The following is a 72,089-nucleotide window of genomic DNA, read 5'->3' on the forward strand; positions in this document are numbered from 1 at the left end:
AATAGTTAAGCACACTCAAAAACTGGAGAAATATCCTGCTTTTCCTGTAAAAGTAAATCACAAAACAATAAAATAATTTTAAAAGCATATTGCATCATAAAAATTCAGAAGGAAAAAAAAATCTAAAAAAAATTTCAGAAATAAAAAATGAATTCAGAGCTTTGAGGAAGGGAGACTGTATGTCAGTTGGTCTGCCCCCCCCCCTGACTCCTAATGACTATTAAAGGAAGAGTCCTAAGCTTTTTTTTTTTTTTTTTTTTAAAGATCTTGATCAAGTTCTCAATTTTATTTTTTAATTATTTTCATTCAATTTTGAGCAGTTCAAGCATAAAAATACTTCAAAGGCATTTTAAAAGTTCTTTCTTTTTAAGTTCTTCTATTTTTTTTTTTAAACATTATTGCCTTTTTAAAATAAATCTGTCCTTAGTCTAGGATTTATATATTTTGTAATCTATATTTATATAATCTAAATCCTGAACTAAAATACATCGTTGCCTCGAAAAAACTGTACTGGAGAGAATTATTTTGGCATAAACTTGATTATGTACAAAAAGATTTGCTGATTTTCCTATTTTATAAATATTTCTTGAACAGTACAAAAAACCTAACATTAGTACATGCAAGAAAATTTGAAGCATTCAGCATGTACAAATCCTGAACTAAGAGGTGGATTAGTTTCAAAGTTTATGAGAAAGATGCTTTAATGTAGTCAATAGGCAATAACATTTAAAGTTTAGCATGTAGCTTTAAAAAAAACTTAGCTAAATATAGCAAAGCTGAGACTAGACATGGTTTCATTCTTTGCACCAAATGCTCATCAAGCTTAGTGATATCTAGGGGTCGGCAAGTAATTTTCGTTGGGGTCCAGATGCAATTGAAAATTCTTATCAAGATCCAGAAAAAAACTCAGACTTGACAATACACATTAAAACTTAAATCAGTCCAGCGAATACTTCCAAAACACAAGAAAAAGTTATAGAAGTAGCACCTAAAACTTATATTATTGCCTCTATAAAATATTATTGCCTGCATAAAATTACTTTTAAATAACGTATTTTCATAAGACTTTCAAAACATTTTTTGACAGTCCAGTTTTTGAGCCACTGCAATCTGGACCATGATGCACCAGTTGCCGACTGCTGATTTAGATCAATTTTAGCAATTCCCAACAATTCAAGCAGCTGCTTTTTAAAGATTTAAAAAAAAAAAAAAAATAGCAGAGCAAATGAGGGAGTGAGTAAGGAAAGTGATGTGTTGTTAGCTGCTCTTTTTGCTTAGTGCACATGATTTAATTTATGGATAAGAGTCTCTTGGAATAATTTATAAATTGCTAAGACTATTTTTGAAGCTTCTTCTAAGATAAATGTTTTGTGATCATAATTTTAGAAAATGCAAGCTTTACTTGGTTCATTGTAATAAGACCTTTTTACCTGCTTTAGAGGAGAATTTTTGATTTGAGTAAAATGTTCTGGAAATAATTACTTTATTTCTTTTCACTTAATATATGTTCATTTAGGAGCCCAAAATTATCTAATATATTAATTAATAGCTTTATTTTTACAAAAAATAGAAAGGTTTTGTGTTGCAAAAATTATATATTAGAGATTTTTTACTGTGGTTTTATAAAAATAAAACAAAAGTGTGCATGTGAATATAAAGTTATTGTTGTCAAGTGTAGACTGTATCTCAATTTAATAAGGAAAAGATCCGATTTTTATCGATTGTTGCACAGGTAATTTGGAGGATTGTATGGCTCCCAAACATTCTTAGCCTTATGAATTTGAAGGTTTTTTTACCAGTAAAATTATAAAAATTAGATACATGACACTAAATCTGGAAGTCATTTACAGTGTGAAAACTTCTAACAGAATTTTTTCAATCAGGAAAGTTTTAACCAATTTCGCTGACAAGACGGAATAGTACCAAAATTGATCTTTGGGGACACTAACAAGAAAAAAAGTTTCTACCAGCACTCTCATTTTTGGGTGATAAGGATCAGCAATACAGTTTCAACTAAATAGGAAAACAGATGTGTGAGAACAAAGACAACAATATGCCTAAAGGCAAAATATCTGATTAGTGATGAGAAAATTGCTTTGCAAAGAACGATGTAGTATTAAAAAACATATATTAATGTAGGAAATAAGCTGTCAACTGAATCATGTTCATTCCGTGCAACCCTGCCCTCTGGCGGAGAGTTTGATAAAGAGGGGAGACGCCTGTTTATGTTCTGTGATGGCGGACATCTTTTTTCCCGCATGTGTTGTGTCTTGTGCTTTGTGTTGTATATAATAAATATTATGTGTCGTCACCTGGTTGTAGTTCTTTGCAACGGATCCTACTACAATGAAGAATACAAGTATCCTTCACAATACCCCTAGACAATGCCGCAAATTCCACATTAATAACATACTTTAGAAGCATATGTGTCTATGCATAAATTCTACGCATAAAAGCACATTAGAAACTATATTAGCAGTCCAAAATACAAAAAGTGAAGAGAATTTTTCCAATGGTTTTTTTATTTCCTAAAATTTCGGTTTAAGAACACATTCTACTTAAAGATTTTAGTGGTTTGTAGGCATTTATGAAATACAGAACCAACCATACATTGAATTCAATATGATATTTTAACATTAATGCCTGTGTATTACTTTAACAATTTTTCTTTATTTTTAATGTATTTATTATCTTTCTAAAAATTTATTGATTGAGCTTGAATGCTATTCAAAAATAACAACTGACTGGCAGGCAGGTTTAGAATGGTTGACTTGAATGTTTTTATTTTACTGCAAACTAGTTTAAAAAATTTTAATTTGTGCATGTATGTATAAGAAGGTTTGATTATCTAAAAGATAGTCAAAATGTAGGAGAGAAATGTAAACAATTTTTAAATTATTATTCTGAAAAATATTACAACAAATAAACAGCAAAGATATATTTAACTTTAAAAGCTCAAAATTTGAAAAGACGAACTAAAGTCTATTTAAATATATGAACAGTTTTGCTGCTCTTTACTTTCATACAAATGAAAAACAAATGGAGGCCTTACAGCAAGAAATCCTGCTAGTAGCATGGTCAGAATGCTCAGGTTACCATAAAAATTTGGAGACTTTGCTAATTTCCTAACAACAGAAATATCTTTGAATTTTTTGTTCAACCATGAATTTCAAAGGATATACTTTTTTTTACTGGTTGTAAATATTTAGATATGAAATTGATGAAATTTCAGCGTAGGAAGAGATTTATTATGAAATGTAGAAAAAAATACTGGAAAAAATTAAAGGAAAAAAACTAATAATAAAGTATAGATTACAATTGCAATGAAGTTTAATTTTGTATGTGCATGACATGGTGCAAAGAAGTCACAAAGTTCAAATTTAAAATGCAATTCCCTCACAATGAGTTTTTTAATGAAAAACTTGCCCCGTTTAAAATTGATTACAGTTCAAAACTCAGTTGCAAACAGATTAAACTATTACTGTCCCATTTTTAGGTAACTTTCTCTTTTAACTGCTTTCTACAGTGACCAGTATTACTGTTGTGGCAATAGTTTAATAATCTCTTCAAAAAAATTTAAATGAATTCAGCAAAACCATTTAAAAATTTTTGATGAGCTCTAAAATTTATAATTTTCAGTTTATTTTTAAAGACTTGGCAATGACATTTACTTCCTTGGTGAGTCTAATAATGTATTTTCATGGCACATTTGAACTAACAAGTGTTAACTTGAAGCATTTTTGAAGTTACTAAAAATTCTCAAAATTTTTAAATTTTTACAAATAATTAAAATTTGAAACAATTTTACAGAAATACTTTTAACAGTGCTTTTTTGTTAATGCTTCCTGAAATTAGATACAAAAGTATGGTTAAATTTCTAAACAGTTCTTTAAAAAAAAGGGGCGGGGCAAAGGATCAGAATGTGTTCAAATATTTTAATATTGCTCATGGAAACTAGGTAATTTGCAAAACATATGTTACACTAACTTAATATTAATTAAAAGTAATGTTATGACATACAAAATTAAAGCACAAACACTGGATTAACATTCAAAAAATGCTAACATATCATGAAATTCGTTTAAAATATCTGTATACAGAATAATTATGAAAATGAAAAAAAAAGTGTTGCAAGCAATGAACAAGGCATTTGAAAAAAAAAAATTAGAGGGAAAAACATGATTGGTGTCTTATTCTACATAAGAATGATGAGAGAAAGTTCAATGGTAAATTTGAAGATGTCATATTTACAGCAATATATTCTCTCCTGATGAATTTATATTACATGACTTTTCTATTGCCATTTTTGATGTCTATACTAATTCAGCAGTAAACTAAAATTAAAAACGAGAAATTGAAGTACTCCTTTATTTTTAATTCAAAACTCAGTTCACTTCCTTCTCATTCATAATACCAAATAACTCCAAGGCACTAATCTTATTTTTAACAGCTGAAGATAATGAATTCTTCAATCTGCTATTCAAAAGCATGTCACAATTGTTACCACATTGCTTGCAAGAAATATATTTTTGTATTTTTTGCAGTCTCTTATAGGAGCATTAGTCAAATAAATAAATGACTATTTCGTCAGTTTAGAGGAAAAACTCACTAAGTGCATTTTAAAAGTCATTAAGTGCAAAATGTCAAATAAAAAAATTAGCTGGGCTGGTTAATCCAAAATTACAGTAATGCAGGCTTAAAACAAAACTTGAACATTAAAAAAAATATTGCGACAAAAAAACGCCCATACTTTGTTTTTAAAAAGTATTTTTATCTTTTTTTCCCCAAATTTCCAGAAATTAATCAAAGTGCACTAAGTGAATTGTTTCTTTAAACCGCCCATATTTAGTTGTTCAGTTCCCTATTTTATTCTCCTTAATTACATATATGTTTTTGCAAAATTTTATTTTAGTGCAAATAAAATCATTAACAAAAACAAGCTACTTATCAAATTACTGAATGACCAAACTCCTGCAAAATCCACAAAAACATATCATTACAATAGTAAATCTGCAGCAAAATATGTCTGCATGCAATGTGTTGATAAGAATCAACCAAAAAAAAAACACACACCTTAGGACTGTTTTGTGTAACATGCATTGCTTTGGAGCTACCATAGCCCTACCAACTTATGTGGGAATGAAACAAGTATAAAAAAGCTCTTATGAATTCACAACTATACAATTATTAATATTCAACATTAGAATTTGTAACTGTGATGTGATTCAATGCTTCCAACTCGGGCCAATCACTTGCTGCTTCGCTTTGTTCATCAGCATTATTGTTCCATTCATCATTATGAAATGACAGAACTCTCATGTGTAGAACTCTAGGTTCATCAACACTGAAGCCTTTTGTTAACAAGTACAATGGCTGTCTGTAAACTGAAAAAGATAGAAGAAACATGTCAATATATTTTTTTAAGCAATGATATCTAATGTGAGACATATTATAATTGGAACATTATATTCACATTTAAGTGCAAGTGAGGATTTAAAAATTATAATTTAGAAGCGATTTTACGATTTTAAAATTTTAAATAAGGTTTCACTAAAAGTCAAACACACCGTTATCCAATTCCTACCAGAACAAGTTCAGGTATTGGAGATAATCATCTTGAAGATAGCTATAACATGAAATTCAGGAGCAAAATCAAGAAGAAATTGAACTGACAAATTTCTCTTAAGCTACAAGGAGACTCGCTTGTTAGTAAAACCAAAAAATTCAAACCCTGAAGCCCGTGAGGGCGAAAGTCTACCGTGCCCCACTCAGTTTACCTGACCAGGGAGCTCTGGGGTGCAAGACAGACGCTCCGGTTAGGCGGTCAGCCTAACGCTGAACCCCCAATGTTTGGTTCCCAAGTATGCTTGTTACTCATTTTATTGACCCACTGAAGGGATTAATGGCTGAGTCAACCAAACCCAGAAATAGAACCCGGGTCTGTAGCATGGTAGCGCAAAAATATTAGAAAAGACGTGTACACTTTAGTTTTTGATTTTTCAGAAACACAGACTTGTGTTAACTTGTTTTGCTCTTAACTTTTTTTTGTTTAACTCTTAACTGTTTCTTGTTAATCTTTTACTGCAAAAATCAATTATTAATAAGCTTGTAGGAAGTTTTTAGTGTAGCTCAAAATAAAAAACAAAAATCTAGAAACAGGGCATTCTGGCCCTGTGTTTCAGCTAGAAGAACGCATGGACTACGTAGGAGTATATGAGGGCTTTTATGAGAGATATGATGTTGGCCAGTTATAAAAATGTAGTAAAAAGTTTATTAAATTGTACTGTTTTAGTCTATTCATTTAGAATCTAATATAAGAAAACTATATTTGTTCATAAACATATAACAAAATAGAAACAATGTTTTAATTGTAAATTTCATTTTGTTTTTTATAATAAGTCTAAATGTTAAACAATTTTGAAATACAATGGCTAATGGAAGAGCAAAATGCTTGTTATAAGTTAGAAATGGAAAAAAAAAATCATTTTTTATGTACAGTAAAATCTCCTCACAACAAATATCAATGCAACAAAATGTCTCTTTATTCTGTCACGATTTCATTGCCACTACATTGCTTAAATTTCATTTCAATGAACCAAATATGTGGCTCCATAAAGTTCGTTGTAACAGGGTTTCACTGTAATATTTTTGGAAATGGGAAGAGCTCTACAAAATGAACAGCACTTATTTTTGCTCCTTTTTCACTCTGCAATTAAAAAAAAGTTTCACACAATAAAACCAAAGCATGCTTAAAATAAGAAGCTATTTAACTGTCATGCAGTTTCTGAACAACTTGCATTTGCTGTACGAATAATTTGTTTCCTGAGCAAAAATATCTGTAATTCGAAGCTCTGTACAGTATAGCTCTGATAAGATGAAGCTTAACCATGCCAGTGTTTACTCTTCCATGGAGATCTTACTGAAATCAGGAAGGGTATTGGCACTAATTTGAGTTGGATTATTTTTGTAGTAGTATTCCCAAGGCATTCCAACTCAAATCTGTGCCAATAACGCCTGCTTTTTTCAGCAAACTCGCAAAAGAAAAAAACTATCAAACTTAGGCTTCATCTTATCAGAGTTGTACTGCACACAATTTAGATTTTTTTTTCCATATAATGATTGAAAAATTCCAACCACTCAAAAAATGAATTCTGAAAAGAGGTACAGTAGAAACAAGTAAAATGTCTGATAAGACAATGAGACTTATCTAATCTATTTTTTCAAAATTAGTAAGTGATGCTAAATGTTCGAAATAATAATAAAAAAAACAATTGAATCAGGACAAAAAAGAAAGTATTCATTGAATGCTTTGTAACTGCGAGGTCCAGACAAAAACTCCTTGTAAACTGAAGAAAACTTGCTTGAACTAAAAAAAAAAAGCTAGTTTTGTCAAAATTATATCCATCAAAACTCTTCTTGGACCAATGATTGCTCAACAAAAAACAAATGCAATACTTTTGTGCAGTAAAAGTTAACTAGGAAATGCAGAAAATAATCTTCTACTCTTCTAAAATGGATGATATAGTACAGTTTGGATCTGAGTAGCCACACACTTTTAGTTATCTAAAGCCAATGTAACCATGTCATAGAAGAGCAATAAACTAGTAGTACATGATTTACCTTTTCTGAAAACCATGTACGGCAAACTAGTCAACAGACTGCCTCTAAGAAATTCATAATCTTAACTTCAATCAAAGTTTCGAAAATCTTACAAACCACTGAAGTCACACTTACAGGTCAAGTTCCGTGAATTTCCTTTACCCTTTCTTGAAGAGGGACATTATATTATAAAAATTCCAGTCCTTTGGCACTGTCCCTGATTTATAAGAAGCATTGAAAGTATTTAAAATAACATCCACTAATCCCTCTTCACATTCAACTAAAATTTTTGGATAAATATTATCTGGCCCTGGAGCAATGGTTGCTTTAATTTTTTCAAATGAAATTGAACTTCTTCTTCAGAAAATACAAAATCCTCAAGCTGTATAATAGCTTGTGTCTTGTTAGTGTCAACAGTTGAGATACAGTTATTGTTGAACACACTGGAAAAGTTAATAAGGACATTTCCAATATCCCTATTGTTTTGAAATAAATTTCCATGCTAATCAACCAATGGCCCAATTTGAGTATTTTGAACGTTCTCAGAATTAGTGTAAGCAAAAAACCTTTTAGGATTCTAATCAATGTTGACTGCTAGTCTTTGCTCCAATTCCCTTTTCTGAATCCATACCAAATACATAAAATTTCACCTCATCTTACAATAATGGAGCCAATCAGCACTCTGCCCGATTTCTTTAAACCGACAAAAAGCGGCTCGCTTAAAATTTAGAGCTTCTTTAATCTCCTTGGAGAACCACATGGGCCAAATTTTAGTACTAACACCTTTTCTCCTAAATGGAACATAATCCCAAACTGTTTTTGCTAGTTTTACTTTAAATTCTGTCCATTGCAGATCTACATCGCTATTTTCCAACCCTAATGAAAATACTTCTTTCAAACTCTGCATAATTGCAACAAAATCAGTGTTTCTGAAATTGGGCACAAACCTAGAATTTTCATCATTGTACACTTCAAATTTCATCCAGAACCTAATACTGCTATGATCACTACCTCCAATATAATCCCCTACACACAACCCCTGAACGTCACAGAAAACTAGATCCAAAATTGCATCCTCTCGAGTTCCCCGAGTTACAACTTGATCTAAGAATCAATCACCAATTACTTTTAAAAATTCCTCTACTCTGCTATTACCGGGATAAAAATTATTCCAATCAATACTTGGCAAATTGAAACCCCCATTATGATGCTGGCTCACTTACTGGACATGTCACTAATATGATGCATCTGTTCATCTTGTCCCTAATTTGAATTAGGTGGCCTATAAATGTTTCCAAAGTGCAATTTTTTGCCGTTATTGCTCATCAACTCCAGCCAAACCATATCAATATCAGTTGGTTTATCACTTATGACCAATTCAGTGCAACCACCACCTCTTTTGTCTACTTTATCTTGTCTAAACAAATTATATCGAGCAATACATAATAAATCTGCAGCAAATTCGAATATAGAACTAAGATATGAACATTTAGATTTTTTTTTTTTTTTAGCATTGCATTTTCGAAATTTCAATGCTTTTGTAAACAGAAAATTTCTTCAATTCTGTATTACTGAAACTTAGTCATAAATTCAAATATGTCTTCATCTTTTAATGTTTTTCTAGAACAAACTCGGTTCTTGGCCGACTACTTGAGCACAGTTTTTTTTTCTTTTTCTTTTTTTAATGTATCCAAACTTCTCAAATAATGTATCACATGAACTTAGATCAACATAATACTTGTACAACTTTACTAATATGGGTTATGTTGAATTTAAAACTATCAACCATTTTAAAATTGGGAAAGAAGATTTACCTTTAGTGCAGTTGTATGTTCTGCCTATGAGTTCACATGAACTAAATCCAACTTCTTTGGATAGAAGAAAGTCACAAAAAGCATCTGGCTTCATATTAAGACTACAATATGTTTTGTAGATGGATGGCTGAAAATAATTTCATAAATTATTCATATGCAAAACAATTTTAAAACGTTTTTAATTTAAGTAATGCCATTACTTGATTTTTTTTCATAATGCTACATTAGATTTTTCTTTTAAAAAAGTAAATATTGATAGGGATTAACCAAAAAGAATAAAAAATAACTTTAATTCTGACCAATTTTTGGCCATTACAGTTAAAATTTTCTTTAAACTTTTTACGCTCAAGGGCCCTTTTTGTTCAAATTAGCAATTTAAGAGAATTTCTGGAAAATTTTATGACTAACAGCTAACTTAAAACGTTTTTAGAACCAATTCAACATTTTAAACAGATTTATATTTTAATATTTCTTAAAACTTTAAACTGTTAAGGACATTTATTGAGCATTAAGTTCTACAATTCAGCTTTGTGTTGTATTTTTAAGACTTCAAAAAAGGAGATTATAATTTCGTCTTGCGGCTTTTTATGTATGTTTTTGCATTACTTCAAGAATACTGGAACAATTTGAAAAATTCTTTTTTGTTTGGAAGGGTATGCTTTCCAGATGGTCCCATGTTAATTTTGTCTGGATCTGATGAGGGGTCTCAGAGAAATCTAAGAAACTTTAAATTTCATACGTTGTGGCTACGTAACAAAGCTTTGGTCAGCTGCACGATACGTCACAGGGGGTCACAATGGTTTTGGCGTGAACGGAGCATTCTTTCGACAGAGGAATCTCATCTTGAACAATATTTAATTCTCACGCATCGGGATGTTTGATTTTCATGGCTTCACCTGTGAATTTTAATTAAAATCTTACTAATGAATTTATTACTCATGTAGCAAATCAGTAAATTAAATGTATTTTGCTATGAAAAGAGTTGAACTAATTAATTTAATATAAAATTCTTTTTGCTAATAAATAACTTCATTTAGTCATTATTTTTTTTTTAAATATTTCAGTTTTGAAATATATTTACTGTTCAATTCAAGGAGAAATGAAGACAAAAGTCCTCCTAACATAACTGAGTAGTAAGATAAATAAATACCTTTGTGCTGAATAGTAAAGTCAGAACAAACAACGTAAGCAGAAGCACAAATTTTTGGTATCTTTTACCTGGCTTGATTCAATGAGAACCAGTGCCGGACCTAGAGAGCAAGCTGGGGCATATTAGTATTGGACCATAAATTGGCTTATTTCTCTGGGGTTTTTTCATTCAAACTGAGTTAAAAACATGAAATGAGTATGGGCAGCAGTTTTTCAATTTGTACTGGTTCAGGAAAATCAAAGATCTGGCATTGGTGTCGACAAACCTTGCAATCTTATTTTCAATAAGACATAACATAAAGCTTTCATGCAATAGAATGTCATCAGAACAGGTGTGCAAAATAGAAGTTTGATCTTGTTTTTGCTGGAAATCCCTGAATTTGTTGGCTAAAGTTTGTAAGTATAGCAATATGAGTAAGATTCTTCGGATTTTGTGCACAATAACCATTCTAAGCTGTCAATCTCTACCAGAAAATCATTGTTGCTTCCTTCCACCCAGAGTTTTCCTGTTTTATTTTTTACTTCATCTTTTTTCTCCTCTTCCTTCTCGACTACTGTCAATTTTATCATAATTATTAATTTAATCTAGCTACCTTTTTTATCCAACAAGTTCCAGTGTCTCTAAAATAAAGATCGTAGAAGACAAAAGACTTATGACCCACAAAGTTGGAGCACAAAGAACAATAATAATTACATAACGACAAACGTTATAAGATGTAAGTAAAGGAGATTTTCACGTAAATGAATTTCATAGCAGAAACCTCTATGATAGATTAGTTGAATGATACTCGGTATCATAAACAATTATGTATTTAGTTCCTTTTTCTTGAGTACACCCATGCATGCACATGTGTGTGTATGACCTTCATAGTCTTGGCAGTTTTTACTTCCTTTTACAAAAAAGGAAGTATTGTATTCACGAAAAAATTTTCACTCAAAAATCGGCCTTAATTTCCATTTTGCTCACCCCCGAATGAATGTTGAGTTGTTTTTCCGATCGGACCACGCGTGAATATATGCCTAGGAACATACAGACACTCGAAATATCCACTTTGACGATCCGAGTTAATTACAACTAGTTTTCTCGTGACGTCTGTATGTATGTGCATACGATGTGTGTATGTACGTATCTCGCATAACTCAAAAACGATATGTCTTAGAAAGTTGAAATTTGGTACATAGACTCCTAGTAAGGTCCAGATGTGCACCTTCTTTTTTGGTAGCATTCGGATGTTCCTAAGGGGATCTTTTATACCTTTTTGGGTGAAATCATTGTAAATTTTAATGCTAACTCAAGTGGTGTTATAATTTGTTTAACACTTGGCGATATATCGCCAAGCTTTTGGCCCCAAAGTTTTGCTGCCGATTTGGCGAAAATTTGGCGATTTTTTTTTTAATTTTTAGGTCTGGTTTTAATTTGGCTGATGTTGGTGGTATTAAAATAATTATTTAATGTTGGTGATATTTTAACCACTGAATCACATTAAAAATGCCAATAATGGGAAAATAAATCTGAGTAAAAAGTTTTTTTGCTTTGGTTCGCAAGAAACTAGGGGTGAAAATATTTAGTGTTTCCCTTCTTACTCCAAGGCGTTATTAATTTTTAAATTAGCATAAAAGGAAGTCATGTGATGCACACATCAGCTCATTTACTTTAACAATGTTAAATACAGAAAAAATTAAGTAACAGGCAATTTTTGCTTTTCTTAAAAAGATTCTCGGCCTGAGATACAGCCCACAAAAGAGAACACCCTGTGCATTATTTCTCACTTGCGACATTCAACAGAATTTTTAAACTACTTTAATCTGAAGAATGAAATAATGTACAACATTTTGTTGTTTTTTTTCCTTCTTTTTTTATTTGAAAGATAATCATTTTCTCTTTAAAATAATATGCACCCATTGGAAATTTATTGTGTTAAATTTTTCTTGCCTTTTGAAAAAAAAAAAAAAATCAATATTTGAATTTTTTCAAAATTAATAATTCAAAAAAAAATTTTTTTTTTTACTGCTGATCAGTGTTAGTGAGTACTAAATTCCCTGAAAAGGAGAGCTTCCACTTTTGAGTATAACAGTGTTTAGAGGCATCTGAAAAAAAAATGAGGATTTTTTAAGGAACACTATATAGTGAATGTAGACTTGAAAATTCAAAAATTTATTTCGTAGCAAGTGGCCAGAAAACAATATCAATTAAGGCAGCGCTTCCCAAACTTTTTAGGCCACGGAACTCCAATTAATTTGCTTTTACTCTAAGGAACCCCATTTTTGTTTATGATTAAAAGACAAAGTGTTAATGATCTATAGGATCTATTAAAAATAAATATGAAAAATGATCATCATTAGCCATAGAAGAAATTATTAAGTTGAGAATTTTCATGTTCTGACAGATTAACATGTTTTAAGGTATGCTGAGCCTATCTTAACCATTTATGGAAAGTATGTGTCCTTGTGTTCAGCATGTATTTGACCGATTTCTTGAAAGCGATCTCACTCAACACATACTTATGCATGGAATTAAAAGAAACTTGTATACATGTGCAATTTCATGCGAGCTGACGTTGAAGTGTTGGCATGGCAGTAATCTCTTCAGTGGCTGACCTAATCAAACTATTTCCAATTTTAGCGTGATTGCTGTCTGTCAAACATTAACAAAAGGATTCGCAAAAAATTGGTACACATATGTGCCAGTTGGGAGAAATGTAGATCAATTTTTGCTGCTAATCATTTCCAAGGGGTGACAATAGAAAGATTTTCTCATCCGGCATTACTACTTATAGCTAGGAAAATAATACAAGAATTCAAACAAAAACTAAAATACAAGGGGATCTGAAATGAAACATTTATGAATGTGACTTTGGTTTTGGCACCTATTGCTTAAGAGAAGGCATTTGATTGCTTTTGTCATCTAGCATGGCTGATATTCTCTTTCATGATTCAGTGCCTGTGCAATGTGCACTATTACAGCTCTGGCCAAGACACCAATCCAACAATGTTAAAATGATACATAAATTTGAAATTCCTTCAAGACAGGAAATTTCACCAACCTGGCAGATATAAATTGCTAAAGTCAAACGTCGCCATAAACCAAATTTTGGTAAATGCGATAATATGTAAGTACTGCTACTATGATTCATACTTGGGCATGGAAAACGTCATAGTTTTTTCAAATTAACAGTACTGTTTTGAACACTAGAAAGATGGAAGGGGCCTTTGTGGCTCCTCGCAGTTTTTTTTTCAATAAATCAAGAGCTAACTAACTGAACGCAATGGAAGTTTCTGACTTTTTATCATATGATCCTATTTGAGTGCATATTTGATCACTTAGTAGCTGGCCTCATAGAAGTGCAAAGATTAAACCTTATACCTAGAAAGATGAGAGGGGCTAAAGTGACCCCTGAGGTATTTAACAACCAAGAGGAAATGTTCCTTTTTCCAACTCACTGAAGATAAAGGAGCTCACTGTAGCATGAAAAAGTGTTTTTCACTCTAGTTTTGTTTATCTTCCTATTCTAGCAGTCCTATGAAATTCCAAAAGCGATTTACTGCTGACTGCTCACCAGTCAGACTGTAGGGGTCACTTTTCAAAAGAGAAACTATCACTGAACAATTTGGCTTGTAGAAATAACGTCACAGAAATTATTACGGAATCAGTTCTAATATAGTCATTAGAGAAAATGCGTGCTGCATGTGGACTCGCACAGGAACAATTTTATTGAGAACTCACTCGAAGATCAGGCAGGGGACACATTGGCCCCTTCAGTCTTTTGAGAGAAAAGGCAAACTTCAGTTGTTCTAGAGTTAATATCGCGAAACAGTTGCCCTGCTTTTTTTCTCCGTAGAGATTAGGTAGTGAACACGAAAAATTCAGCGTTCTTTGTAATGGTATCATTTTTTCTTTCACAACAAATATGGTTACTGTTCCCCTTTGAGTGAAAATAGCCACTTTGTTCAGTTCACAAAAATGCCGAAAAAATATTAATCAGCTTTTTTTTATGCCTTCTGCTCCAGTTGAAAAACCCTCTTTTCATTTGGAAGTTCATACAACCTTTTAAAAACATTTGTTTTGTAAAGACAGCATATTTCATACGGAAAAGTAGTGGTTTTTGCTGCCAACCCAAGCCTTCATAAATTTTTGTAAATAGTCTTGACAGGAGAAAACGAGATTTAACAAAATGAACTATTTCTGAAGCTTCAAGAACTTTCCTTTTATAGTAGTTACTTGATCATGATAGCATGGCTACGCAATCTGGAACGACATTTTAGAGCCTTACTATTGATTCTTTCATTTTTCTTGAAACTAGTGGAAAATAAATTTATGCAACGGCTAGCTTACGGCGGAACCCTTCTCATACTTTGGCGGAACCCAAGGGTTCCGTGGAACACACTTTGGGAAACGCTGAATTAAGATATATAGCCCCATTTGAATTTTTAGCTACCCCTTTATAGAGGAATTTCATTTTTAATAAAAACAAGACACATTTTTTAATCAATTTGCCGCCCGGAATCTTTTTCTGCATGCAACCTTTTAACCTAGTGCCAGAAAGTTCATTTAGCGTGCTGCCTTCATTTGTGAACAAATATTTAAATCCTGGATGAAGCAGCAATTAAAAATAAAAATGGGGCTAGATAAATTGTATAGTGTTTTTTGGCCATTTGCTACAAAAGAGAATTTTAAATTTTCAAGTTTACCTTTACATGCAGAGTTTCTGGGAAAAAACCTAATTTTTTCAACTTATTAACATTGACCTATAAGCATAATTTAAGCATTGGTTCTAAAGTATTTTTCAAAAGAAATAATAAGAAAAATAGATCTTTAAATGGTGTGTATCATTTTAAAGAAAAAAGGAATATCTTTCAAATTAAAAAAACACAACAGAATATTGCACCCTGTTCAGAGATAAAGCAGTTTCAAGGTTAATCTTCATGCAGAGAACTCATTATGTCTATAAATGAGTTCTCCCGAGTTTAAAAACATAAGTGATGCAGTTCAGTTATTTAATATGTATGAACTTCAGCAGACACTAAAATCAATTAAATTGGGAACACTCTTTGAACTCAAAAAGAAAAAAAATATATTTAAAAGAAATCGGAAAACTAAAACAATTCAAGTAATTCTTTTTAAAAAATTTGCAAAAAGCAAGATCCAATAATTTAATGACTAAAACCAAATTAAAAAATTATTAAAATAAATATAATAAGGCAATTCAGAGTAGCATATGGATGCTTCACTTGCCAAATCGATTAACTGCATGAAACAAAAAGTCGAGAAAAATGAAGAAGATAGTGTTATCCATAGGAGTGAATGGGCCCTCGCGTTACATTTTCTACCATCGCAGGATTGGAAATGTACTGCACCAAAAATTTAATATAAACTCACATTCTAAGCATTGATTAAGCACTATTAAAGCAGAAATGAGGATTTTTTTAAGAAGTGGAGTTAATCGATTTGGCAACTGAGGCATCCATATGTCAAAATGCTTACCAACTTCCAAAATAATAAAAATATTAAAATGATGCAAAATTATTTAAATCTCCAACACCGCATTCAAAATTTCAGTTTTGTTCGGATGACACAATCCCAAAACATAAGCATATTTCATTTTTTGAAAAATTAAACGCAGGGATGCACAACCTTTTTAAAACATCGGGCCACAACGACCGGAATTGATTATGTTGAGGGCTACTTTAAAACGTAGGGGCGGGAGGGGGGTTATGCGCATTTAGCACTGCTTTGGGAGGTAATATGTTGTTTAATTTCACAAAATATAGTTAATTTTTGCACTTATGCAGATTTTGGCAAAAAATGAAAATAGGCTGCCGTAGCAAGGTGCAAAACAAAAAGTCTAGACAAAGCAAACAAAATACCTAGTTTTGGACTTGTTCAAATTCAGGACACAAATGTGTTTGCAGATGTATGCACCGCTAAACACAGTGGTACAATCTGCTGTATTCAAATAAGTAAATTTTTTTGGCGACAAATAAATAACGGGGCCAATTCAAAATTTTTATCTTAGCGACAAGCTTTGTGAAAATTTAATGTCAGCATTTTATTATTTTTTTTCAAAATCAGTATTATAGTATTTAAGAAAAGCAGTGCAAGCTCATTTAAAAGCACAAATATGACTTAAGTAAGACTTTTTAAAATTATGTCAATAAGTTTTTTATAATCTGTTAGGAATCATATTTAAAGTAATACAAATAATAAGCAAAAAGGAACGAATGAATATTTTACAAAAGAAAATTTCAAAGCAATTCCATTTCAATGCTTTTTTTATGGAGGGGGGGGACTGCTAAAAGATCTAACATAAAAAAAAACCTTGTATTTTAGCTCAGTAGGCTTTGTACTGTGTACTACTAAGGAAATAATCAGAAAAGTAACTAACCAGAAGCAGATGCTGAAAAATTGCAACACAATCACTAGCAATGCGCCCAAAATTAGCCAAGTCTAATTTCCATGTGCTGACGAAAAACAGACATAAAAGCTGAATCGCTATGAAAATAGTGTTTTCATACGACGTTTAAAAATCAGGTCAATATTATATTTCATTAATTAATTTTCATTTTTGTGGAGGTTTTTTTATTACATCACTTTTGTCAATGTTCCGATTTTGCAAGTGCGAATTTTGGGAAGTGGTAGTTACAAATAGGAGCAAAATTGACCTGTATTGAACCTTGAAATTGCAAACAAGAATTATAAATCAATACAGTTTTCCTCTAAATAAGTGTTTAATTTTTTTTTTATTTTTTTTTTGTATTTTTTCAGAATTTGCCACGAGCCAATTCAACAGGTTTCCCTTTGGTCATAGGTTGTGCATCCCTGATTTTTAAAGAATAACAGTACCCTGAAAAGCAGAAAATTATTATCACAGACTACTGCCCCGCATTAGCCGGCATACCGCAAAATCCGGGGGTCACCAGATTTTCCAATAACACTTGTCTGGTCCTTTCCAGCATGCCGGAAAATCAAGGTTAGAAAAAAATATAATACTATAAAAAATATATGTTCAGCTTAAAAATATATATAAGTTCTATACATATCTTATTAGTGTTAATAATTTTGTAAAAATATTAACTAACAATTTCATTTGTTATTTTAGCATGAAAAATATTATTCAATAACGAATAATTTTAGAAAAATATTAAAATTAAGCAAACATTTAAGCAGTAAGTTACAGCCCCTAAGCCAGAGCTGCTAAAGAATTCACCATAGCTATTTCATAAATAAAAATTAAACTTACCTCTCCAAAAGGAACCAAAAATAATTTATTTAAAAAAATTATGAATGAATTGCAGTAACAATGGTTTGCTTTCTGATTGGAACAGAATGGGGAAATTTACTTTAGTTTTGTTGCAAAATAAACTTCAAATTTTTCGGCATGCTGGTCAACTTCCCTTTTTTCCGGTATGCCGGCCAATACGGTATAATAAAGCTAAAGGACAAGAATACAACTTTAATCCCCTCCCCCTGCCACTTGCACACTACAAATTCTTTCTGTATAAAAAGTCAAACAAAAAGTTCTAGATTAATAAATGATTCATATAATGGGCATACCGTTATTCTTTTGCTAGCAGAATATGTAAACCACGGCTGTGGCTCCAGAATCAAATGACCACCTGTTCTCAGCTGAGCAAACATTCTTTTAAAAGCCATTTTTAGACCTTCGTCTCCAAAATTTAAATGAATCCACTTTGTCACTCGTAGGCAAAGAATCGTGTCGAATTCCGGCTTCTGCGTCTCAAGGTATTCTTCACAACCAGGAACATAGTTGGCCTAGATAAATTTTCATTATTAACATTATTTCATTGTTTGAAGAGTAATATAAACATAGAAACATTTTCTTAATGCTGCAATGAATAGCTAATTTTTTCCTATTTTTAAATTTTTTATTCGCACTAATGAAATGAAAACTACTAAATCATTATTTTAAAACTTATAACATAATACATGCGTTGACTATATATACATACATATTAGGGCTGGGTGATGTAGAATTTCTACATTGTGATGCATCGCCAACCTTACATCTTGATGTTACTGTGTGCATCACGACATACATATTATATATTTTTTAAAGAGTTTTACTTATAACTGCTTGAATGAATTTTACAAAATATATTCAAGAAAAAATATAAATACTACAAACACATTCTAGCACCAGCAAGAAATAGACAAAAGAAAAAAACTAGCGTTGAAAGGGCAAGAAAGCAAATATTACAGGTATGTATTTTGAGATAGCATTTAACCTATTTTTTCAATGCAAAATGATGTGAGCCTTTGGAAGCAATCTCATTTTCTTACATTTAAAAAGGGGTAACTCGAAGTACCACCATGCCAAAATGAACCTACCAACGCAAGAGTTGCCCAACTTTTCAGATTCGCAGCACCCTTCGTAGAATTAGAATTTTCACATAGAACAAGTCTAAATTATGCTATACATATTGATACAGTGGGATTCTTCACGGCACCCCTCCCCCAGCGCCACGGCACCCGCTTTGGGAGCACCATACCATACTAACGTATAGATCAAGCGTACCATACTAACGTATAGTATGCTTGACTTTTTTTATTTTTTGTTTAATTCTTTTGACTTAAAAAATCTTAATTTAATCAACAAACTATCTAAATTTGACTTCTTAAACATAATAATTATGACACACAAGGCTTGCAATAAATTAAATGGAAAGTCATGCGACTTATTTGTCATTTTTGAGAAAATGCTAAAATTCACAAGTTTTGTGACTAGTAAGAGCTTGGTAAAAAGGGATATGATCGTTTTTTTTTTTTTAAATACAATAATTTTTCTACACTATTTTTTTTTTCTTTCCTTCTCTAACATTCCTTCGATATTTTTTGCACATCGTCATTTGCAATACCGCTCCTTCTAAATTGGAAAAGCGTATCTCAATATTTTTCACGATCCATCTACTTCTCATCTCAAGATCATTAAATAAACTAGTGACAACCATATTACACCGAACTAAACATGAACAAAGATTGGAAAGATTAATCGCTTGAATCAAAAAAGTCAAAATTTCAAATAGATGGGGTAAAAACTAATCACATTGAGCATCCTTCTAACATTGCCTAAACTTTTTGATATAATTTTTAAGCTTAGAAAGGAAGATAGATTACTATGATCTTTCATGCGCTCTCTTTCAATCCCCCCCCCCCCTCCCCCGAGGTTTCGCGGATAAACTCTGATTCGTTTATATCGGCGGTAGGCATCCCGTCGATCGTGTCGATCTCGAGTCGATTACTGCAATATTTTAAGCTTTGCTTTCTGTCTCAATAGAGCTTTTAAACATTCAATTTTTGAAACAATATTAGGTCTAACATCTTAATCAAAAATTATTTAAAATTTTTCGAACTAGAGAGTTAACATAACATTGCTTTTACAATTTAAAACAACTACTTGAGGGGTTTTTTTTCGATAAGTGTTAACCTACAATTTAAAAGTCTGCATAGTCTCAGCCGTGTATGCAACACATCCGTTTAAGTCTATAATGTACGCATCACGCAACCCCCCCCCCCCCCAACTCGATCTTACATTCAACCAAATGTGGAAAGTAGATCGTCAGTTCATAAAGGTTGCCGATCGCTGGTTTATATGCTCCAATAAAAAAAGGATTCCCCACTTACGCGCGCCGCAAATATCCTCCTTCCTCTAATATTCAGATTCCATATCACATTTCACTACCTAAGAAGAGAATTCAACGTGGAGGTTCTGGGTAATGAAGTCCCTATTTATCCCAACTAATAAGAAGGTTGGTACGGAAAATACAACGTGACAGTGCTTTTTAACGAGAACTACATGAATAGATGGGAGGGTTTCCGTTTTGATTTTAAGGTTGCGTTTTAAAACAACAAAAAGAACGAAATTGCCATTTCGTTTAAAACGAATGTTATCAAAGAAAATCACTAAACCTCGAAAGTGACTTCAGGGAAAGATTTAAATGACTCAGAATCGAAATTGAGAGTCATTTGAATAAAACCGGCGAGAGATAACAGTTATTTGAAAAAGATTTCAGTTTAAAGAAATGGTTACAATGGAAAGAAGATTTAGCTACTTTACCATTGTGATGAAACTATAAATTTTTAAAAATTGATGCCGGACAGAATCTTAACTTTCAAGGGACAAAATCAGAAGCGTCACTACGGGGGGGGGGGGTCTACCAGGGGTGCCACTGATATCTAGGAGTCAGTCATTCTTTTAAAGGCTCCTCCTTAATTCTACACCCTGGCCCCGCATTTGCCAAGGTCGGCTCTGGGTACACTATAATGCAGATGTAATAAAGACAAAGAATTTATTTAATCACACATACAGTAAATTAACTACTTTAATTAAAAATGACTACGCATGCTAAATTTTCAATATCGCCGAGTAATCTTCAATAAAATCGAAATTTCGAAAAAATCAACAATTCGAATTCTAATGAACTTCCGTTAAACTGAAGGTACTTATATTTACGTTGAAACGTTGAAGAGATGTTGAAATAAAGATTCATTAGGTGAACCTAAATTTTAACTTTACGAAAAATGTGAAGGCGCTTCTAACTCGTTTGTCTTGAAAGTGAATGAATTGTTTCAAACTGAAGATAAATTTATAAAATTAGTCAAGTCAGTTTTACTTTTTATTTTGAATATTTCTTTTTCTTCCTTTAAAGAACTTCTTTATTTTCTACTATCGCACGTTTTTCGTCAGATGCTCATTAAGAAACTAAATTAAACGAAAAAAAAACTTAAGTCACGAGATTGCAAGCAAATATACATTATTGATCCAATTACCATGATCAATTTTAATTCATCGTACCTTTTTTAAGAGCGTTTGAGATAATAGTTTGAAGGAAACTCATCAACAAAATATTTCGCGGACGAAAAAATTCGAAGTGCTTGAGTCTACTATTTCAAAACAAAAGTGTCTTCCATGCTTAGTGAAGAACCAGTTTGGGACTCTGAAGTGTGTCTCAAGTTTTTAACCGGATACGAAGTAGCTTCAAAAACATGCTCTGCGGAAGTATTTATTTCACGATCAATTGATTGTGGCCATGACCTGAGTAATGTATGTAACTACTTTCACTCTATGAGGTGACCAGGTGAGAGCAATCCGTCAACTTTCTCCGAAGCATGAGGAAATATTCAAAAGGGAAAAAATGATAAAATCCTAAGAATTTATCAGATATAATCGATAGCTGAGAAACTATCGATTATATCTGATAAATTAACACTTCATGTGAGTCTTGATTATAAGTAGGGTTACTTTCACAGAAGTGTTTATGAAGCACACTTTTGTTTGCAAGATAGTAAAACTTTTTCTCGACAGAGCAACAACCTGATTGAAGTTGAAATGAAGCACTGAGAAACAAATGGATGTAAGAGGACATTTTCAAGTTTTGAGTCAAAAGCGTTTAAAGATAAGTTCCTGGGTAGGCTTTCATTGAAAAGTTTTCCTAAATCATGCTGTATAACAGCACCTACCAGGGCTACGTTACTAGTAATACGTCTTGCCTCAAGACAGAGGAGAGGTTCACCTACCATTTGTACTGGTTATCTCCAAATTTTTAATTTTGCCACTTACATCCCTTTGTTCCACACTTCCTCAAACGATATTACTACACTGAAAAGCACGACCCTATAACCTAGATATTTTACAGCAATTTTGCAAATGTTTCGAGGCTTCGACGTATTTTTATTTTAGCATTATTGTACAAGTCTTACATTAAACAGAAACCGTATAAACGTATATTAAGTTTCCGTTAATATTACGAACTGAGCATTAAAATCGCTACCCCCGCATTAATGAAAATGAAAAAAAAAGTCTTTGTAATTTACCATCTAAAAATGCAGTAGTAGTTTGTTAATGGAGGGAAAAAAACGCAAACGAAATTTTGGATGCAGTCCAACGCAATGTCAAAACATGATATTCATTTATTTTTGTTCCATTGTATTAAGATTCGTTTTCTTACTATAACAGTTTCCTTAATTATTTCCATATCTTCACCAAATAATGTGACGAAATTACCTGATGAAGTAAAAAAATAAGATAAATAAAAAAACGGCAGCATTTCCGTTCACTACACTGACAACTGTTTTAGAAGTAATTACGAATGGGGAAAAAATTAAGAATAGTAGATTAGTTTCAAATCAAGTTAGGGAATCCGATAAAAACGGCCGTCACGGCCGTTTTTATCGGAGCTGCACAAAAGCTGCACGGCCGCCGTGCAGCTTTTGTAAAATGATTTATTTTAAATGGCAGCATTAAAACAAATTCCTACAAGCGCGGACCCCGATAGGGTGGAACAATTGGGCCGTGACCTTTTAAAGCGACTAAAGATTAAAGTCTAAAACTGCAATTTTGGGAGGGGACTAATTGCGGGGGAACCCCCCGACCCCTTATTTGAGCCCAGATATTATATATTCCCCCCCCCCCCCGCCCAACTTTCTCATGTGTGCTTATTCTTTAATAATGATCTGGGAGGGGGTCCCAGAGCTTAATTTCTAACAAAAAAAGTGCAGGAGCCCTATGGTCTTCAGAGCCGATTTCCATACGTTAATAGCCTGAATTCCATCTAATATTTAAAATTTTGCATTAAATTGTGAACAAGTGCAGGAGCTGAATTCTCATGCAAATTTCGCCCTGACCCCCCCCCCCCCTTTTCGAGCCAGTAAAAATGTGTGTAATCGATTTTTCAATTTATTTTCGTGAATAAAAATTTATCGAGGACACTGAACATATGTACATTTTATTTCATAATTACTTAAATGAAAGCAACGTCGCATTAAAAAACAAAACCGCTATACTGAAATACTTATTTTGCATTTCGCACCTAAATGTAATATTTTATTAGTTACTTTTGAAATTATAAGATTATATGAACTCATACTTTTTAGGGATTAATTTGGAAACGTTATCTTTCATAATTGGGTCATTACGACGAAAATGGTACATTTCATGTCCGGCACTTTTGGATTTTTTACAGAAAATTTGATAGTTAATATGAATTAATCATTTTTTTCTTTATTCTTCATATAATTTTGTATCATGAGGTATTTTTTGTTTTTAATATTTTGATTTAGGAATTTTATTTAAAAAAAAATACGTTAGTCAAAAAGGCAAAATCTTGATGTCCCAGCTTCAAAATAGTGACAGTTAAAAAGTGATTTAAGTAATTGCTTAGATGCAATAACAAAAAAAAATTTCCAATTATATTGCAATACCTTTATTGTAAAAATTTAAACAATAATTTTTTTTTTTAGAAAAACATTTTTTTAATGAAAATGCAGGGAATTTACAATTGTCCCAACAGTTAACAAATTTTGAAATGTTCACTCTGTTACAGTCATTAAAGAATAAAAAAATATTTTTACAAAAAATCTAGCAATACTTTTGAGATGACCAGATGGTAAAAACTCCATGTTTAGCTAACCCTAGTGGATTCAACAGTCAACAAGCAAGGTAAGATTCATTCTTTGTCTCTGATAGTAAATTTGAGTAACAAAATGTCCAGTATGTTACATTAATTTTACTAATTAAAATTTAAAAAAAAATCTAAATTACGTATAAAGTAGTAATTTTAGAGCTACTCTTTGCTTTTGTATTACTATTTTAACTGTTACTTTATGTTTAGGTTTAGAAGAAAAAAAAATTAACTATTTATTTGTCCACTCTGTTACACAAGAAGTGTAACAGAGTGGACAATATTTATGGAAATAGTAAACAAGTCCCATATGCTAATTGATGTTTTTCAAAAAGCTTAGCTTAACAAATTTATAGAAAAATTGAATTAAATACAAAATTTTAAAAAATGAAACATTGTGTATCTATTTTCTCTGCTTAAACATAGAGATTACTTCTATCTTCAATAATAGTGTCCACTCTGTTACAGGTATGTCCACTCTGTTACAGAAATGTTATAACTGATTTGATTGTAAATTTTTTCTTTTAATATTTAATTTAAATGTTAATTTGCATAGAACTACACAATTACTAACTAGAATAATCCAACTTCAATTTTTTTTTAAGTTTGTTTCATATAATAATCTAACTTTTGCAAATGATTTTTTAAAATTTTGTATTTTTGTGTAAGATAATTAGCAACAAAACTTAAATGTGCCTTTTACGATGACATTTTAAGCATTTGTATGAAAGATATGTTCCATTTGTTTATATTAAAGAAAAAAAGTTCAAAAATAATTGAAAATTTTGAATTTGTTGTTTTTAAATGTGTAACAGAGTGGACAAAATCTTTCATTTCTGATAAAAGAACTGAGAAAATTGGATATAAATACCAAGTTGAGCTAATTAATGTTTATAGTTCAGATAAATTAAACCCTTTTGCCATTATTTGACATTAATTTTTGTTGGATTAGATGAATGTGAAAAAAAAAAGTTTTGAAAACTGAAATGTACCATGTTCACCGGAATGACCCAATTACACTATAAACTAGTATGTTGCTGCCATCACTGAAAACTTCTGCATCTTTTATCTGAATACTTTGTACTTTTTAAAAATTAAAATAGAATACTCCACCCTCTTTGAGCTATTGGCACTAAAAATAATCCAGTGGCGTAGCTAGCATGAATGACACTCGGGGCGGTAATTTGTGGTGTACCCCCCCCCCTTTACATACGCAAAAAAGAAGTTTTAATGTTCTATGTAAACATGAAAATATGAAATTCATACAATTTTCAGAAACAATGGGGTTGTTTCCATCAGTCAAAAGTACTACTTTTAGTCACTGAAGTTCATAGAATGAGCAAAAAAAAAATAACATGGAGTGAGGAAAATCTTTTATATTCAAAACGTTTAATTTTTAATTAGATTTCTAAGATGTTCGATTTTTCAAACAAGGCGTGATCTTTATGACGTCACAAGTGATGTAATTTGGCGCTACTTCCTGTCGCACTGAATGTTTACGCTTGCTGTTTACCGCGCTTCAGGTCATGATAGTTCAGAAGCGAATTAAATATTGCGCTCTACACTTGCTATCAACCATATCGTTGACACTACATGTGAGTTATGAATCGAATAAAATATTGCGCTCTTCGCTAATGGCATCAGTGAATGGCATTTCATCATTTGTGATGTCATGTGCAAAAGCGATGAATAAAATAATTTTTTAAAACTTTGTCAAATGATTTTAAAAAAAATGGTCAGATCCTATGTTTTTTAAGCATGTTCTTTCAGAAAAAAACACATTTAAAATTTCGGAAACGACCCAAATACATTTGTGTTATTTCGAAGTTTTAAGTGGGCTAATGTACAAAACAAATAAACACTATGAACGCTTTTTATATAGCTTGCCCTAAACGCAAATGTGCTGGCCGTCGAGAGGTCAAAACAGTAAGAGTTGTGTATGAAATTGATAGCCTCCTAATTACTTCAAATGTATCTCAAATTCTCAAACATAGAGAAACAGAATGGGGTTGAGTTTTTTGGTATAAGGAAGTCGCTACTAGGTCTAAGTATTGACAATATGAACCTAATCCTGAGTATAGTATTCACACAATGGTGTGGGGTAGGGTTTCCAATCCCGCGCCGAATTCAGTCCCGCGCGATTTCGGGATTGTAAGGAGCCAATCTCGCAGGATCCCGCGGGATTGACTTTTATTCTTCTAAAAATTAAATTTTTATGTCAAAAAGAAAAAGTTGTGCTTTTTAGGAAGGACTGCTTTTATTACTTGAACTAATAGTCTTCTTGAAACCCGTGCGGCAATTGCAAAGCACTGCAAAGTCACATCATAATTAGCAGTCATCGTTTGGTAAGCAAAAGTGTGACGCTCGTATAGGATAGTAAAGGATTTTTGCTCTAAAAATAATACGCTTGATGAAAACACATGCTGTGGTGCTGTGGCTCAACTGCAATTGGTTTTACCAAAATTTAATGATTGTGGACATTTAGAAAAAGATCCGCATTAACTTCATCACCTTCTGAAATAGATTTTTCTTTTCTTATGCTGGGTTTTTGCTCAAGAACTTGCTAAATTTTGAATAAAAACGATGTTTGTTGGATATGTGTTTTGCTGTATCCAATTTAACTTGCATTGATAATAAATACCTTGTTGCTTCATTAACGTTGGTCATTGTATCAGTGAATTTGATTCATTACAGCAAAGGGTGAATACTGCTTGATTTCACCAAGTCGCAGTCTCAATAAAAGTGTTTGGATAACTTCGCTAATTTTACTTCTCACTTTAAAAAGGAATTCAAAAACATGAGCTGTGATTAACTTAGTGCACTGTCATGCGAGTCATCCTGTGTTTCATACAAGTTTCTGCCGCCCCTTTTAAAGTTGTGCCGAATATATAGATAATGTCAGATTTTTCATTGCTTCCATCTTTAGAGTACACTTTTTGTAACTTAAAAGGTCTTGAGTGTATTACTAAAGCTTACAGAAGTGCTTCAACATTGCATTCAGGATACTCCAGCGGGTTTTGGAACACGTAAAATACACTTTTTCTATTTTTTCTAAAGCGTAGTTTACTGGATTTTAAATTTTAGTGATGGTTTTCGAAAATGCTTAAGTTATACGCATTTTCTCAATTGTTGAACGTATGAAAACTGAAACCTCGAATTAAAACACCATTTCATTCTCAGAAAAATATACTCTATTTTTATTGTGTTCTTAAATAGTAAATGCATCGTTAATCGTATGAGACACACAGTTTTACTTACTCTTCTTGCAGATACACGAAAAAGATTCAAACTTCAGATGATGCTTGTGAAAATAGTCGTTTTATGAGCGGCAAAAACTGGAAAACACTTAAAAGGAAAAAAATTTGCGGGATTGGGAATCCCGCTAAATTTCTTGCGGGGTTCGGGATCGGAAACCCAAGTGTGAGGGGAATAAGGGGGTCATGAAATTTTCAAATTCGTAGTCTTAAAAATGCATGTTTGCTTCATAGTTTTCAAAAACTTGCAATTCCACTTTAGGTTCCACCCCCCGACGGGTGACATACGGGGCGGAACGTGCCCCCTCCACCGTAGTGACACCACTGAATAATCAGCAGTAGCTTTTATCTGAAAATCATTTGTACGCCAATTTTTGCTTCAATCCTTATCTTACTTTTTCTTGTATGCAAAATACGCTGAAAGCGAAAAAGTCCCAAAATTTAATCAGAAGCGGTTCTAATTAAGACTCAACCGCAGACAAACCATTGTTATAATTCTTTGCATTACTTCTCGAGATAATGCGATTAAATCCCCCCCCTAAATGGTGTAGTTGATTACTAATGTGAGATGGTATAAAACGCTGGTCACAAAACGCTGTGTTTCATGTAGGGGAGACCGGGGCTAGTATGAGAAGGGGTAAGTGTGCAAATGTTAAATAATTTTCTTGTTCTTGGTTTGGGAGCTTTGAAGAAAGCTGTCACGTGACAAGTAGCTGCCTCGATAGGGTGAGTGTATTTTCAGTTAAATCTGCCAAGCTGAACGTTATGCACGAGAGAAAGTTGTTTTTTCAGTGATAAGTAATTTTTTCATCTCTTGAGTTATTTTCTTATACAACCTTTATTAGTGCAGTAAATTACCAAAACTTATTAATATCTCAAAAAATAAAAACAAACACACTAGGTTATTATTTATTAATTCAGAAGTAATCAAGGAATGCCCCGATTCAGGACCAATTCCTGACCACAAAAAATAAGAATATTTAAAATTCTTTAATTTTCAGGAGAAAGAACATTGCATAAAATGTTTCTCATAGATGATCAAACTTACACCACAAACTAAACTGTGCCTTGAAGTTTTTTCACAAAATAGATGTTTGCCTTTTTTTTATATAAAGATTCACCCTGAATTCACCCTATCTTGAATCAGAGACACAGAAGTAAGAATCGTTGATACACTTGAAACTATTCCGTTACCCACGTGTCACGTATCCTTGTGGACTTGCACCAATGAATCGCGATTATGGGGGGGGGGGGGGGGATATATCACAAAAACTAAGTACGCATACGGCTCTTAATTTAATCCTTAAAGGCTTAATTGCTGCGGCGGGGGAGGATAAAAATCAAAAGTTCTTTTATTCCCAGAAACAATCAACAGCACATCGAATTCTGCGAATATAGGCGGCGCGACAATATTAGCCAAAAATTATACCTTGATGATACAGTCCGCAACTAAGATTCGAAAAAAAAAAAAAAAAATACTGATATACGTACAACAATAAAGAAACACACCTGCCAAAATGAGTTCGAACTAATATTACGCGCGGAGATCGTCATTAAAGTGTTTGAAGGCCGTGGTGAAAAAGTGGATAGACGGGACGAGTCAATTGAAAAAACTAACATGCGTAGGAGGTTTACTTTTTTCCATTGATAAAAAAGCAAGTGGAATAAGTTACACTGAAATGAAAGTTTTCTAGTGAGAATACAGTAAAACTTCAATAAGTCGAAGTTGAAGGAAAAGCGAAAAAATTCGAGTTATCAAAAATTCAGCTCATTGAAAACGAAAACAAAACTATAAAAACATTAAATACTGTCATTAAAACTCATTCAATTTATAATCTGACTAAAAATTGATAGAATAGTGTATCAAGGAGATTATATACCTACTTGACATAATTAACACATAATTTACTTATATTCAAGAGTTTGTATAAGTTGGAAAACAAATTAAATATTTATACTGAAATGTAAGTTTTTACTTACCAAAAATAAAGAAGATATTTTGTTCAAAAAAAAAACTGTAAACGAGGAGTCGAGAACATTCAGACGTTTTTCTATGAAAATGCTCAATATATCTACGCTTTTCTAATATCTTGAATAGAAAGTAATTTTACAAAAACTGTCCACAGTTCTTACTTCTCTTCAACACCAGAAACGTTTTCGCTATTTTTACTTAAGCGTAATAAAATATCTGCATCAGTTGGGTACTTTGTGACTTAAATGCCGCCATCAACTGCTACAAAATCCATGAAATCTGTGTTTGATTGAATGTTCATTTTCTTTTGTAAAAAAGCTCCACTCAGTTTGTAAATTTATGTCAGATTTATTAGATTCACTTTGTCTAGACAACTTTTGATGCTTTTATTTTTGCTCATGCTGTTTGGGGGGGGGGGGACTTCGGCTTATGAAGTTACGTTAGCAAGGAAAATCTAACAACGCTCATAAAACATAATTCTGCTAATAGAATATTTCGACTCAACGAAATTCGGCTTATCGGAAATAAATAACATGAATACCTTATTCAGTTAGACGGGAATAAAGATTCACTTCGGCTTGTCGAAGTTTTCGGTTCAAAGTTCGACTTACCGAAGTTTCATTGGTAAAGAGTCACAAAGAAAAAAAAATGCCGACATAATACCAGACTCAATGATCTTCAAAAAATCAACATCTTGTTCACTTCACTGTGAATGTTCTTTCACAGAAAAATTTGATTTTCCGCAATGAAAAGAAACTTAAAATTGGTATCCACTGCGATGCAAAAGCTTGTAAACAGCGATTGAAAAAAATATATATATATTTCTAGAAATTTTTATTGAACTAATATCGTCAAATAAACTTAACGAAAACTGTTGGTGGACTGGTATACTGAAATGAAATTTCAAATGCAGAATTCTCACGATAGACAATACCGTACTATAGTAACCATAAGCGTGAATTATAGCATAGTCTAAAGTTAAAATATGCCAAAACAATTCAATGAAAGAATTTAAGAATTTGAGCAAATTGTTATCAAGTAAAATTTGAATTTATGAAAGATCAGCATTGCTATTTTTGTGAAGTGATCATTTTAAGCTCCCCCCCCCCCTCCATGGCCTAAAACAGGCATCTGTATTTTCTCGGCGAAATTTATTACAAAAGCACCATTTTGTGACAAAAGATTCGAGGGGGGGTGGGGATCACTGCATTATTTATAACAAGCAAACTATGCTTTTAGGATTGAACTTCAACTATCAATTTCTATCTCACAACTTGAAGAAAGAAGGTAACTGTTAAAGTAATAACACCACTTTAATTTTGAAGATGACTGAGGACGCACAAGATCGTTTTCGTCTTCCGTCATTTCCCGACCGATATAATCTTAGCTATGCAATGAGCGAATACCAGCGCAACGAAACGCATGCTCAGTCCTGTTTTAACTGCCATTACTTGGCTTGAATTCTATTACAACGAGAAATTCCCGATACAACGAACAAAATTCGCGGTCCCATGAAGTTTGTTGTAACGGTATTTCACTGCAGCAGCATTTTTCTCCCGTAAAGAAATACCTTTCGGATCTTTTTCATCTCTACGTCCTTCATCAGCATGAAACCTTAGGATTAATATTACGATGCCGTATAGCGCGATACATAATCATTACATTTACCTTCAACAAATAGAGATAAAGCTGTTATCAGCAAATTTATGCGACTTTTCATTTATCATTTGTATTCAATAGTTTATATGCATAAATGTGTAGAAAAATCTCCTTAAAAACCATTGAGGAGCAAAAGAAATCAATAAATGAAACTTTGGGGGGGGGGGGGGCTGGAGGGGGGGGGAAAGGGGCGCTTCATACCGAAACTCAAAAACAGTGGTCAATCGTCAACGAGAGATAAATACTATCTTCAATGCATAAAATTAAAGTTGGCTTTAAAAGAAAAAAGCATCAAACATGCGCAGCGAAGAGTACGCAAACATGCTTTAATGATGGTAAGTCATAGAGACCACTAAATCCATTTTACGAGTTCACGAACAGGCGTTAAACGTTATATAAATGAAAAACGAGGCTTTCAAGCTTGAAGGACTTTTAAAAAGCTGAATCAATAATTTTACAGTGGAATTTTACTTTTTTAATCCCATTACCAGCTTTAATACTATTACTCACTTTTCGATGGCTTCGAGTCTTAGAGATACACACATTTTTTTTTTCTTTTGAGTTTATTTATAACTATAAAAAACAATCACAGGAAGGAAAACAGTTCTTGCGGGGACCATGAAAAGACAAACCCCCCATTTCACTTTTTATCTTTCTCTACGCACTACTGAACACTGGGTCCGAGCACTGTCATACCACAGTGAGGGTCCGAGGCAAATTATTCTTCTCCCTTTCTTGGAACTCTTTTCAGAATAAAAAAGAAAAAAGGAATTTAAAAAAAAAGAGCCCATTCAGTCAATAAAAAATCGTTTCGGCTCATAATTTCAAACACAGGCGTCTTAAACGTCTATCGTTTCATTATTACTTGTTGACGTATTTTGAATCAACTTGAAGCTTGCGTATTATGCTGGATGCTTTTTTCCAAAGAATTCATAAGAAATACTCGATTAATGTTAGATGCGACCAAATTCAAAAAATAAACCGAGCTACGAATCATGACCTATAAAATGTGCAGTATTCAATTAAAATAAAATACACATTAACGAATTTCCTTCAAATAAAACGAGCTCATGTGTGCATCACATGACTTCCTTTTACACCAATTTAATATTTCCCCATCATTGGCAATTTTAATGTGATTCAATAGTTAACTCTCTAAATATCACCAACAGTGACCAAATTGAAACCAGATTTAAAAAAAAAAATTTTAAAATCGCCAAATTTGTCGCCAAGTTGGCGACTAAAAGACTGGCTATGTATCGCCAAGTGTCGGCCAAATTATAACACCACTGGAGTTTGCATCGAAATTAACAATTCAACTTTCTAGGACGTACCGTTCTTGAGCTATGCGACATACATACGCACATACGGACGTCACGAGAAAACTCTTGTAATAAACTCGGGAATCGTCAAAATGGATTCTTCAGGTGTCTATACATTCTTAGGAATGTATCCACGTATGGTCGAGTCGAAAAAAAACCTCAACATTCATTCGGGGGTGAGCAAAATAGAAATTAAGGCCGATTTTTGAGTGAAAATTTTTTCGCGAATACAATACTTCCTTTTTTGTAAAAGGAAGTAAAAAGGGAATAATTAATTTGCATACCAGATCTGCTTATTGCTTAGAGAAAGTAATATATATATCTTTCCAGATTGATTTCACAAAAGCTGTACAAAATATCAAAAATGCATATTCATAGAAAGAAATTATCTTTTATATTAAAATTACATAGCACAGAAGTGTTAACAACACATTAAAAAATGTAGAAATCATTCTTTCACGTCCATTTCGTAACAAATAATGCCCCAAAATATGTCATTGCACAATGCTCCATTTTAAACACGTGCGGAATTGAATAGTGCACTATCAGGCAAACTCTTAATCATTAAATAGATCAAAATAAAAAGCGTAAGTTCAGCGTACTAAAAATTGCGCTCTTACTGTCAAGTTAAACGAATTTTTAAAAAGTCTACAATTCAATCCGGATCAAAGAAAGTCGAATAAACGAGGTTTTACTCTCTACTGTATTTTAAACTGCAATCGATAAAATACATTTTCATATGGAAGCAGTCAAACTTCTCATGCAATTACAAGGGCCAAGAACTTTCGCCAGGGTCTTTCTTCTGTGATTCTTTTCTGTCATATTTTTATAAAAATATTTTATTGTTCTCATCAATATTTATTTTACTTAATTCAATATTAGCTACACACAAACCAGCTTGTTTGAAAAGAAGAATGTGTATATTTTAATTTATAAAAGTTATACCATGTATCATCCATCAAAAATGACACTGGACAAAACAGAAAAAAAAAAAGCAAATAAATATAACTTTCTCTTCCGTCACGTTTCGTTTCAGCTCATTCTTCCGCAGATGAAACCTACTTTATTACTTAATAGCTTAAGACACAGTGAAAAGAGATCATGTATATATAGCAACAGAATTAGGTGAATCCTTACTTTTGAGGCAAAGGCGGGCTTATTCACCTCAGTTAATTACAGGAAACTCCCGATTATCGGCGGTCGGATTATCCGCGGGTCTTTTCACCATTTTTTTATTTTATTATTGTGTTATTGTTCGCATTTAGATTTGATTGTACTATATTTTTCATTTTCAATGTTAGTAGATGCAATGTAGCAATGTTTTTAGTTATAATTAAAATGTATGTGCGAGTGTTATTAATATTTTTTAACTATTGTATACACTAAGTATCGCTTTTTACCTATTACTCGGATTATCCGCGATTTTCTCTTATCCGTGTTGCCGTGCCCCTCCCCCCCCCCCTCCATTCCGTGGATGATCGGGAGTTTACTGTACTCCTAAAGCAAACTAAAAAGGGTTAAATCTTTTAAGAGCAATACAAGATACTCACTTAATGGAAATAAAAATATTTTAGCAATCCCAGTTACGAAAAACATTTGCAACTGACCAAAATAAATATTTCAGTTTATTCCCTCATGACAATTTTTATGCGGTTATAAATGCAACAATATTCTATTCCAGGATCCGTCAAATACCGAGCGCCAGGTCGCTCGGTCGACTAAAAAAACGCTTGGCGACTAGTTCGGTCAGAAGTAGAATCTTTCAGAGGCCATGTTACACTGAATTTTCCTTTACACTCTGAGAAATAATTTGAAAAAAAAAAAAAAATTTCCCTGGCTTCCAAGATTTTACAATTTTTGTCGGTCTTTGATCATATCCAAAAAATGTTATAGAAATTCTTTATTATCTAAGATCTTTGAAAATTTTGTAAACTCTTATCAGGAAAATCAAATTCTGTCAAAAACATCATTAAAAACCATGTTAGAAAAAAAAATTTACAAGCAAAATAAAAACATTTAAAAAAAAAAATGTGACATCGAACACATTCAATGTACAGATCTCACGAACAAAGCGTTAATCGTAGATAACCAATTTTAAATTGTCTTTCAAATAGATTTCCTAAAATTAAAAATAAAATATTAACCATTCAGAGGAAAAATTATTAATATGATTATGTTAGCGTTAGGAGATCAATTTTATAAGTTCATAATTCCGCGATGGAAATCGTGATAGCCACGTAGAGATGAGACAGGCTAAGCCCGGGCCCGAAGCTGGCTCGGGCTCTAGAATCGAAAACAGGTTTCGGGCTCGGACTTAAGCTAAGATATTCAATCGTCAAACACCAAACGAATTCGAAGCAAATAAACATTATCAGGCTGTGAAGGGAAAAAACGAACATTTAAATCAGTTCAATGTGACAATTCAACCAAAATAAAAAGCAGGAAATAAATTAACACTTATTTATAATATGTTTTTTTCTTGCGATTATTATTACAATATGTCATGTACAGTAATGCATTTGAAGTGGAGCATTTTGAGAAAATTTAGAAACTTCTGTTAATGAAGAACATTTAACATGACATTTTTCATTAACAGAGAATTTTTTTTTTTTTTTTTTTTTTTGAATCAATCTCAGTTGCAATATAAAAACCCTTATTTAGTTGTTACAAAACAACAGCTGATACTAACATTTCATTAAATAATGTCAGACTGCAGGCTAGGTTTTTGAAACACGAAAGTTTCCCTTAGTCTCGGATTTAGGTCCTTGGTTACAAGTTTTCGGGCTCGGACGGGTCGGGCTCTCAAAAATAAGCCCAAACTCATATCTAATAGCCAGTGGCTTCTTAACAAAGGTATATAGGGGGCTAACCTTCCGACAACTTTTGGTTTCAACAAATAGTATTGCCAAGCCTAAAACCATAATTTATATAGGTGTAATGACTTATGACTCCCCCCCCCCCTCAGAAGGTAAATTCTCGCTGCGCTACCAACCTTTCTCAAGTATACTTAAAATTGAAATTCAAAAAATGCATAAAGGCAAGGTCAATGTCAATCCAGACAAAAAAGGAAAAAATCCTGCTTTCATAGTCTCAGAAGTTTTTGAATTTAAAAACAGAAAAAGTAAGCTACAGGCATATTTTTGTTTTTTGCAAAAAATTAAAAAAAAAGTCCTGCACATAGATCTACAGTACGCCAGATGGCAACCTGGACAAAAATTCTCACTTGTGATTTTCGAAAAAAATTTCAAACTACTTTTATTCGGAATTTTGCACGGTATTTTGTTGCAATTTTCATTTTCTTTTGTAACTTAAAAAACAACCATTTTCTCTTATAGACGATATGCACCATTTAGAAATATGCGTTTAATTTTTCTTGCAACAACGTTTTGGAAAAAATATTAAATAAATGTTGGAATTTTTTCAAAAAATCTTATTTCAACATTTTTTTTTTTTTTTTTTTTGTTGATCAGTATCATTGAGCTCATTCCCTGAAAAGTTTCCACTTGTCAGTTGAAAAAAAATGAGGGTTTTTCAGGATTTATGTTACGGTGGACTCGAAAATTCAAAATTTTATTTAGTCGCAAATGGCAAGAGAACACTTATTTTAATGAAAGAACCCCGTTTTCATTTTTAATAGCTGTTTCATGAATGATTTTTTTTAATGATAAACAACAACGAAATCTCAGCCGATTTGCCAGCAAAAATTTTAATCCGCACGCAACCTGTGCCAAAAGATTCCTTAGTGTTGTGCCTTGGTTTCACAAAAATAAAAATGCTGGATACAGTAAAAACTAAAATTGAAAATGTGGCCAGATAACTAAATTAGTACCTTCTGCTTGCTCACTTGCTGCTAAATAAGATTGAATTTTTAAGAATGCCTCTAAAACCTGTTAAATTCAAAAATGGAAGCTATCCTAATCATGGAATGTTATAGGGTACTCAACACAAGAAAAAGAAAGGAAAAAATAAAAAATAATAAAAACATTTAGAAATTGACGTTTTTGAAAGAAAAAAATCAAAAGTTTATATATATATATATATATATATATATATATATATATATATATATATATATATTCACAACGCCGTAGCAAGAAAAATTTAAACACATATTTCCACATGCTGCATATCTCGTCGTAAGAGAAAATTATTATCTTTAAAATAAAAAAAAAAGAAAATATTATCAATCACCGCTCCGGAGATAAAGCAGTTCCGGCAAAAGCCAAATTGTTGGATGTCTTTTCATCCTAAGCCAGGGGTGGTTGTGAGTTCATCAAAAAATACCTGAAAGTTTCAAAGCTAGAACGGGGGGGGGGGGGGGTGTAACATTCGGCCCTTATTACATAAGTGCACCTTTGCCATAGTATTAAATAGTTCTGAGTAAAAATATTGTGTGGACATTTAATTAAATTTTTAATGGGTTACAAAGTTACTTTTGAGTGGTGTTATAGAAATTATCCTGACATTTGTCCATCTTAAGGGATAGGTGTCCATCTTAAGGCTCTTGCAGGTATATTTGATGAGTATTATATAATTTAAAAAAAAAAATGCGGAGGTAGGAAGATAAAAGCATAACGGAAAAAAAAAACATAATTCCGGTATTTTCGGACATAAAAATACCGGAAATACGTCCGAAAATACCGGAAATTCGGTATAATACCGGAACACAATCACCCATGTCCTAAGCTTTCTTTTGCATTGAAAACTCCTTGCAACCCCCCCCCCCCCCAATAGTTGAAAACACTTATCAGCAATTTTGTGCGAATTAATGTTTTAATATTTCATTTGACTTTTGTGCACAAAATTATTTCTTTAGTTCTTACTGTGCCAACACCAGGTTAGGAAGGTAAATTTAATGAATTGTAAATAATATCTTGCACTTAAAAAAAAAAAAAAAAGCATAGAAAAAATGAAATAAACATGCTCTTTCTCTGAATCCCAAAGTTGCAATTCACAGTCAGAATGTTTTAGTCCTGCTGAATTAACTGGCAACTTTTAAATCTCAGATCCCAGTATCAGAAGTTTTTATGAGCAGAACTTTCCACCAAGTGTTTTTTTTTTTTTTTTTTCCTTTTTAATAACTTTATTTTATGAAGAAAATTGCAATCTAATACAGTTTGCAAAATAATAAACACTTGCATTATTGAATTAATAAAACGTTTGATTTAAAGGTTGCTATAATTTATAAAGGTTTCATTAAAACATATATGGGCAATTCCACGGTAACTGACTGACATTTACAGAGCAAAACGATTTAAGTATTTTGAAACATAAACCACGTAATATTAATTTTTAAAAAGATATTTTCTCCATGCTTATTGTACTTTTTAAGCTGAATTTAATGGCATAATTGAATTTTCAAAATACATATTGGGTGATTTTAGAAAAATTGTTAAAAGCATGGTAACTGACTGACATGAATGCAACCTGTGTGAAAAGTAATACTGATTCAATAAGAGATTTTTCTGAAAGTAAAAGGAATTATTAAATTCAAATCAGGATCAAAGAACAATGAACAAACTTTCAGCCTATGGCATTTGAGTTGGAAAATACTGCTATAATAAAGAATTACAGTAATTAGAAAAGCTTGGTAACTGACTGACATTTCTGAAATTTTCTGAATATACTAATGCAAATGTTCAAAATTAAGCAGCAAAACAAATAAATAAGTTTACATAAAAGGTAAGCAATGAAAATACATTTGTTAGATTTAATACATTTAACCCCGATTAATTTAATCAGTGGTTAATTGAATCAATCGCTTTAATGAATCAAATTGCCGAACAACAAAATCCAACTTTATTGAATTAGTCGCTTTATTGAATCAAAACTGTTTAGAACAAATGTGATTCACATAATCGGCGACCACTGTATTCCTAAAATAAATATTCTCAGTATTTACGACAAATTGGTAACTCACTGACATACTGGCAACTGACAGATATTACAAACATGCAACACAAAATATCCATTTAAAAAAAAATTTAAAAAAAAACTATTTTCTCCTAGTTTATTGATTTTTTCAAGCTGAATTTAACAGTATAATTATATTTTTAAAATGCATTTTGGATGATTAAAAAAAGAAAAAGTTAAAAGCATGGTAGCTGACTGATATAAATGCAACCTGCGGGAAAAATAAAATATAGATTCAATAAAAGATTCTCCTCTGTTAAAAGTATGGTAGCTGACTGATATAAATGCAACCTGCGGGAAAAATAACATATAGATTCAATAAAAGATTCTGCTCTGAAAGGAATTATTTATAAAATTTAAATTGAGATCAAGGAAAAATGAGTTTTCTTCCGGCACATGGCATTTGATTTCAAAAATATTACTAAAATATAAAAATTACAGTAATTAGAATAGCTTCATGAACTAACTGACTGAAGTTTCTAAATTTCCTATACATCCTAACATAAAAAAATTCAGAACTATGCAGTAAAACATACAAATAAGTGTACTCAAAAGCAGAGCATTTTTGCCATTGGGGCTAGTAGACCAGCGGATCCTCAGCCTATGAGGGCCCCCAAAATAATAGACCATATAGAAAATTACTACAGAATATAATTTTAATAGGCTAAGTATGACGTTTAAAAGCAAAGGTGATACAAAACGCATATAAAAATTGATTTTTAACATCAATATAACAATTTTGTGCTACCTAGTATCTTTTTCAAGTAGTTTACACCCTCAGTGTACTCTTAGCTGTAGTACATGAAATGACAAAAAAAATGTAGGCGCTTGTAATTCTGCAGTACTTCCTTCGTTTTTTTTTTTTTTTGGTAGCATCTATAAATGTGCTTGATCGAATGTCTAACAGCCTCAAAATTTGTAAATAAAACTTTATGCAAAAGAAAAACAATTAAAATAAGATCTTATTTTTTTCTATTGATAACCTTTTTTCCCTCTTTTTTTTTTAAATTGCAAGAGGATTTAATTTTTTTTCTTCAGTACATACTTAAAAATGGATCACATCCTTATAAAATTATTGAGCTACAAAAAGTAAACTATTTCTATTTCCTCTACATCATCTTAGCCACTCATATGATTGAACAAGGCCTTTTCTCAAGAATTTTATCTTTGCCTTTCCCCTACTACCATCTATCACTCTTACTACAAGATGTTGTAGCTCACAAGAAACTCCATAGAAATTTTCTTGACTAGCAGTCACTTCCCATATTTCTGAATCTCCACCCCCCCCCCCTCTTCTGTGAAAGTTGTGATATTGTAAATTTGTCATTTGACTGTAAAATGTTTTCCTCTTCTGTTTTGAACTGATGTATTTTTTCGAATATTAGGCAATTATTTTCAAAAGTTAGGCCCAAGTGTCACTAAATTATGTAAGAATGAATTTGAATAAAATCAATAAAATGTGTTATCATTCATAAAAAATGTAAAGAATTGGGTTGTTTGATGTCACTTAAAAGACTAAAAAAATAAAAGAAATCTGTTTTCAGGAGTATTAAATTTAATACATTGCAGCCATTTTAAAGTTAAACAGAATGTCAGTCAGTTACCGTACCAAATGTGTCAGTCAGTTACTGCTGAATTTTCGGTGTTCCAGATATAAACTTCCAATTCTACTTATCCAGCATTTAAATACTCCTGATGTAGGCAAAGATTATGATTTTGGAAAATTTTCACCAATATTTTTAATGCTAAGGGGAAAAAGTTGATTTTTTATGGGCTGATATTTTCATAAACTGATTTCAAAATTGTTTCTAAACGAAACACTATCAAGATATTTTTTGATGTACGCTTCCACTACAAAACTGTATTATGAGTATAACAAAATACACTAACTTTTTTTCTTCCTTTTAGTTAAAATTTGTTTTAGGAAAAAAATTTGATTACTACATGAAAAATTTTCCCCAAAAATGCCCGGAAAGGACAAAGGTATCTGTTACGGGTTACTTACAATACGAAGAATTTAACTCGATACACTTTAAAAATATATATTGCAAGCTTTTAAATGATATACAGTAGTTACAGTTTTATTAATATTGAAATTTGATGCTCAGGTTGGCATTTTTTGTGGAATTGCCCATATATATCTGGAAACATATAATACCACAAGAAATCTAAGTTAGAAGTATAAAGTCCAGTATATATTTTATTATACATCAATTTTCTTTCAAAATGAGCAAAAGCTTGCACAATAGACTTTATTTGTTACTTTTAGAAAGATTAACATTTTCAACTAAGATGCAAATTTCCTTAAATTCCATTTATTTTTTCAAATGGAATTTTGGATTCTTATGCAATAATTTTAAAGATTTTTGAAGCAGTATCACAATTTCCCCTTAATTACTTACTGCTTCTTTCACTTTTGCTTCCACTAATAATTATTTTTTATCAATTTAAAACCACACAAAATTTTTTTCTTTTAAATTAACCAATAATTTTAAATCAGCAAATACATAACTACTGAAAAAGTGTTGATATTTAAATTAAGTATTTCATGAAAAATGCCTGTATGGTATTTGTTTTTCTAGAGTAAATATTTCATGAAGATAAAATTAAAAATTTGTAAAAAAGTTTCACTCTATAATGATGTTGCAATATCATCTTAACACAAATGTGGGTATTTTGTATAAATTAAGTTCACAGAAAAATTAATACCTGGATAAATACCCTTTTTTGGTTAGTAAAAATAAAAATAAATACCCGGGTATTTTACGTCACTATAGCCACGTTTACATGAACCTTTTTTACCCCAGGAAAAACCTGCTTTTAACCTCAGTTATTTGCCGGGGAAATGTGGAATTTTCGTCCTCCTGCTATCAACTAGAGTCTAAGTGGGGTTTTTACCCAGAAAGCACTTCACAAAGCAAGTTTGTAACCAAGCTGGGAATAGCCGAAAAGGTCGTTGGGTAAAACTGCTTTATCAGATACAGGGTCAAGCTCTTTTTGCATGTGAACGGCGTACTTTCCATCTGGTTTTGGTTTTGAATTTGAGCTGGGAAATGTGAGGTACAAAAAGTCTCATAAATGTGGCTTAAGAGTGTGTGTGTGTGCAGAGGCGTAGGAACTTGGTGGAAGTAGGGGGAACTGAGACACATTATGCCATAACCAGAAAATAATTGGGGGGGGGGGGGCACTTAAATTTTTTCCCCATAAGAAATTAGCTTCTCAAAGCTTTTCTCTCTCCATCTCTCTCTCTCTCTTTCCCAGCAAAATTTTCAATCATATTTAATAAATACATTGTATATGGAGATAATGAGGTGATAAAACTCTGGTTTTGAAAGGGGATCGGTCAGTACTCAAAGATGAGCGCGTATAAGGGAAAATTTCAAAATTGTTGTTCTAAAAACGAGTTTTTAAGCGATTTTTGGAATGTTAAGGGGAGAAAAGGTTCGAATAAACTTCCTTGAAAAATTTTCGAAATTAATGTCTTAAAAACGGATTATATACCATATTTGTTGACTTTAGTGAAACTAGTAATATGACTCGAGGGATTGTCCTCGATCGAATTTTCAAATCGATTTACATTTCCCTCTCAATATTTCGAATTTGAAGATCCAAAATCGCTATTGTAGACAATCTTCAATGATGTCAGGGGAAAAGGCTGTACTAGGGCTCTACTCTAGTAATTTTTCAAAGTTGTCCTAGGTTGTTGCGTTCTTCAATGATGTTATCAAAAAAGGTTCAGAGGTTCCTTCTCCTTATTTTTTTCGAAATTATAATCTCTAAAAAATGCGACTGCGGATGATATTTGTCAGCGTTAGGGGCAGATCCCGAATAACAAAATGTGAGGCCCTAGGCCTGCAATAATTTCAGGGCTCCCTGAAGACTCTATTAGCCCTGTCGGAATGCATTTTCGGGGCCCAGAACTATGTAAATTATTTATTATGTGCATTCACGAATCCCCTTCAGGGCACTCGAAATTGTGGCATGGTAAATTCGCTAGTGGCAGAATTAACAAAAATTCTCCTTTAAGGAAGTTCTTTTCTAAATAAAATGCATTTTTTTTATTATTACTTTTAAAAATACATGGAGTTTTTTCGTATAGTTGTAATGTTATGCATAATTCTTTCAGTAATTTGGGGGCCCCTTAGCCCAGGCCAATTAGGCCGAGGTCTAATTGGCCTGTGAGGTAATCAGGCCTTGGTTATGCACCAAGCAATTTTTTGAAATTGAATTCCCAGAAAGGGGAATATTACTTAATTTCCCATGTTGTTGGAGAACAAGGTATTCAGGGACTCTCTTTCGGAAATTTTCAGGGAACCGAGTCCTGAAAACAAAATTTTAGGCGCTCTGTAATAATTTTGAAGGAAAGGGAGGACTTTGGCAGCGTAGCATTTAGAAGACTCTCGTATTTTCTGAGAACTAGAAAAAGGGAAAAAGATGAAACAGGAGGGTGGAGAAACAGAACGTTGGAAATGTGTTAAAATGAAGTGTTCGTTACATATTTTATTGTTCAGATAAATTTTAGTAAAAGTCTTTGAGAGAAACTATAAAATATTGTAGGAGTTTTTTCAATAAATGAAAAATAATAAATAAAAAGTTACAATTTTGGCATGAAAATATATCTGTTATGTGACAAAAAAATCTTAAATTAGGAAAAGCAAAAAATTTGAATATCTCTAACTTCGTAAAGTATTATGTTCAAAATTTTTCATTTCAATGAACTCGCATTTTTTGAAACTGATTTTTACGTAGTAACTTGTTATAATCATTGAAAGATTTTAGGAACATTATAATAGTGAAGATTTCACCGATTTTGATTTATGTGAATTTTTGTTCCTGTAATGTTCCTGTACCTTTAGTATTCTTTGAATGATATTTATCTTTGCAGTTTTATAACTTCATGAAAAAAATATATCCCTGACTGTTCAAAATGAAACAAAGTAACGAGCACATTTTTTTTTTTTTAATTTTTTGCAGTGAGTTCTAAAAATTGCGTTTTTTATCACAGCAATGATTTGCGCCAACAAAAGTAATTTCTGAGTACGCCACCGATTTATGTGGTTTCTTTTGATAATATTTCCCATCAAAAATAAATAAAAAATTTGTTTGAATAATATTTCGGGCGCTACAGGGTCTCTATCTGGCAACAGATTACTTTCGGTTTCGATAGATCATCGAGCAATGACATTTTTGCGATCTGATGGTACCTTTTGATCGAAACATAGAATTTAAACCCGAAATATATGTACGTTCATGATCCCTCGAGAATTAATTTAGGACTGTTTCTTGTTTTGTAACTACATAGACTTTTGGGAAGTCTTTAAAGATTTTTCTTTGTTCGGGGCTTAACTTTTTATGAAGGAGTGAAAAATGATAAAAGAGAGAAATAAACGACGGAGTAAAAAAAATAAATTAATTAATTTGTTTGTAAATGGGAATCCCCCCCCCCCCTTCCCGGAGTTTTTTTTTTTTTTTTTGTAGGTAATTGCAATGAATAAAGAACACGATCACTTGGTCTTTTAGTTTAACTTTCACGTTATATTTTGCAAGTTTATTTTAATCAACCAGTTTCAAAGGACTCCGCTGGAAATTCTGTACATTGTGCCTTAAGAAGTCAGATATCTTAAAATAAGATAAGTTTCTGGAAAGTTGAAATCATTTGATTTGAACAATTTGCTTACCTTAGTAACCTTTTTTATAGTTATGTCTGTAGCACCTTCCATATTATTCATATTTAAATGTCAAACTGACTCACTATCTTTTTTGTGATAACGTGACAAAAAAAACGGTATGCGAGGCAAAACTAATAAAAATGCGAACTAAACTGCGATGCCGCTCCCGAAACACGAGCTCAAGGTGGGGAGCAAACCCCTATCGGTACTGGTACTGATTTTTGCAGGCCGCGGGGCAAAGCCCACTTTTCCGCTGCCAGTAGGATAGCTTGTCTAAAATTCTTTTATTTTTCTTCCGGGAATCAAGAGGTGTGTAAACAGTGAGAAAAAGGGTGAAGGTGGACTCAAGTGCACTGACCACTCCCTCTGTCCCCTGCTTTTGTTGCTTATTAGGTGGAAATTCTTAGAAAAGGCAGATCACATTTTTGAAATCAGGTTGGAGGTAAACAATGTACTACAGAAAGCTCCTATGCGAGAATTTTTCCGGGGGAGCTGAGCCAGTCTGAAATATTCCAGGGGGAGCTCAAGCTCCCCCAGCTCCGACGCCTATGTGTGTGTGCTTGAAAGAGTCATATCAATCAAGGAAGCATATTCTGAACAGATCTAGATAAAATTTAAAACTCTGTAAACTCCAATAGCTTCTCAAAATTTTCAGCAAAAAAAATTTTTTTTGTGCCTTCCAAGTCTTGCATTGCCTCCAACAGCAAAAATGTTAAGTTACAAGCAAGTGGAGTACTACTATGCATATGCAGCCCCAGACTTTTTTTTTTCAATTACACTTTCTTCGTTTTGAGTATTTCTAACTGGAGGAACCAAAAAATAGGCTAGCAACAGATGTTGTTCAATGATAGTCGGAATGCGAGGGGAAATTAGTCGCCATCTCGCCATATTTGATCACTCACAAGGTCGGAAGTGGACAAGATTCTTAAGTGCCTTAGTTTCCATAAACAAAGCATAATTATATTAGTGCCTTAGTTTCCATAAACAAAGCATAATTATATTAAGAATTTATTTCAAAAATTTTACCCTATCATCATTGCTTTGGACCTTAATGTGCAAAAAAGTACATTTAAATTAAATTGTATGAACATTTAAAACTTTTTAATTGTTTTTACGCGACAAATTCAAAAACCTTAATTTTTTGTGTAGTTCCCATATTTGGTCATACAAGAGATGGAAGTAGACAAGACTAACTTGCCTAAGTGTCCAAAATAGGAATTTAATACGCATTGCATTGCAAACTATTGAAAACGCAAAATATGCCTCTTCTTTTTTGGACAATTTTTAGTTACTTACCGCTAACTAGATGCTAATGTGATAAAAACCTACTATTTCATCCAAATTTTAGTTTCTTGAGAATATGCAGTTACTTTTATGCAATTAATTATAAAATGCATTTTTTAGCGTAGGGCCACATATTTGGTCATTCACAATGGAAACTTTTGAAAATAACATAGACCAAAATGCACCAAAATTCTTTTTTTTAATAGCTTTCTTGAAAAGTGAAATTTTATCTGCAAAATTTTATTCTATCCTCATTGCTTTGGAGGTAATACTAAAAACTAAAAAAACTATTTATCTAAATTGCAATTTCTCACCAATTTTTCATTTATTTGCTTCTTTATTTTTGAAAAAAAAAAAAAAAAAAAAAAACTTGCAAAACAAATCTATTTAAACTATAAAAATGCATGTTTATGTAAAAAAAATCGAGTCACCTGGGGTAAAATGGGTATAAAAAACAGCATTTTTAATTTCAGTGACCCATAGCAGAAATATCATGAAATATAATTGTTTTTGTTCAATATTCTATACATTGTGTATCTTAGTTCTAATTTGGACATAGTCTGTGTTAACTTTTTGCTTTAAATTTAGGGTAAAGGGGCATACCTATTTTACCCCTGTGTATACCCATTTTACCCCGTGCTTCGGGGTAAAATGGGTATATGCTGTTTAAAGTTGAACTACACTGTAACTAATGAATTTTTTTTTAACTGAGTATAATTGCATTGGAGGATAAAAACTTCAATCCAAAACAACCACAAAAAATGTTTACAGAACCAAATTTATGAACAAAAGGCGCATTGTTAAAGACTTGCAGTTTGGCTGAGGTAGTATTTTTACAACTTTGTGATGCCTACACAACACCAATGCAGGGATCAAAGTGATCAACTGACAAAATATAGGACATTTTTTGGAAAAAAAATATAGGACATATTTTTAAAAAATATAGGATTTATAGGACGCCAAAAAAATGATTAAATTTCGCATACACTTCATAAAAAAAGTTACCTTTTAGTACCACTGATAAAAAAGTATGTATATAAAAATTGTTGCCATACTGATTCTTAACTGTCCGAATATGAAAATTTAAATTTCTCACACATAAAAAATAAATAAAAACAATGATACTATTATGGAAAATAACAATTTATTTCAATAAAAAATCAAAATGGTTTAGCAACAAATTACATAGAACTGCGTGACTTTTTTAAAGCAGCTTTTAATTTTTTTTTATTAACAGCGTCTATTACGGTTTGCCCAGCTTCGATGTCAATTATGAATTTACATTTGAGTCTTAATGTTTAATTTCGTATTCCCCTTTTTTCCTTCTTATTTCTTCCAGAGTTTTTTTTTTTCTTTCTGTTCCTTATATTTCAAGTGTGCTGCTTTGCACAACTGTGTAATATTTTAAAATTTACATCAACCTTTTCCAGTGTTTTACCAAGTTTTTTATCACTATGAGAGCAACAATTGTGTCTGAACTCATGTTTGGTTCGTCACTAGCCACAATTCTTTTATTAAGCCTCTCTCCTTTTGGCCATAAGAGAAATTCGGGACAGCCTTAACAAGTTTGGTCAAATTAGGTTAGTGCAGCTTTTCATCCTTCAAGTTAAAGATAAAATTCCAATACTTATTGACGGGGTTATCTGCTACATTCTTAGGAATATCTTCGTCATTAATGTACATTAGGGTGTATCCACAAAAAAAAAATGTTTTCTCAACTTACACACCCTTTTATATTTTTCCTCTTAGTAAATTTTCACTAGTTTTCCTTTAAGAGCTTGTTTTTTCATGAAGCATGGCATAACTTTCAATGAAAAGTCACATAACTTGTTATGCTTAAGGTGTAGAGTTCCTCTGGGGTACCAAAAATATAGGGGTTTTTTTTTTTTTTTTTGGAAATATAGGATAGTTTTTGACCTTTTTTGAAAAATATAGGATTTATAGGAAATATAGGACGACTTTGATCCCTGTCAATGTCATCTTTCTTGGGGAGCACATAGACTACTCTGGCAGATGATTTTGTAGCCAACTTCTCAGTATATCCAGATCAGCTGAGATTTCAGTGATTAAACCTATGAATTCTACAAATTTAACAACAGCCCTGTTGCCAATTGCTGCAATTAATTACTAGGAGAACCACTAGTTTTCACTTCTACTTCATTAGTTATTTTATCAATTATTGTTAATGTTTTTTTTAATTTATTTATTTTATGTGTATTTATTTATTTTTTCTGCTTTTGTTTGTCTCTTGCCTGTTCGTGTACAACCTTGAAGCCACCTGCTCTGGAATTAAAACTTCTCCCACCTTTGTTTGGACTCTTACCTTTTTTTTTTTTGTAAATTTTTCATTTCCTTACCAGTGCTAAAAAATGGCTGCGAACCAAGAGGTATAGCAGGACGATTTAGTTATTCAGTACAACTTTGCTATGAGGCATAAGGATTCTGTTGTGATTGTATGTGAGGTTGCACTTAAACTATGTTCTGGGCATGGGGTTGGTGGTTTTAAAGGAAATTAAAAAGACAGCATATTAGCTATCAATACTTACTATGTTTTATAATGTGTAGCAATGAACCATATACATAATAAACTCACAGTAAATTACTAACCTACAGTAATCATGAACAATATCAATAATAATCGAAAAATATAATACCTTTAAGTACTAATGGGCATAAGTTATAGTAATTAAAATTAAACAAATAAATGCAGAGTAATTATTTATAAAACTTTTTAAAAACATACTTTTAGTTTAAAAGATGAATAATATCTAACATTTGTCTTGCAAAGATAATTTAAGTTTTTTAATCTTCATGCATTCAATGCCTTTAACTCAAAAATGTTGGCTATACCCCCATTTTACGTCGTGCAACTAAAAGTATACTATAAAATTTTTGAAAATATTAAAATTTACTTATTGAGTTTTCTGTTAGAAAAATTCTTTTTCTATCAAATCCAAATAAAAAAACTTCAGAAACTCTTCATGTAAATTTTTCTAGAAAGAAGTTTATCACTCACTATAAATGCATTGTTTTGTGTTCTGAAAAATAAAACTGTTGCTAAGCCTGGTAAATGAGTTGCTAGATTTTTTTTCCCTCAAGTCAAAATGTTGCCTGATATGTAAACATTTTCATCATATTTTTTTTATTTTCGAAAAATGTTGTCCAGTAGAATAAAATCAAGAAAAATGTAACTATACCCATTTTACCCCGGGTACCCATTTTATCCCCCCCCCCCTATGCATTGTAAATTCTAAAAGAGAATTATTTAAAGTTTTTTTTTCTTTTTTTTATGAAACTCATTAAAAACAAACCGTAATTTTGTACTTTAAAACTTCGCAAACTACTAAGTTTTTTGGATCTAGTGGCCAATGTGCACTTCCGAAATTCAGACTCTTGACCTTTAGCTCATGGACATTAAATGTTAATAAATTTTGTAAACCTTTATTCTGTAGATTTTTCAGTTTGTCTGTGTTCCCGAAAGCAGAATACTACTAAATTTGCGAAGTACGTAGCAGAACAGATGTAAAATTATTTTAATTACTCCTTCATGCCATGTAATATTAATCAAAAAAATGTGGTTTGACACCTAGGTTCGGATTTTCATAAAAAATTTTATCTTTGCTCTTTCTATGCATTTTCCAAAGCATATAAACTATTTTTGGAGAATCTCAATCGGTTTAGGTTTGACACGTTGTTAAAGTTTTTTTGATTTTATAGTTTTCATGATTAACTAATTTTCCAAATTTAGTGCTCTTTAATTAGTCATTTGGTTGAAAACTGTGATGTTTATGGAAATATCTCATTTACACAGAAATAAATAGCAACAGTCCATGAAACAAAAAACTCCTATATGAATCGATTTTGCTTTTTGCACCCAATTTGTGGAAAATGTCATGCTTTTTTGAGATAAATGCTTGAAGTCAGGGTTGGCCGTCTTGGACCCAATGGTTTTTTTTGAAAAAAACATTTAAAAACCCATTCTTTAGCCCACTTTTGGGTTTTTTTAAATTTTCTGAGAAGTCTTTGAAAAAAATATTTAATTTAAACATACTTTCACAATTCAAACTTTTTTTTTATTTGTTCTTCACCACAGACAATGGATATAAAAAATGAATTTTGAACTTTAATAGTATTTCTTAACTCTTAACGGCATAAAAAAATACTTCAAAGATTTTAAATAAATATATTTAACTTTTTTCTTTAACTGGTCTCAATAAATAACTCAAATAATCTTGACTAAGTCCTGTCACGTCTCATTTTCTCAATATTTGTAGATTGTACAGAGGAAACTACTCTAGCTAAAAGGCTTTCATGCGAATTATTTTCTGCAAACCAACACGTCACGAATCTCAGATAAGCAAGGTATATTTTTTTAGAAATTAACAGGTTTTACAAACGGTCGGAAAGAAAACAGAATAGGATGTACATTTTCATTTGTACACAGAAATAAAAAAACAGGCAGCATAAAATTCAAAGAAATGTGTTAAGCTGGAATTCAGTAAAAAGGGACTTAAACTACTTGAGGTTCTACAGTAGTTTTGCATAACAAAATGAAATACAATAAAGTAAAATGCAAAAAAAAAAATGTTATTAAAAACGAACAAAAGATTTTATCACTGGAGAAGTAATTTTACCTTAACTGTTGGTAATCATGGAAACTATAAAAAAATGAAACTTCACCATTCTTGGGTTTCGTCGTCTTTTATACCTTTCTTCAGAAAACTCTGAATTTTCCAGCTTTTTTTACCCCAAGACAATTTTTGTGCTTTGTCCATATACTTACGCTATAATATGCTACAAGTACCCTACATTTTCCCTAAAAAAAAACAAAAAAAAGCCACATTTCTTTTAAAAAACCCAGCTTTAGTTGGGTTTTATTTAAAAAAACCCAAAAAACCGTGGGTCTATAGGCTCTTTTTTAAAAAAAACCGGTTTTTGCCAACCCTGCTTGAAGTACTTGCAGAACATTGTAAAGTATTCTGCTTTGGGGTCTGTGTTACTTGATTGAATTTTGCTATGAAAAGCCAAGGGGTGGAGAATGCATTCCGATATACTACACTACAGGTGCTAGTGGACAATGCGAGATTGATACTGTTCCGTGATGTATATTGAAGTTTTAAGAGCATATTGTATTAGTTCCTTTTTGATTTGCTGTGAAACTTCGGTAAGTCAAACTTGTGAAAGTTACAAAGTGTTTCAGTACCGAGAATAAAAAATTGAAGAAGAAAAAAAAGGTAGAATTTCTACTAATATTTTGGATTCATTATCCCAATTAAACTACCTTCAACTTTTGGTTCGTTTGAGATTTCGTGAAGTATTTCCGGTATCCATTTAGATCATCCTCAATTGTACTTTTTTTCTTATAAAAGAAAGGTTGCAGTATCAAGATGCCTTCTCTCTTTACCAGTTTTCGTACCGAGCATAAAGAAATACAAAAATTGCATTTGCAAATAAAATTTGAAGATCATTATGGATTTGTTTCTTGACAGAGCTGTTTAATATTCGACATTGAGCTGTTCAATAAGGGTCAGGATTTGTGAAGGAGCTATCAAAAATGCTATGTTATTAGACCTTCATTGATCTTAGGCTTGGGATCAGGGGCTCTCAACCGGATTTTTTTCGAAATTGAAATTTTAAAAACGAAATTGAAGGACCTCTTTAACTACATTTTCGGGGAAGGGGGGGAATGTGTATTCCGGCGATTTTTTCTAGATTGAAGCTCTAAAATTGCTTAACTTTTGACAATCTTCGATGACATTGGAGAAAAGGTTCAGGGACTCTCCCATGGAAAATTTTTGGAATTAAAGTCTTAAAAATACAGTCATAGGCAATTTTTTCTGATGTGTTGGGGGAGGGGGCAGAGTTTGATGGGCTTCTCTCGGAAAAGTTTCAATTTACAAAATGGATCCGCCACTGCAAGGAGGAGCACCTCCAATGAATTTTTTTCCTTTTGCATAAGATGAAAAAACAGCCATTAGAGTTGATTCTGTTCATCAAAATCAATGAAACTATTGAACAATAAAGTGGTATCATTATTGTTTACTTTTTATTTATCAATAATTCAAACAATACTTGAATGTGGCAAATATGTCGAGTCCACAACATGTGCATAAATGGGCAGTTCTCTCTTTAGTAAATAAGTTCTATAAAATATTTATGACTTTTTAATAACTATATTTGTGTGTCAATGCAATATAAACTGAGATACAGCATAGAAATTCCATTAGGTAATAATAGTTGCTACTTTCACAGAAAATTTTAAACTAGTTAGACCAAAAATTTTTACAGGAGCCATTAACATGCAACATATATTTGTATATTTTAGAAATTCAAAACATATTTCAACTTTTTTAAATGTTATAACATAAGAACACATAGGACTATAAATTTACAAAAAGTTTGAATTTAATATTTGCACCAATCACAAGTAGAAGGTTGAAACCAAGCCTGCCATTCCAAAACTTACCACAGTGGGGGGAACAAAGGTTTGAGTTCCATAAATTTTATTACGAAAAAATGTGTACAAAAATGTCTAGTTTCAGTATGTTTCTAAAATCTGGCAGGGAGGTGGGGCAAGGGTGGGGTCCCACTGATCGTCCAAATGACAGGTCTGGCTAGAACATCCTTATAAACTGACGAGTCCATAACAGCTTAACAGTATGAAATGCCCTGTATAATTTTTTCCAATATTTATTATGGCAGGGGTGCCCCCCCCCCTTCAAGCATAGGCGCACCCTCCCTAAAAATTGCGAAAAACCCCCCTTAAAAAAGAGAAAAATAGGGGGCAAGCAAGGCTAAGGTTGGCAAGTTTCTGCCAAGGTGGTTAAAACCACTGGTAGAAACCGGTCAAAACCGGCATGGCAAAAACCAATTTCTGCCACTTTTGGCCAGAAACTGGCAAAAACTCACAAAATGACAAAAAATTAATTATTGACACACAGTAGAAAATACATGGAAAAAATAATTAATTGTTAAGTAAAGCACAATCAATTGTTACATTTGGACCCTGCAGTTGCCTCTTAGAAAAGGTGGTTTCAAAAATCCAAACAGTTTTCTCAATTTAATGCGCACAAATGAGGAACTTTAGAATATTCTTGCAACAGAAGAGCTAGCACGCAATGCATCAAGGAACAATGTTCCTGAAACTTTCATCTATTGTACATTTTTTCAAACTGGTCCAACATCTAATAACTGGAAAAGTGGTAAAAATTTGACTGGAAAAATAAGTTTCGAGAAATTTGTTTTGCAAAGCCGTGACATTAGGTACACACAAAATCTAGGTTAATATTGGCAAGTAAAATTTTGACTTTCTTCTTGAAGCACATGATAATTTCAATCACACGCAATTTAGGTGAAGCATATAAAGCGAGCAAATCACTAGTATCAGTAATGCCTGTTTAGTTCTATATGTCACTCCTCTTGCTAAGAACCCATATGATTTGTCCTTTGCTAGATTAACGCAAATATTACAAGCATCTGCAGTTGAAAAGTTCCCTTTCTAAATTAAATCAAGGGAATTAGCATAGGATTTTATTTTTTACAATGATGAAATGAAGTTTGATATCTCAGTTAATTTAAACGAATATCATTCAGTAATTACTTTAAAAGTTAAGTAAAGTTAACGTCGTTAAAGACACTTTTAAGTTATTGCCAGTTTCTGCCGGTTTTTACCGCTTATAACCAGTTTCTGCCACTGGCATGGCACCGGTAGAAAGCCAATCCTGCTTTAAACAACCCCCTAAAAATTTCAATGGCGCAGTCTGTGCCATGACCCCCCTCCCCCCCAGGTGGGCACTCCTGGTTACGGTACTTAGTGAAACTAAGTTTTAAAAATTATGTTGGCTTAAAATATTTCTAAGAGAAAAAAACATTGTACATCCTCATTGGAAGTGTAAATTACACTTCAAATGAGGGACATACAATACATCATAGCAAATGATCGATTTCAAGGGATCCTCAAAACCATAAAGAGAACTCTTGTTTTAAACATTTACAATAAGATGACTACTATACAATTCAAAAGATACTACAAGCAACAACGTGAAAAAAGAAAACTTCACTAAAATATTAAAATTAACACTTACCTCAAAAAAAGTAACATTATTAGGGAACTCAGATGATGAATCCAAATTACTTATATTAAACTTCGACAAAGTACCATACATGGCAGCCATCGACTGTGGGAAATTAATACCTTTATCTAAATCCCTATTGGAATAGCTTCGAACTTTTCTCTGAGCTATGTTAATCAATTTTTTATCAATATCAATGCCGATTATTTTCCTAGGATACCATTGCTTGGCAATGTGTAAAGTGAGGATGCCTGTATTACATCCAATATCTAAGACATCTTTACGATAAAACAAATCTTTACTAAAAAATCTCAATCTCGGATCTTCATCAGTATCATTTCCAAAGTTCCAATTAGCATGATTAGTAACATGGTTACCATAACAAAATTTTTCAGCATTTGCTCTATATTTCTTAGTCTCCACTTTCTGTAAAAGCCTACTTTTCGTTCTTCGTCGTTTTGTTATTGGTTTAACAGCTGGTTTGTGAAATTTCAACGAGCCCTGGGGAACAACAGGAGAAACTATTTTGTCAGAAAGCGCGCGCTCATCAGAGCTATTTAATGAGATGCTGCAATCTAACTTGAGTTCCTTTGGTGCACAATCTTCAAGTGACAATGAAAGGGTAGGACTTTTTGAAATTGGCATCACATCACTATCTGATCCTTTTGCTGATGTTTGATGCACTTCAACTGAATTTTCTCCCTCTTCTCTCCTATTTTTCCGATGCCGCCGGCGCTTTCTATGTTTAGATGACAACAAATTGAATTCTATTTCTTCACCAGTATTTAAGTTTAGAGGATCATAGATGTTTGGCGGAATAAGAAGTTTAACTTGAGTACGATGCTGAGAAACAGGTAAAGGAGAGGATGCTGGGCTGAATGCGTTCAGTTGTTGATTGATTTTCTCATCTTCCAGACTACCTAAATTTAGAGGATCTTTAATGTTTCCTCCAAGCAAAAATTTTGTTGGTAAAGCTATACTCGTATACCGCCTACGTTTTTTACACAATACTTTATATTCTGAATGGCTGGAAAACGTGAATCGCCTTCTATTAAATGCTTTAGAAGATGAATGCAATAATATTTGTTTTTGAAACTGCTTATGTAATACAGATTGGCTTCGATTCAAGCGGAATTTAGCATGAGACCGTTTAATTTCATTTTCCGGTTCGATGTTCTCGCCATGCACCGGACTACCTGGATCGCATTTAAAACTATTATCCCTAGAAATATGAGACATAGACGAACATCTTTGAAGCGAAGGACTAGCAGCCATAATGAGGATTTATTTACCTTCACAAACAGTGATGTAAAAAATTAAATTAAAATTTAAATTATTTTTAACTACTAATTATGTCAAATAAAGTAGGATTATCACCCAAAAAAAGATAGTATTGCTCGAATTTTAAATACAGAATTATTTTGAAACAAGTAAATACACATAAAGGTTCTTACGTCAATATTTAAATCCAGGAATAACATAAAGACGTTCAAAATTGGCACGTGCGTTTATTTACTTGCAATGGCGAGAGAGTATGCAGTTTGAGTTCGAGACTATGTTGTAACAATGGCTACCGATGGTACCTCATCGGGGATCAAATGTTCTTCAGCCGTTGGAAAACTTGCATTCACACTTCTAACACAATTAGCATTCAGAAAATACGAATAGGAAGTCTTATGATAATTTTCAAGTTCAATACAACTAATAACAATAATCGAAGCAACACGAATAATGTTAATTCCGCTGTAATCCTTTCCTGAGTAGCTACGCATGTCGTAATCAACTAGCGAATAGCGATTGGCGACTGGTGGCGTTTTGGCGATGTGAGAAAAGCCTCCCTGCGAGTGGCGTTCTGTCGCTTGGGTGCACTGTTGCCAAACCGGTAACTTTAATTAAAAATTTAAAACACTACACAAATATGAAGTTAAAAAAAGTTGATGATAGTAGCTTTTTTTAAAAACGCGTTGCAGTCACCTTGCGAAGTGTAAATATGGATCGAAGAGTCGCCGGTATTCAAGAAAAAAATAACTGACGATTTCGATGAACTGGGCACTTTTTAGCTCTAAACTATAAGTTTTACCATGCGGGAGTCCGCATGGCTAGAATTAGAGGCAGGCGTGTGCACAGAAATGTTGGGGCCCGTCACAAATGACTTTTCTGCCCCCCCCCCTTCAAATTATGAAATTTTAATTTATAATAATTTTTGAAAATGTTTTTAGTTTCTCGTCATTCAGCAAAAAAGTTTCTTTCAAATCCGCATTTGAGTGCATAAAGAGCTTTTGTTCTTCAAACGCATCCAGGTGCGCCCCGATGGGAGGTCACTATGACCTCACAAAAAATTTCTTTACAGAGCAGATTTTGTCAGATGACTCGACAAATTTGGAGACATAATTACAATATTGCAATTTTTAAATGCCCGCGAATGTCCCCTTTTATTAGATGTACTTATGCGTGCAGGGGGGACTGGCCCGCCGGCTCATCGACCTGCAGGCCGATGCGTCCTTCCGCCTATGCGCCCTCAAGCCTGATCACCTTTATTATTTTATTATTATTTTTTTTTTTTTTTTTTTTGCAACTTTCTTGTTTTTTTTCGCGCTCCTTTCTTTTCTTTTCTTTAAACTCGTAAACCTGTGCACCATCGTTTTTCTTTTTCTTCTTCTTTTTTTCACCCTTTGGAGGCCAAGGTTGGCGCCTTCTTGCGGGACTCAATCCGCCCCTGCTTATGTGTGCATACCCACCCGTATTTTATGTTATTATGCTTAAATTCAAACTTTTATGGTCGTTGTCAAATACTTTGTTCTAATGGAACTGGGAATCGTTTACTATTTTCACACCTAACGGGACCTTGAAAATAAGCACACTACATAGACGTCCATAAAATACGACATCGACGACTCTTTGAATCTTGAAAATTGACCGATTAAGCCCGAGTTTGAATCCGTGAACTTGGGCGTAGGATGTTAACGTGTAACTACTGAGTCACAATGCCGGATACAGTTTGTTGTAAAATATTTAAAACGTGAAATGATTCGCATTTATCAAGGATAAACTTCCTTGCAAAATTTCGTTTTTACAAGTTGTCTAATAATGTCTTAGAAAAAAAGAAATAATTTACACATACACATATTCCGACAAAAATCACAAAATCTCAGGTACCATGAAACCGTTTTAGTCACCAGTTCGCTTTTTATGCAATTCACTTTTTTACGCAGAGATTGCCGGCTTCGGCTGCTGTCTTAAAAGGTTTTTTTGTGTCGATCCGGTGATCAGAGCAGGCTACGAGATTTTAAAATTTGACAGTGATATATTTGAGAAAAAACGCACAATTACTGCATAGTTTAAACTGACGCAGTATAGGTTACGAACCTTTCAATGTGATTGGGTTATATGTAGTATATATTAGGGTGTTTCGGGGAAAAAAAACGAAAGTCGATTTAAGTTGCACGCCCTCTTAAATTTTTCCTTTTAGGTCAAAGTAATTGTTAAAAAAACATCATATAGTTTGAACAACGGCAACCCGTGCTGATTTGGGCCTGAAAATGTGAACCAGCAATGTGTAGTAGACCGAATTGAAAAAAAATAAGTTCGATATTTCTCGTTGATAAAACGTTGTCTATATAGCCCCACATGCACCACAAAAACGTTTATCCAAATTAAAAAATATTTAGGTGTCCAGCAAGAGGCCAAAATTTTATAATTTTCTTCGAAAAGATTTTTTCGATTTATCTTTTACAAAATTACATATGCATTTAAATAAAATCTAAAGTTTAAAAATTATTAGCGCACACATTTTCAAATCAACATTTGCAAATGAATAATAAAAAATAATAAATAACAATAATAAATTTAAAATGAAAAATTTATCTTAAACTTGAAAAAAATCCGTAGTTTGAGTACTATGTGGGAGACTAAAATATTGCAAGAGAACAAAGAATTTCCTATTTTACGCTTGTTATCGACTTTACTGTTTACATTTTTCAGCTTCTTGAAATTTACCTTTACATTTTTTAAAAAATGTATATAAAAAATATGTTTTTTGAAGAAAATTACAAATTTTAGGCTTCCTGCTGGACGTCTAAATATTTTTTTTTTAATTTGGATAAATGTTTCTTTGATACATGTGGGGCTATAGGGGCAACGTTTTATCAGTATGAAATTTCGAACTTCGAAACATCCTAGTACACAGTGCTGTTTTAATCCTTTTAGGTGCAATTCGCACGGGTTGCAGTTGGTGAAATAATATGATTTTTTTAAACAATTGTTTTGACGTTAATGAAAAAATATAAGAGGGTGTGCCCCTTAAAAAATCGGTTTTCGTTTTCTTTGAGACACCCTAACGTGTACGTTGCATATAAAGGAGTTTGTCATTTAATTATGATGTTTGTCCTGCCTTTTTTAATCATGTTCACGTGTGCCATAGCTGTTCACATGTGCCCGTCAATAGGGGCACAATCATGTGAACAATTAAAGACATTTTTTAAAAATACCATACAGTAAAAAAAATATATATATTTTTTTAATCTTAAGAAACTCCATGATACAAAGAAAAGACCATTCATTCGTGGAAACTTTTTGGGCTGAAAAATTTGTAATATTTTTTGAATAATAAAGAAAAAGAAAAAATTGTGTTTATTTGCCCACTCTCCCTTATATATATATATATATATATATATATATATATATATATATATATATATATATATATATATATATATATATATATATATATATATATATATATATATGACCAAAAATATTGGGACACTTTCGAAAATTCAGATTTTTACTGATTTCTCGAGAAATAAAAGACCAATTGCTCTGTAATTTTTTTTCACATAAAAAGTGTGCTCTAACTGTCATTTTCCAATGAAAATTAAGTCTACTATTCATTTAGGGGACCAGCAGCAACTTCAGAAAGCAAACAAAGGATTTTGATCATATTTCATTGTAAATAGCTGGAAATAAGCTATAAATTTCAGATATAAGTTAAAAAACATCAATAATATATTTTTATATTTTCGTGAAAGTATGTCTTATACCCATGGAGATATAAGCATTTCTTTAAAAAAATGCAATTTTTTTTTTTTTTTTTTTTTTTTTTTTTTTTTTTTTGAAGGATTTCGGCTCATATCATGCAGAATTTTCCGTCAAACGTAACTAAACTTTCAGAATATTTGACAGCATATTAGAGAAACATAATAATAAAATTTGAAGTTGAAATATTGAAAATTTATTGAAATATGAACGCGAAAGATAGCAATTTATGACATTCATAATACAAAGCGCAGATATATCCTACAACTCCATTAAAAGATTCCATTTCAAAATCTTTAAAATTCAAAAAGTTGTCAGCAAACTAATGAGTCGAATTTCTATAGTTCTTGGATAGGCGACGAATGGTAAGGGGTCGTTCACAAACTGGCAACACTTTCCTGCTATCGTTGCAGAGTGATTCATAATAAGAACGGATTATTTGCGAACGATCCCTCACGATTCGTCGTCTAGCCAAGAATTATTAAAATTCGGCTCATTAGATCGCTGATAACTTTTTACATTTTAAAGATATCAAAGTGGAGTTTTTTTATGAGTTGTAGGAAATGTCTGGGCTTCCGATTATGAAGGTTATAAATTGTTATCTTTCGCGCATGTGCAATGAAAAATTAATTACTTTAAACGTTCATATTTCATTAAATTTTCAATATTTTAACTTCAAATTTTATTATTATGTTTCTCTAGTATACTGTCAAATATTCTGAAAGTTTAGCAACGTTTGACGGAAAACTTAATGTGATATGAGCCGAAAACCTTCAAAAAAAATTGCATTTTTCAAAGAAATGCTTATATATCTGTGGGTATAAGTGATACTTTCATGAAAACATAAAAATGAATTCTAGATAGATTTGTAACTTGAAATTTATAGCTTATTCTCAGCGATTTACGACGAAAAATGATCGTAAACCTTTGTTTCCTCAATTTGTTGCTCGTCTCCTAAATGAATAGTAGAATTAACTCTTATTGGAAAATAGCAGCTGGATTATACTCTTTATGTGAAAAATATTGCATAGCAATTTGCCTTTCATTTCTCGAGAAATCCGTAAAAATGTTAATTTTTGAAAGTTGAAAGTGTCCCAATATTTTTGGTCACTTATAACCTATATATATATATATATATATATAAATATAACAGTATATATATATATATATATGCACTCTCTAAAAATCATTGAATGTTTTCACTCATCGCAACATTTTCAATGTCAGTAATTTTCAAATGTATACCTTTTGCTTCCTCGTTTGTAAAGCAAGGTTAGGAGACGAATGGAGCTAAGTATTTATAGGAAACCTCTCATTAAATATGATTTTTGAAGAAACATATTGTTATTAATCTACATTAAGAAAGAAAGTACACTCTTTTTTAATAACGCACTCATGAGGGCCACTTTATTTTTGGACAGATCCTTTCATCACAGGTATAATCAATAAGAGAGAAGATGCGGAGAATTAAATGAAAGACTTCACGAATTGAGCGTTTAAAAAAGACACATTCTTAGAAGAACCACATTTTATTGAGCAAACATTTATTCTTTTTTTCCTATTTTTGCCTCGTAACATAAGCATTGTTTCTCAGGGTTGCAAAAATGGTTACGTTAGTCACGATGCCTTTTTTGATTAAAAAACACCTGCCAGCGCTTATTTTGCTTCAAATTCTTGGTAGAAATGAAAAATAGTCACCTTGTACATTTTAAATCTGCATATTAAACCAAAACACATTTATTTTTACTCCTGGTGTAAGTAAAAAGAGTTTCAAAATCAGCTGCGAATGTTACGTTAGTCACTATGGAATGACCCTATATATATATATATATATATATATATATATATATATATATATATGCACTCTCTAAAAATCATTGAATGTTTCACTCATCGCAACATTTTCAATGTCAGTAATTTTCAAATGTATACCTTTTGCTTCCTCGTTTGTAAAGCAAGGTTAGGAGACGAATGGAGCTAAGTATTTATAGGAAACCTCTCATTAAATATGATTTTTGAAGAAACATATTGTTATTAATCTACATTAAGAAAGAAAGTACACTCTTTTTAATAACGCACTCATGAGGGCCACTTTATTTTGGACAGATCCTTTCATCACAGGTATAATCAATAAGAGAGAAGATGCGGAGAATTAAATGAAAGACTTCACGAATTGAGCGTTTAAAAGACACATTCTTAGAAGAACCACATTTTATTGAGCAAACATTTATTCTTTTTTTCCTATTTTTGTAAATTAATATAAGTAACAAGTCTTCATTTAGGGTGAATTTTGATCTATGAAAAATATTTGTCTGGTTCCAGTGTAAAAATTGAAACACTGCAAATAAAGATATTTAGAAGTAATAGAAAAAATATATTTACGAAATAGATATTTTTAAGCATTAGTATTTTTTCTTATTCTTCTAAAGTACTGATTTATCTTTCAAAGCGTCATGTTTCTGGTGGTTATGTTTCTTATTAATGTGGTTTGAAATTTTAACTTGAAATGTTCATTTTCATGCTGTTGAACTTTTTTATCTTGAAGATTAATTAATTTATTGGAATATTCGTTATATCTGAATTTTGATTTGTTTAAGCACCATGCAGACAAGAATTTGTTTTTACACAGCTGTAAAACTGCTATTTCGTTTATGCTCGCATTTACCAAGAATGAAAACGCACACTAGATACTATACATGTTATTTTTCTACATAAGCTTTTTACAAAAGAAATATTGGTAATTTTTTATTCATCCCGTTTAAGAAACCCGTATTTTTAAAAGCAGCAACATGGACATAACGTGAGATTAACATAATTCGTGATTTATCTTGTATTTTTTTAAAAAGTATTTTGTATTTTGTCATTGTTTGTTTCATTTTTAAAAGAAAAGGGGTAGAAGAATGCCCCCCACTGTACCCCATAAGGGCGCTCCTGGAGATAAACATGAGATTAATAATTTCCGTGATGTGTTTTGTTGTTATTTAAGTGTTTTTAGTTTATTCCTTCTTTGCAAATTAAATTTATATTTTAAAACTAGAGAATCGCCCGTCAAGGTATGAAGGGGGAAAACTTCCTACATTTGAACGAAGCAATTGTCTGTTTGAGGATAGTTTGGTAGTTGAAATTTTAACCCTAACTTCAGTGGATGAACCCTAAACTCCAGTAGATAGCGTTCATTGTTGACCCCTTTTTTGTTTCTTCATTCCCCTGAAATGACATAGTCTTACCAGTAAAACAGTTAAGTTACCGGATCCAGTTCAGCCTTGTCACAATAAAGCCTTTCCCTGCATTTTAAACATCACCAAAACATATTATCAAATTATCATGCCGTGGCACGAGTTTCATTGTTGATGACATCAGAAGCGTTACTCTATCATTGGCTATTATATATATATATATATATATATATATATATATATATATATATATATATATATATATATATATATATGAATATGAAGTGGAGGGGGGAGGGACTCGCACCAGCCTGTCGGTACTTATGTATATTAACATGACTTTGATGTTTTTTGTGATGTGGGGCAAAGTGAAATGGTTAAGATCACTGAGCTTTTTCCAAAAAGAACTACTTGGAAATTCGTTTTGAAAATTACAGTACATAAAGAAAGAACATTGTATTTTTAATAAAACTTGCATTGAAACAGTATTTTTTATTTTTGGCAGCAAATTTGCTCTATCAAAAAAAAGTGGAATATTTTCACTTTAAAAATTTATGGGGCAAAGTGAAAAATGAAATGTTTCTAATGAAATACACTGGCCTCAAAAAGTTATGGTACTACCGGTTTTTGGCGTCTAACTTGCAAATGAATGAATGTAGAAACAAAAAATTTGGAGAATATGTGCATTAAATGGATTTTTTTATTGAATGAGTCATAGAAATTTGTATAAGTGTAGTGCAAAATCGATTTATAACAAAAAAAAGCAATCTTTGCGGAAAAGTCCATTCTTGAAGAAAACAGAACAACATCACAGTGTTACGTAGTAAAATGTCATAAAAACAATACAAAAATGGGTTCTAATAAGGAATGTGTCACACCTAACTTGAATTCATTGGCGGCATCGATTTTCCATGCTGTTTATTAATTTGTCGAACACCGGAATAGGAAGCGAAGACCATGACCTTGGATGAGGATTTAAAGCATCAACCTGTCTGCCAAGATAGTCCGAAAGATGTTCTATTGGATTCAGGTCCGGAGATCGAGCTGGCCATTCAATTCGTCCCAAACCGTGATCCTCAAAATACTCCTCAACAATCCGAGCTCGGTGAGGTCGTGCATTATAATCCAGCAGAGTGAAGTCATTACCAATAGCACTAGCATGTGGGTGAACATATGGATCAAGGTTCTCATCTCGATATCTCAGACCAGTCAGAGTTCCTCCATGGAACACATGCAGGTCAGTGTGACACCGAGCGAGCAGGGCCTGATTCACGCACAGCCCAACTAGGCCTGGGCCTGCGGCCCCATCTTCATAAGGGGCCCAATTTTTTTTTAAACCTTATGCACAGCATGAAAAAAACATGTATTTTTGTGAAAACAATAAAAAATCTTCTTTTAAATAAATGTTAAACATTATTTTAACATTATTTTGCGCTGGCTTAAAGTAATAGAATAGAGAAGGGGGCCTCCAAAGCATTGCGGGCCTTGGGTCTCACTATTAGATAGTCGGCCTTGCGAGCGAGATCCCTGCCCAAACCATGATTCGACCACTTCTATAACTGTGGTCTTTCAACAGTGTTGGATTGATGGTATCTATTGCGCTGTTCCCTCCAGATCAGTAGACGCCCTGAATCACATTCCAATGTAAATCTGGACTCGTCTGTGAACAGCACAAAAGCATACTGCTGCTGGGTTCAGGAAACAAGTTCTCTTGTCCAGCATAAGCGGATCCTTCTCTGTGTTCCGTTGAGGAGAACACACACAACTGGTCGTCTTGCATAGAGACCTGCATCATAAACACGATTTCGCACCGTAGTAGCAGAGATTCTTCTTCTTGATGCTACAAAGTGGTCTGAAACGAGCTGCGGCACAGTAGTGGTTCTTCTCTTTCGGGCCAAAAGAATTAGAAAATGGTCTTCTGCAGGTGTTGTAGCTCGTGGTCGGCCTGGAACAGGTCTTCTAGACACAGAATCTTCGGATTGGTATCGATCCTAAAGTCACCGAACAAAACTACGATACACATTGAGACGTCTAGCAGCATCAGCCTCGGACAATCCCATTTCCATTCATCTAACAGCCCTCCACCTTAACGAATCGGGTAAACGACGTCTCTGAGACATTTTCCAAGCTCTATTGACTATTGTCACCGAAACTGCCAACAACAGTTGAAAATCACAAAAGTACGAAAGCTTGACATTTGCATATTTTTTTCTCACTCGTAAAAATATGGGTTTTTCTATAAAATAAAAGTGGTAGCAGCCTTTTTTTTATAAATGGTTTTAAAGTTCGTTATTATCATTCATGCAAACTATGCATTTTATGGTTACTGGTGAGCTTCGACGAACATATTGTGCCTTAACTTTTTGAGGCCTGTGTATTTTCTACTCTATTATATAAAAAGAAATTTTTGATCAAATGAATCAGTAAATAAAAACTTTAATGAATAACTGAAAAGTTACTGCAGCAATAAAAGAAAAATTAAATTAATTAATTAATTGATACATGAAGAAAAACAAATAAGTGAGTAAAAGAGTGAAAAGAGTGAATGAATATTAAAATAAGTGAATGAATGAATAAATAAGTAAATTACTTAATAAAGGAATACAAATAAATTAATTAACTAATTAATGCGTAAGTGAGTGACGTTTTATTTGGTTATTGTGCATTTTTAGTTAGAATGTCATGTCGGTTGGGATGCGAAAGCAGATAAAAGTTGGCCCCGTACGCTATTGGTTGCGGGTTCTCAACCCATGAATTAAGTCATCAATTTGTGGACTTTCTAGCCGCAGAAAATCGTCAGCGACCATTTCGCATGATTATGCGTCATGTTTAAGATCCCCTGAGTGTCTACTTGCTTCAAGCATTCTCAGCCAAATTAAATTCCTAGTACAATTTTGCAACGTAAGAGCTCATCTGGTGGGAAACTACATGTCAAAATTCTCTGTACCATTCACATCCGCGCCATAGCAATGACACATAAAAAACTGAATGCAACACCGAGAGATCGCACTTGGTCTGCAAAAGGCTAGAGCCTCTTTAAGCAGCTCTATTGTAAAAAAAAAAAGTTGCACAACATCATAAATGGTAAATAAGTAAATCATACTTAAATTACCATCATTATTATCTAAAGAGTTCATAGTTCAGAAACATTTCTTTAATTATTATTAATAACAGTAAACACTCCAAGCTTGAACTCTTGATGTGTCAAATCGGCTCTTTAGCTGAGAGTTTTATTAAAACTTGTGCTGTTTTTTTTTTTTTAACTTCCATTTACAAAAAAGGAAATATTGTATTCGCGAAAAAATTTTCACTCAAAAATCGACCTTAATTTCCACTTTACTTACCCACAAATGAATGTTGAGTTTTTTTTTTTTTTTTTTTTCGACTCGAACACACGTGGATAAGTGCCTAAGAACGTATAGACACGCGAAATATCCATTTTGACGATTCCCGAGTCAATCACAACGAATTTTCTCGTGACGTCTGTATGTAGGTATGTGAGTATGTGTGTATGTATGTCGCATAACTCAAGAACGGTATGTCCTAGAAAGTTGAAATTTGGTACGCAGACTCCTAGTGGGGTCTAGTTGTGCACCTCACTTTTTGGTTGCATTCGGGTGTTTCTAAAGGGGTCTTTTGCGCCTTTTGGGGGGGGGGGGAATCAATGTTAATTTCGATGTAAACTCAAGTGGTGTTATAATTTAGCGGACACTTGGCGATATATCACCAGTATTTTGGTCGCCAAGTTTTTTCGCACACTTGGTGACAAATTTGGCGATTTTTTTTTTAAATCTGGTTTCAATTTGGCCACTGTTGGTGATATTTAGAGGGTAAACTATTGAATCACATTAAAAATGCCAATAATGGGGAAATGACATTAAATTGGAGTAAAAGGAAGTCATGTGAAGCACACATCAGCTCGTTTAGATTAAAATTTAAACGAGCTGATGTGTGCATCACATGACTTCCTTTTACTCCAATTTAATGTCATTTTCTCATTATTGGCAGTTTCAATATGATTCAATAGTTTACTCTCTAAATATCACCAACAGTGGCCAAATTGAAACCAGATAAAAAAAATAATTAAAAAACAATTGCCAATATTGTCGTCAAGTTGGCAAAAAAACTTGGTGACCAAAAGACTGGCGATATATCGCCAAGTGTCCGCCAAATTATAACACCACGAGAGTTTACATCGAAATTAACAATGATTTATTTCCCCCCAAAAAGAGGCAAAAGAAACAATTTGGAGCATACGAATGCAACCAAAAAGAAAGGTGCACAACTAGACCCCACTAGGAGTCTTCGTACTAAACTTCAACTTTCTAGGACATTTCGTTCTTGAGTTATGCGACATACATACACACATACGCACATACATACGTACATACAGACGTCACGAGAAAACTCGTTGTAATTAACTCAAGGATCGTCAAAATGGATATTTCGTGGGTTTGTACGTTCCTAGGCACATATCCACGTGTGCTCGGGTTGAAAAAGAACTCAACGTTCATTTGGGGTGAGCAAAATGGAAATTAAGGCCGATTTTTAGGGTGAAATTTTTTTCGCGAATACAATACTTCCTTTTTTGTAAAAAGAAGTAATAAAATTTATGCTGAAATGTTTATAAAAATCTACTTCAAATTTATGAAATAATGCAAAGTAGTGTTAAAAAACTGTTTATGTTTTTTCATTCAGTTCATTTTCAACGCACTGAAAACGAGCTGATGTGTGCATCACATGACTTCCTTTTACTCCAATTTAAAGATAATAGTGTCTCAGAGTGAGCAAAAAAACAATCTAAATACTTTCATTCCAAGTCTGTTGCAAACCGAAGCAAAGAAAACGTTTTATACAGATAAATTTTCCCAATATTGGCAGTTTTATGGGATTCAATGGTTAACTTTCGAAATATAGCCAAATTGAAACTAGATTAAAAATAAAAAAAAATCCGCCAAATTCATTGCCAAGTTGGCGACAAAACTTGGCGATATATTGCCAAGTGTTGGCCAAATTATAGCACCGCTTGAGTTTACATTGAAATTAACAATGATTTTACCCCAAAAAGGTGTAAAAGATCCCCTTTGGAACATCCGAATGCAACCAAAAGAGAAGGTGCACAACTATACCCCACTTGGAGTCTATGTGCCAAATTTCAACTTTCTAGGACATACCGTTCTTGAGTTATGCGAGATACATACACACATACGCACATACATACGTATATACGAACGTCACGAGAAAAGTCGTCGTAATTAACTCGGGGATCGTCAAAATGGATTCTTCAGGTGTCTATACGTTCTTAGGCATGTATCCACGTGTGGTCGGGTTGAAAAAAAAATCAATATTCATTCGGGGGCGAGCAAAATGGAAATTAAGGCCGATTTTTGAGTGTAAATTTTTTTGCGAATACAATACTTCCTTTTTTGTAAAAGGAAGTAAAAAAGGATACCGAAAATAATCGAAACTCGTGTACGGAGCTACCATCGCTACGTGGACATTGTTTTTTTAATTTTATTTTTGTTTTTATTTCTCACAGCAATTAAGTCATTATTTTCTGTTTTATACACTTTTTTTCTCATGTACTTGAAAAAATGATGAATCGCCGGACGGAAAGTAGAAATGTATATCAAATGCATCCATCAAGCTTTATCATTGTGTTTCCACGGAAGCGAGCCATTTGCACATTTTACTTGCAGAATTATAACAAATTTTAAGGTGAAATGCTGCTTTAAGACAAAATACTGAATGAAAAAAAATCGAGTGACAATTAATTGAATAATTACTTGAAAAGAAAATTGCATGGAAAGAATAAGTAAATGAGTACGTGGAGCGTAAAACAGCTTTTTTAAATAAAAGCTTCCGTTTTTTATTTTTTTGAACAACGAAGATTCCTTAAAGACTGTACTTTGTCTTGACGTTTCTCATTCTATTCATTTAGATACGGTAAGTATGAAACATTGTTCTTTAACTCATGCCTAACTTCAGCCTTTAGGTAAGTTTTTCACTTCTTTAATTTATGCCTAACTTTTTAACCAAATATATGAATAAATTTAGAATATGTTTTTCGTTTTCATTTTGTTTGCTAAAAAAAAAAAAAATTTAGATTATATGCATACATATATATTTTAATATTACAACTTTTTCAATGGCAGTATCGCTTTTTTTCCTTTTTAAAATTACAATTGAACACATTTTTGAGTGCATCAATCATTTATTTTTGTATTATGTATGCTTTTAAATTATTAGTGGTTTATTAGAGGTTTTCTTGTATAATATTTTCGTAGGTAATAAAAATATGAAAGAATAGACCAAAATATATGAACATTTTTACTTTTAGAAACACAAAGTAATCAACCATTGAGCCAAGATCCTCGAAAATAAAACAAAGGACTGTAAATAAATAAATATCAATGTTTCAAAATCTGGCTGTTATTTTTGATAGCAAAAAATTCAGTTTTTCAGAAACAAATTTATTTTTTTAAATTGTTTATTTATTTTAAAAAAGAGTTTTTTTTATGTTTTTGAGATGAAATATTAAACACTGAGCAATTTCCTTGAATAAATCTGACAGAGATCAAAGGAGAATTGCAGCTGTGTAGCTATTTGAAAAGGAATGACAAGTTTTCATTAAGTACCAGAAGCATCTCAGTAGAAACAATAGAACCATTATCGACGAGAAAACTATGTCACTGCTACATTTGGATGTGATCTGAATTTCAATTCCTGAAGCTCAAAAATATTTCGAAGTAAATTATTATGAATTACATACTGAATCTTGAGATGAAAAGAACGGCAAGAAAATAATGAAACGAAACTGCAGTATTGTTTGAGAAAAACGGAAAATTAAAACTCCCAATTTTATTTTTTAAATGTATCTTTGTTGTCTCAAATCCTCATATACATAAAAGCCAATGATCGAGTAACGCTCCTGGCGTCATCAACAATGAAACTTGAGCCACGGCATGATAATTTGAAAATATTTTTTGGTAATGCTTAAAATGCAGGGAAAGGCTTCATTGTGACAAAGATGAACTGGATTCGATAACTTAACTGTTTTACTGATAAGACATGTTACAGTCATGATCAGACTGTGTCATTTCAGGGAAATAAAGAAAGGAAAAAGTTGTCAACAAGGAACGCTATCTACTGGAGTTTAGTGTTATTCCACTGGAGTCAGGGTTAAAATGTCAGCTATCAAAATATCACAAACAGGCAATTTCTTCGTTCAAATGTAGTAAGCAATTTTCACTCGTCATATGTTGACGCGCGATTTTCTAGTTAAATAATACTTTGAAATGTGTGCTATTCATAAGGTTACACATACACGAAGGTAAGGTTACACGAAGAAAAGTTCAATAGCTCTATAATTTATGGTTTGCGAAGTCGGAGGGAAAATGACCGACTCTGACGCCGGGAATTTTAAAGCCTTTGACTCCGACTCCTTCACCCCAAAATCAGTCCAACTCCGACTCAGTAAGCACTAGCAGAGTTTCAAACTTTGAGGGAACGTCACCGACTCTACAACCCTGCACTAGACTCTATTAGTGTCTATTAGAGACTATTTATTAATCTCTATAAGAGACCAGTCTCTATTTGACTATATTAGAGACTCTAGACTCTATTAGTTGAAGTTTCTCTATTTACACATTTGAGTACCAATAGAGAAAAAAAATATCGAAATGAATTTTCAAATAGAAGCTGCAGTGCAGGTGAGAATGTTTGTGGTGTGAGTCAGTTTCCATGCTACTGATTGGACCAAAAGGGAGAAAAGTTTCTGCTATAACAATCCTTGCCTATGTTAGATTTTTATTATTAATTATAGAACTATTGAGTTAGTTTCGAACACCCTATTATACTTTGATTAATGAAAGGTATCCTGTATGTTAATTGGTTTGGTGACGTAACGCTTACTAAAATGATCAAAGCGTTTTTTTAAAAAAACTGTTTTTCATAAATGCCCTGATAGATTTTTAGTGCTTAAAAGTACCAAAATATGGAACTACTTTTGCGTAATATATTACATTTTGATTAATGAAAGGTATCTTGTGCAATAATAGTAATATTATTTATAAATTTCAACACTTATTAAAAGAGTTAAAAGGCTTTTTTTTTAAAAAAAAAAACTTGTTTTATAAATGCCTAGATTTTGGGCACTTAAAAATATTCAGACATGAAATTACTTTGTACACCTCAGTACATTTTGATTAATGAAAGCGTACAATAACTGCAGAGGTATTTATAAGTTTGAACACCTATTAAAAAGAGTAAAAATGCATTTGAAAAAAAATCTATGTTTTACATCTCAGATTTTGGGAGCTTAAAAGTGTTTTGGGAATATTTCCATTTATAAATACCCCGCCCACATCACTATCTAGTAGAGATAACAAGATTCGCTGCCGCTAATATGAAACTTTTTAAAAATTTTTGTTCGACTGTCACATTTTTTGTCTCGTCATCAAACTCCAATAGAGATAAACCGCTGTTTATCGCTATTTGACAAGAAATGTTTGTAACATTCGAGTTGACAAGTTTAAACTAATAACCAATGGTTACCAATGACTCATCTCGTCAAGGGGGATTACCAATGACCCATCTTGCAAAGACTAACATCTGAAGAAAATGTCAGGTCTCACAGAGCCTTTCTTGCGATTCAAAACGGGAAGCACTTTGCCACCTTAGCGCCGTTCACATGACGCTTTTCGACCCAGGAAAAACCCTGCTTTCGACCGCAAGCCGGTTATTTGCTGGGGAAATGCTGGAATTTTTTTCCTCCTGCTTGGGGGTAGGAGAAAAGCCGGGTTGTTACCCAGAATGCACTGCGCCAACTGTGACGGTTTACTTCCTCCATTCAGGATTTGCGCAAAGGATGCTGGGTAAATCCGCTCTCTGGGATAAACCAGCTTTTCACATGTGAATGAGGAATTTTTCGATCCGGGTTTTTGCAGAGCCGGAGCGAGAAAATGCGAGGTAGAAAAACGTCATGTGAACCTCCCAAAGCAAAACAACTAAGCAACCCCCAAGCGCGTGCTTTCCCCCCCTGTCGCTACTGCTCCTTACTCTACTCTCTACTCGCCTTAAGGCCCCCCTAAGTCAAAACAAAGAGCCAAAGAGCTAACTAAGAGACATTTCCGATTGTGAAGTACGATAGGGTGATTTATTACCGTTTTCTTGGAACTTGGAATGATTTGCATTCCGAAAAAAATTAAACCTTGATTAAATATTTCTACTGGATACACGGGAAAATATAGTTTCGGAACTAAACTATTCGATGTGGCATGGAACATACATTGAATTATAAATTATAATGGTTTACTTTCTTCATTATTTCTTGAAATTTGTTTACCAAAAAAAAAATATATTAATTTAAGAACTTTGTATACTATACAAAAAAGAAAATAATTAAAAATAGGTAGGGGAATGCGGGGCAAAGGGGAAAAAAATGGTTAAGATCACTTACTTTTTTTCATAATGAACAAATTGGAAATTTGTTTTGAAACAAATTTGTTTTGTACATAAAGAAAGAACACTATATTTTATACTAAAACTTGCACTGAAACTTTTTTTTTAATTTTTGACAGTAAATTTGTGCCTTTAAAATAGGGTGGAATTTTTTCCCTTTTTTTGTTCATGGAGCAAAGTGAAATATAATTTTTTTTTTCCTAATGAAATATTTTCTATGCGATTGTTAAAGATATTTTTGATAGAATAAATGAGTAAATAAAAGAATGAAAGAAAAAATGAAAATGAAATGAAATAATAAACGAATAAATAAATACATAAGTAAGTTAATACGTGAGGAAAATTAAATGAATAAATAAAATAGCGAATGTGAAGAAGAAAATAAGTGAATGAATGAACAAATATAAGGGTATTTTTAAATGAAAGAATGTGGATGGAACAACAAATTAACTAATACGTAAATAATTTTATAAAAGATTAAATAAGTAAATGAAATGGACTATATTTCACTTTGCACCATCTTCTTTGCCCCGTACAGAACATTTGAAATACAAATAAGCTTAATATTAAGCAAATAAATACTGCACCATGTATTAGTAGGTCTAAATTAATATTTAAAATATTAATAACAATAACTTTATCATTTAATAATAACAAAAATAATTTTTGACTTACAACAAAATATTACAATATGAGTGTCAATTTTTGAAAATTGCTTGTATTATCATATATTTTTATTTTCAGAGGTAGTTTTTCTTGACTGGAATAGACTAAATGGGTCACTACATAGTTAAAATATTACTAGGCAGGTGGAGCTAAAAGCAGAGTAAATATTTGAACATTTCACTTTGCCCCATATTCCCCTACATGGACAGCAAACGTATTTAATTTAGATAGGCTATTGTGAAAAAAAAAAAAAAAGATAAAATTGAATATAGTTAAGATTTATTAAAATATCCAATAAATATTTTTAAAAAAAACACAGTATATTTTAATAAAAATAGGTTTATTTTTATAATAAAATTTGGAATAAACAGTCAAGCACAAAAATGTATTTCCCAACAACCAATCCTAACATGTTTATTCCACCAGAAAATAATAGCATATTATTATGATTAATAAAAGCTTATACTAATAGCTTTAAAATTTCATATCAATGAACTGTCTAAGGCAAGGGTTCCCAAAGTGGGTGTCGTGAAAAAATGCTAATTCTTCAAAGGGTGCCGCGAATCAAAAAAGTTTGGGAACGCCTGGTCTAAAGTAATATGTTTCAGAGGTTTGAAACAGATAAGTT

The 72,089-nt window shown here is 32.3% G+C and overlaps 1 protein-coding gene across 1 annotated transcript; it reads right to left on the bottom strand.

Moving 5' to 3' along the window:
• Positions 1 to 5,187: 5,187 nt before the first annotated feature.
• On the bottom strand, positions 5,188 to 54,398 carry LOC129230997 (probable RNA methyltransferase Y17G7B.18). The gene is made up of 4 exons (XM_054865241.1): positions 53,136 to 54,398; positions 18,115 to 18,333; positions 9,414 to 9,540; positions 5,188 to 5,384 (listed from the first exon to the last, which is right to left on the bottom strand). Exons 1-4 carry the CDS (start codon positions 54,396 to 54,398, stop codon positions 5,188 to 5,190), a joined length of 1,806 nt encoding a protein of 601 aa, XP_054721216.1.
• Between the last annotated feature and the right edge of the window lie 17,691 nt (positions 54,399 to 72,089).

Source organism: Uloborus diversus, chromosome 10 (assembly GCF_026930045.1).
Source record: "Uloborus diversus isolate 005 chromosome 10, Udiv.v.3.1, whole genome shotgun sequence".
Lineage (NCBI taxonomy): Eukaryota > Metazoa > Arthropoda > Arachnida > Araneae > Uloboridae > Uloborus > Uloborus diversus.

Bases quoted from the DNA above. Each gene is read 5' to 3' on its own strand.
- LOC129230997 (XM_054865241.1), bottom strand. From the start codon at position 54,398: ATGGCTGCTAGTCCTTCGCTTCAAAGATGTTCGTCTATGTCTCATATT. The intron at 9,541-18,114 runs GTATGCCCATTA...AATTATTTTCAG, and splicing joins CTGCTAGCAAAAGAATAACG to CCATCCATCTACAAAACATA. The intron at 5,385-9,413 runs GTAAATCTTCTT...TATCTTTTTCAG, and splicing joins AACATACAACTGCACTAAAG to TTTACAGACAGCCATTGTAC.